This window comes from Pongo abelii, chromosome 8, assembly GCF_028885655.2.
Source record: "Pongo abelii isolate AG06213 chromosome 8, NHGRI_mPonAbe1-v2.0_pri, whole genome shotgun sequence".
NCBI classification, from domain to species: domain Eukaryota; kingdom Metazoa; phylum Chordata; class Mammalia; order Primates; family Hominidae; genus Pongo; species Pongo abelii.
This window is the reverse complement of record NC_071993.2, coordinates 13,458,996-13,530,241: the sequence shown is the minus strand read 5'-3', so window position 1 is coordinate 13,530,241 and position 71,246 is coordinate 13,458,996. Positions and strand designations below refer to the sequence as shown.

The 71,246-nt window shown below is 46.3% G+C and overlaps 1 protein-coding gene and 1 long non-coding RNA gene across 5 annotated transcripts in view; one reads left to right on the top strand and one right to left on the bottom strand.

The window, feature by feature from the left end:
• Positions 1–2,147, bottom strand: part of LOC129048172 (uncharacterized) — an 18,506-nt gene extending 16,359 nt beyond the window's left edge. The window contains exon 1 of the long non-coding RNA XR_008510284.2: positions 1,705–2,147. This is a non-coding gene — a long non-coding RNA (uncharacterized LOC129048172). The remainder of the gene's footprint in view (positions 1–1,704) is intronic.
• A 40,674-nt stretch (positions 2,148–42,821) lies between these two features.
• On the top strand, positions 42,822–70,850 carry SEPHS1 (selenophosphate synthetase 1). 4 transcript variants are annotated; one of them, XM_024252934.3, is made up of 9 exons: positions 42,822–43,107; positions 46,049–46,319; positions 52,268–52,371; positions 54,696–54,803; positions 57,084–57,238; positions 58,546–58,636; positions 59,954–60,053; positions 65,253–65,459; positions 68,926–70,850. In XM_024252934.3, exons 2-9 carry the CDS (start codon positions 46,127–46,129, stop codon positions 69,138–69,140), a joined length of 1,173 nt encoding a protein of 390 aa, XP_024108702.1. In that variant the 5' UTR covers positions 42,822–43,107; positions 46,049–46,126; the 3' UTR covers positions 69,141–70,850.
• The last annotated feature ends 396 nt before the right edge of the window (positions 70,851–71,246 follow it).

Genomic DNA, 71,246 nt, shown 5'->3' with positions numbered 1-71,246 from the left:
ACAAATGAGAACATCTGGGGTATTCCCTTGATTTCTTTTCTGTCCATCGGTATTTTACTTTGTTGACAACCTTCTTTATATTGAAATCAGAATCTTGCTTTTTTCTCTCATGCTCATTTCCCAACAACATGAACAATGATTCACTTACGTGTCGAATGTCTGCAGAATAATACCGCGTGGTGTTTCATCTTATTTACCTAACCATTGCTAGGTTAGGTACAATTGCTAGACATTGGGTTAACATTTACAAATAATGCTGACAGACGTTATTGTCACATATCCTTTCTGGTTATTTCTCTTTTTTTGAGACAAGGTCTTGTTCTGTCAACCAGGCTGGAGTACAGTGGCACTATCAAAGCTCACTGCAGCCTCAACCTCCTAGGCTCAATTGATCCTCCCACCTTAGCCTCCTGAGTAGCTGAGACTCCAGGCACGTGTCACCACACCCAGCTAATTTTTGTATTTTTTGTAGACACAGGGTTTCACCATGTTGCCCAGGCGGTCTCAAACTCTGGGCTCAAGCGATCCACCCACCTCAGCCTCCCAAAGTGCCGGGATTACAAACGTGAGCCACCACGCCCAGCCTTGCTGGCTATTTCTTTAGGCTAATCGGGTTTCTATAAGTGAAGTTACTATGTCAAATATTCACACATTTGTTTGAAAGCCTTTTGGAATACAGGAAAACATCTGTCTTTTTAGGTTCTTTGACTTTGCCAGTCAGAGAATAATCTGTCAGCCACCCCTGCCATGCTAACCCAACATTCGGTCCTATGTTCCTACACAGGATGTCCTCACCCTCTGCCCACCTTCTCCCACTCAAAGCACAACCATGAGTTCCAATCATTACAGGGTGCTGTGACAGGTGCTGGGAATAGAAAGGTCATACAACTGCCAATAGGGGACGAAAGGTAAGGAGGGTCATAGAAGAGTTTGCATATGTGATGCACTTCTCTGAAGAGCTCAAAGGTTTTCAGAGACACGGCCTTTTTCATCTTCATAGGTGTGTTGTTTTTCCTTCTGAGTCAGACCCAAACATAAACCTTATGCATTGGCTTCTATTTACACGTTCACTCCTGTTTTCTTGATACTCCCTAAAATGGCTTTTATAGATCGGACTTCGGGTTCGTATAGATGACGAAAAAGCCCCAAACTGATCTGTTCATCTCTCACCCCTAAGACCCATAGGAGTGACAGGCATGGTGACTCATGCCTGTAATCCCAGCACTTCGGGAGGCCAAAACCGGAGGAGCACCTGCATCGCCTGAGCCCAGGAGCTTGAAACCAGCCGGGGCAACATAGTGGGACTTTGTATTAGTCCGTTCTCACGTTACTTTAAAGAACTATGTGAGACTGACCGGGCGCAGTGGCTCATGCCTGTAATCCCAGCACTTTGGGAGGCCAAGGCAGGTGGAACACGAAGTCAGGAGATCGAGACCATCCTGGCTAATACAGTGAAACCCCGTCTCTACTAAAAATATAAAAAATTAGCCGGGCGTGGTGGTGGGCGCCTGTATCCAGCTACTCGGGAGGCTGAGGCAGGAGAATGGCGTGAACCCGGGAGGTGGAGCTTGCAGTGAGCCGAGATCGCGCCACTGCACTCCAGCCTAGGGGAGAGAGCGAGACTCCGCCTCAAAAAAAAAAAAAAAAAAAAAAAACTACCTGAGACTGGATAACTTATAAAGGAAAGAGTATTAATTGACTCACAGTTCCACAGGTTTAACAGGAAGCATGACCAGGAGGCGTCAGGAAACTTAGAATTACAGCAGAAGGCGAAAGGGAAGCAAGCACGTCTTACCACGGCAAAGCAGGAGCCGGCGAAGGGGGACGTGCCACGCTTTTAAACAACCAGATCTCATGAGAACTCACTCACTATCATGAGAACAGCAAGGTGGAAGTCCGCTCCCGTGATCCAATCACCCCCTACCCAGTGCCTCCTTCGACATGTGGGAATTACAGTTCGAGATGAAAGTTCGGTGGGGACACAGACCAAACCATATCAGACCCCACCTCTACAAAAAATTGAAATTCAAAAATTAGTCAAGTGTGGTGTTATGTGCCTACAGCTCCTCAGGAGGCTAAGGTGGGAGGATCCCTTGAGCCCAGGAGTTGAAGGCAGCAGAGAGCTAGGATTGTGCCACTGCACTCCAGCCTGGGCGACGGAGACAGATCCTGTCTCTAAAAAAAAAAGAAAGAAAAAGAGACGTTATTCCAGCAAGCAGTTTTCAAACTGGGGAGAGGACGCCTTCTGTACGAAACGAAAGTGCACTCCACCAGAACCAAGAGGGGACTGTCTTTCTAGGGAAAGTTCCAGCCCGGGATCCCCCTCCAGTCTGCTATGCAAATGAGGCATGTAAGCTCGCTCAATCCTGATTGGTTGATGTTAAAACTGACCACAGATCCCAGTTCATGGATCAGGTCCAGGTGGCAGAATGGGACCTTCCAGCAGCAGTTGATTCTGCTGGCATCAACAGGGCCAGACGGCTATGAAAGCGCCAAAGTTTAACTACTGTTCAGATTGTACAAGGTACAAGTGTAACTTGTTGGCAAATGGCTCTCAGCTCCATTCAGGACTTAGGTCCAGTCACCCACTCACAATCTATCTTGAAGGGTGACTCTTTCTGGGTTCACACATTTCTCCTCGATACTATACAAGAAGATCGGTCCAGATTTTCAATAATAGACTGGTCTGTCTTGGCAAAGGGTGTCCATTAGAATGTAAATGAGCAAAAAGGAGAAATCTGTGCCTGATTTTAAAGTTATAGAAGTCTGACCTACAGTCATCATTGACAGAAATGTATCTGGGGATAGCAAGTTTTAACTTTAACCCCCTCTTAATCACTTTGAACTTATGAACCAATGGACTTAGAAACAGCCTGTTTGTAAGTAAAAGCAGATCGATTTGGTTAAGTGAATTAATATCTGGTTGAACAATTTTACCAAGACATACAGGTTCAGAGTCTCATAACTAATCTAAAATGAGGTCTCTATGGCTTGATCAGTCTTCATTTCTGCCCTGTTCAGAACTCTCCAATTTGTCATGGAATAGGAAAATCAGAAAGCAATATGCTGTATCTGCACTGTTATAAATGTGTAGAAGCAAAAAATCATGGTTCTCATACAAATATAAAATAAGCCAGGTGTGGTGGCTCGCTCCTGTAATCCCAGCACTTTGAGAGACTGAAGCAGATGGATCACTTGAGGCCAGGAGTTCAGGACCAGCTGGCCAACATGGTGAAACCCCATTTCTACTAAAAATACAAAAATTAGCAGGGCATGGTAGCATACGCCTGTAGTCCCAACTTCCATATACTCAGGAAGCTGCGACACGGGAATCGCTTGAGCCCAGGAGGTGGAGGTAGCAGTGAGCCAAGATTGCGCTACTGCACTCCAGCCTGGGCAACAGAGGGAGACTCTGTCTCAAAAAATATATATGTACACACACACACATATGTATATACACATACACACATATATATGCATATATAATGAATATATGCGTGTATATATGTGCATATATATGCATATATAATATATAATGAATATATATGCATAAATATATGCATGTATATATATAATGAACATGTGTCCAAGATTTTTAAATTAATTTAACTCATTAATTAATGATGCAGACAGCAAAATATTACAACTGGCTGAAAGAGAATCCAAAGAACAGACATATCTACAAGCAGTCAGGGGTGCTGAAATAAATTTACTAAGAGATGCAAGACTGACAGCCTCTTTATGGGGTAGAAATCAATTGCATTTCTACCAGACAAAACTCGTTTGTATCTCTATGGACAAGAATCATTTCCATAACCTTGTGTTTTCTATAATTTACAGTTACAAAATAGTTCAGTCAAAAACAATGAAAGACACAGATCCCTGTGAAATCAGACAACCCTGAAGCCTCTGCTAGATAATACCCAGCAATCCATTGAAAGGAAACTCCGTAATCTTTCTGCCCATTTCAAGGCCTTTTCCTTACAAAAAGAGGAGACTTAATCATCATAAAGCAATCTGAAGCTCTGAAGTGCAAGGAAGGAGAGAGTGGAAAGTTTGCAGCTTAGCAGTAGTGTATGTGGGAATGGCTTGGGAGTTTAAATCAGCATTATATTCCAAGATTCAATGTGATGAGGCTGCCAAAAACTTTTTGGTCTTTTTTTTTTCAATCCAGGCATCATCTCTAGAATGAAAGAAAGGAAGAATCTGCTCTGGTCAGCTATGATCAGACAGACAACTGGATTCTGTGTACCACATTTTACAAGGGCTAGATGGAGTCTGGAAGGTAAGGGAATGTGACACCCATGCGTAGGGAGTGCTGGAAGAAACCAGGAATATTTAAAGAGGAAAAAGCTCACACAGAAATGGACAGTTGTCTTCAAATACTTATAGGACAACTGAGGAATAAGGCTTAAGGAACACCTTCCTAAATAATAATCAAGCTGATGGTGATGATGGTGATGATAATGGTGATGATGATAATAATGATGACAGTGTCAGTCAACATTAATTGAGCTTTACTGCATTATTTGAGCTTTATTAGGTGTCAAACCATGGGCTGAGCGCTTTACGAGTGCCCTCTCATTTAACCCTCATGACAGTGAGAAACTAGTTTCCCAGCCCACACTTGGTAGACAGAGATGTCAAACTTTTGGTGGAATTAAAGGCCTTTAAGTCCCCTTTGAGCTCCAAGATTACATGCTTCTGTGTCACTCTTCTGCTCAAAGACGTTTGATGAATCCCTATTGGCTACCATATTAAATACAAATCCCCCAGCCTGCCAACAGAAGCTCTTCACAGCATTGCTGAAATCAAGCTTTCCAGATTCCACTACCATCATTTTAAACACCACTACCACCACTACCCCCATCAAACATACCCAATGCAGCCATGCAAGATACTCACTCAACCAGCTCTCAATCAACTCAATCAACCATCCAATCTCTATAGTCCTACTCATGCCCTTCCATCTCCAATGGTACCTCCTCCATAGTCATTCTGGTGCATTCTTTCCCTCTTCTTCCACCATCTCCCTTCCTGCAATAGCACTTTTGCCACATGCTGGTCACTATCATAGTCACTTACTAGTACTTGTTTTATCTCTTCTAGGTTGCAGGCTCCTTGAGGGGGCCGCTGCTGAATGAATTCGTTGAAGGGCCAGAGAGGGAAAGTGGGACATAGATGGAACAAGGGAAGCTCGGGAAACAATTTAAGGCAACAGGAATAACGTCAGGTCCTTTACTGGGGAAGCAATTTCTGAAATGCCTTTATCCCAGGTGCATCCCTGAGAGTTATCTTTTCAGCTCTTAAGGGTATGAGCAAAGGTGTCAGGGAAAGAAACTTTGCTTTCTGAAGAGAGAATGCCTACCTAGAGTAGAGGGCATTCCCATTAGATAAAAAGAGCAGAGTCAAGGCTTCATTCTTTTAGTTCCTAGCCCAAGACAGGTGGTCAAGAAAGGTTTTTGTTTTATTTTGCTTTGTTTTTTAAAGGCAGGGTCTTGCTCTGCCCACGTTGGAGTGCAGTGGTATAATCATAACTCACTATAACCTAAACTCCTAGGCTCAAGCAGTCCTCCTGTCTCAGCCTCCTGAGTAGCTTGGACTACAGGTGTGCGCCACAGCACCCAGCTGATTTTTAACTTTTTTTTTTTTTTTTTGTAGAGACAGGGTCTCACTATGACGCCCAGGCTGCTCTCTAACTCCTGGCCTCCAACGATCCTCCTGCCTCAGCCTCCCAAAGTGCTGGGATTACAGGTGCAAGCCACCACGCCTGGCAAAGAAAGGTTTACTAAATGACTTTATTTATTGTAGTGAGGGCCGAGACTGGTTAGGTGCATTTGGGTCAAAATCATGGAGGGCCTTGAATACCAGGACAAAGGGAACACTTATGGATTCCTGACCAAGACACTGTCTTGATTCTCCCTAAATGTCTTAAATGTATTTTTTTTTTGTATTTATATTATTGTATGCATTTTTTAAAATATGCTCATATGATTTTCTTTTCTTTTTTTTTTTTTTTTTTTTGAGATGGAGTCCTGCTCTGTTGCCCAGGCTGGAGTGCAATGGCGTGATCTCGGCTCACGGCAATCTCCACCTCCCGGGTTCAAGCGATTCTGCCCTCTCAGCCTCCCAAGTAGCTGGGATTACAAGCACACCACCACCATGATGGGCTAATTTTTGTATTTTTGGTGAAAATAGGGTTTTGCCATGTTGGCCAGGCTGGTCTCAAACTCCTGACCTCAAGTGATCCGCCCACCTCAGCCTCCCAAAGTGCTGGGATTACAGGCGTGAGTCACCGCACCCGGCCCAATTTTCTCATTTCTGACCTCTCATTCACACAGATCTTGTTCTGATTGCTTCTAAACACTATCACAGGCATTTGATAGTTTTGTATCTCTTCTGCTTTTGTCATTCCCCACCTAGTCCTAGAATGTACTTTTCCTCTCTGTCTTGGACATATAAATTTCCTTTTCCTCTCCACTCCCTGAATCCGTAAGCGCCTCTATCATGCCGTTTAACTTGTCTGCTTTTCTCTTGAAGATCTTCCCTTTTTCCTCCCTTTGCTGTCCAACTGTCCTGATTCTACTGACCATCACTTACTTCGGTTTTAGGTTCCCCAATTCCCATTACTTAGATCCTACTCATTTCCCACTGGAGGCTGCAGAGAACAATAACCTCAGCCAGAAAGCAATCAGGAATTGCTCACTAATTGGTGGGTTGCCTGCGCTTTTCACATCTCTTTTCCAGAACCACTGGGAGTGCCAGCAGATCCTGCCCACCCGTGAGATGGGCAGAACCCTGGTCGTGCTGCCTGTGGAGACAGCCTTAGGATGATGCTGGAAGCTACTGCTTCACCCACTGCTGTCCAAGGAGCCTTGCCCACATGGTCTCAACCTTCAAACAGCCCTGTCATGTGGGTTCCTGCCCCTATTCCACTGATAAAGATGTTACAATTTAGAGAAATCTTTTTTTTTTCTTTTTTAGACGAAGTTTCACCCTTGTTGCCCAGGCTGGAGTGTGGAGTGCAATAGTGCGATCTCGGCTCACTGCAACGTCCACCTCCGAAGTTCAAGCGATTCTCCTGCCTCAGCCTCCAGAGTAGCTGGGATTACAGGCGCCTGCCATCACATCCAGCTAATTCTTTGTATTTTTAGTAAAGACAAGATTTCACCATGTTGTCCAGGCTGGTCTCAAACTCCTGACCCCAGGTGATCCACCCGTCTCAGCATCCCAAAGTGCTGGGATTACAGGCGTGAACCACCGCTCCTGTAATTTCTATTTATAAAGATTTTCTTTTAAAAATTGCCAAGATTAGGCCAAGCAAATCCCACCTCCCAAAGTGCTAGGATTACAGGCATGACTTGTCCAGCCAAGGTAGAAGGATCGCTTGAGTTCAGGAGTTTGAAACCAGCCTGGGCAACATGATGAGACCCCTGTGTCTACAAAAAAATTTAAAAATTAGCGGGGCACAGTGGCACGCGCCTGCAGTCCCAGCTACTTGGGAAACTGAGGTGGGGAGAATACTTGAGCCCGGGAGGTCAAGGTTGCAGTGAATCATGATGGTGCCACTGCACTCCAGCCTGGGTGACAGAGAGAGACCCTGTCTCAAGAAAAAAAAAGAAAAGAAAAAAAAAAACAGGATTGTAACAAATCCATTCACTTCCTCTCCCTTCTCTTTACAGCTTCAGCAGCACAGCCTCCATCTTTGGACCCAAGCTTGGAAAGCATAGCTCCCTCTTTTAGATGTTGTCCATTTCAAAGCATCTCCAGTCTGGATCAACAGAAGGATGATGTGTTTATGTCCTTCCCTGTCTCTGTTCCTTAAAGCAACCTTAAGTCTGGGACATAAATTCTCTTTTTTAAACAAATTTAAAAACTTAGTAGAGAATTCAAAATGTACAAAGGGTAGCCACACAGGCTACCATTGTCACCGCTTCCTTGTAGCTCCTGGACTCTTGATGGCATTTGCCAATTCAAACAAAGAAAAAGTCTATGTGAATAGTTTTGTTTTCCTCTGTGAATTTAAGCTACTTAAAAGAAAATTTGGCCAGACACCGTGGCTCACTCCTGTAATCCCAGCACTTTGGGAAACCACGGCAGGCAGATCACGAGGTCAGGAGTTCCAGACCAGCCTGACTAACATGGAGAAACCTCGTCTCTACTGAAAATACAAAACAATAAGCCGGGTGTGGTGGCACATGCCTGTGACCCCAGCTACTCAGGAGGCTGAGACAGGAGAACCGCTTGAACCCGGAAGGTGGAGGTTGCAGTGAGCTGAGATAGCGCCATTGCACTCCAGCCTTGGAACAAGAGTGAAACTCTGTCTCAAAAAAAAAAAAAAAAAAAAGCATGGTCTTTATCCTAACCCTCCTGGCATCTTCATATAGTTCATCAAAAAAGAGAGAGACAGGAAGAGGAAGAATCGCTTCTATTAATTCTCTTCACCTAGGTTCACTTGACAACATCATCAGTTCTCCTCATTTGCATGATCTGTTCTTTCTCTCACTATTATTGAGTGTTCCAATCTCTGCTTATTGGCAAAATAAGACCTAGGTTTCTCATTAGTTTGTGTTTGCTGAAGAGTCAAAGGCTAAAGATTTTACCTTGCCTGGCAATATTTTCTCTCTCCAAAGCAGTATCTGACTGACTCTCTGGTGCCAACAATTGAGAATACTGGCAAGAAATGAGCTGGTGAGGGTGTGCCATCTGCTTCTAAAACTTCATTCAGAAAGTTACATGCAGTTTACAAATATAATGTCTCAAAATACACTCAGAGGCAGCTGTGTTGGTGCTCTAGGGTGTCAGAGCCGTAAAGAGGTAAAAGGCTCAGAAGTCAGCAGAATCCCAGCTGGGTCTTCCCCCCAGCCACCAGACTTGGAAAGGCTGCGAGCTGCTCTGAGCCGCTTCTGTGTTGAGCTCTACCTCTCAGGGTTTCTGAGGCTACTGAGCTAACAAACGCAAATGTCTATTATACTCCGCTGGGCACGGTGGCACATGCCTGTAATCCCAGCACTTTGGGAGGCCGAGGCGGGCGGATTGCCTGAGCTCAGGAGTTTGAGACCAGCCTGGCCAACGTGGTGAAACCCCATCTCTACTAAAAGTATGAAAGATTAGCTGGGCGTGGTGGCGGGCGCCTGTAATCCCAGCTACTCGGGAGGCTGAGGCAGGAGAATCGCTTGAACCGGGGAGGCGGAGGTTGCAGTGAGCCGAGATCGCGCCATTGCACTCCAGCCTGGGAGACAAGAGACCCTGCTCAAAAAAAAAAAAAAAAAAGAGGAAGAAGAAGAAAAGAAAAATCAGCTGGGCATTTTTTTCTCTATAGTATAAAAATGAAGGCCGCCCAGAGGCACAATCCTGCACTTTCCCCTCCAGCCTGACCTTGCTTAGAGCTGCTCTGCTCGACAGGGTGCTCCGAGTGACGAGGGCGCACCCCGCTACCTGCGCGCCTTGGCTCCCTGCCTCTCCAGCCGCACCTCCGGGTGGAATTTACCTGGAATGATCGCTTTCCTCCCCGCCCCCACCCTGGCCACTCTCAGGTCCTCCTGTCATTTCACTTTTTCTCTGCTTCACAGAACCCTTGAATGATAATCTGCTTTTATTTTCCTGAACTTCTGAACTCTTCCTCTGTCTTTAACCTCCGGTCGTTGGTTAAAAGGATCAGCCTCGGATTCCTTTTTCTGCCCTTGGCCTGGCTGAGGCTTCTGCCATGAGAGAATCGGAGAATTTTTCACAGTGGTTCTGTCTCACGCGTGATCACACTTACCTGCCACGGCGCCTGTGCTTTCTTCCTTTTCTCTCCCTCCTTTACAGCTGAGCAAACATTTCCTCTCCTATCGGTGCTTGCACGTCAGGGTTTTTTCCTTTGCCATCTGGTCTGCCCTGCCTGGCGCTCCCCACCCACTTCTTCCAGGCTATTCCCAGTCTTTAGTCCCACAGGTGCCAGATTCTAGGCTATTGCTGGGCAAAATGAAATGGTCTTTAGTCCCACAAGTGACAGACATGATACCATCTCCCCACCTCCTCCAAGGAATTCTGAACCACCTTGTCGGTTTCAGGAGTTTCAAGTTCAAGTGCTGGGAAACCTGTGTTTGTAGGCTGAGTAACCGCCCAGCTCAGCTCAGTAACCCCGGAACGTGGCTCTGCTCCCCAAGGTGGAAGGCTCACTTCACCACCTCCCGTGTGCAAGCCTACATTCTCCTGTCCACACCCCAGTTCCGCTAAGTATTTTACTTGGCTGGCATTGCCGTGTCTTTTGAGCCATGCTAAAACGGCGTCTTTCATAACCTCTTCCTGTCTCACTGAAGATGGAAAAGTATTTGTTTCTTGTCCGGCTTGGTGTATGCAACCGCAAGACTAAATCAGAGGCTCCCATATATTTTTTAGGGTGTGTCATGAATTCTCGCCCTTAGTAACACACTTTTTCTAAATTTCAAAAATTGTGTCTTTGAGAATTACAGTGGAGAGATTTTTGTCATCTCAATTCTCCTCGTAAAATTTTTGCCTTGGAATATTTTACAGGTGATCAAATGTCTATTTATTTATTTATTTATTTATTTATTTTTGAGGCGGGGTCTCACTCTGTCACCCAGGCTGGAGTGCAGTGGCACAACCTTGGCTCACTGCAGCCTCCTCCTCCCAGGTTCAAGCAATTCTCGTCCCTCAGCCTCCCGAGTAGCTAGGATTACAGGATCATGCCACCGTGCCTGGCTAATTTTTCTACTTTTAGTAGAGACGGGGTTTCACCATATTGGCCAGGCTGGTTTCGAACTCCTGACCGCAGGTGATTCACCCACCTCAGCCTCCCAAAGCACTGAGATTACAAGCGTGAGCCACTGCGCCCGGGCTTTTTTGAGACTGGGTCTTGCTCTGTCGCTCAGGCTGGAGTGCAGTGGCACCATCATAGCTTACTGCAGCCTCAAACTCCTGGGCTCGAGGGATCTTCTCACCTCCTGCCTCCCAAAGCACTGAGATTACAGGGTGAGCCACCACACCTGGTCCAAATGTCCTTTCTAAATGGTGGTGGTCCTTTCTAAACTGTGTAAGTCCCTTTTTGTTCGGGAGTTTCCTTTTTATCTTATGGAAAACAAGAGACATTGATATAGGAGTTAGGAAGAAATCACTTAGGCAGATAGTGAGGGTATGGAAGTCCTCGGTAAGGCTTTTTCTTTTTAATGAAAAGCAGTCCCAAATCATTTTCTAACAAAGAGCAGCCTGTAAAGTCTGCAGACATAGACAAGCAAGTTGGGAGCTTGCATAGGTGAATGTGAGCAGGAACTAGGAGCTAGACATGTTCAGCATGGTGGATCCATCTTCCCTTCTCTGCCAGCCACGTGTACACTAAGGAGCAGACAAGATGGCACCAGACAAAGGGAGAATTCACTTGCATAATAAGATTAGGGTAGGCACCCGCCACCATGCCTGGCTAACTTTTGTATTTTTTAATAGGGACGAGGTTTCGCCATGTTGGTCAGGCTGGTCTCGAACTCCTGACCTCAGGTGATCCACCTGCCTCAGCCTCCCAAAGTGCTGGGATTACAGGCATGACCCACCACAACCAGCCTCCTTTTCCTTCTTGAATCTGATCTCCAGATGACTCAATTACTTTGCAGTTCTATAATCTCACCCTCCTTCCCTCCTCAGTTCGTTCTCGCATTTGCCACTGTGCATTCTGGTTTAAAATTTATTCTGGGGCCAGGCACGGTGGCTCACACCTATAATCCCAGCACCTTGGGTGGCTGAGGTGGGAGGATTGCTTGGAGCCAGGGCTTCCAGGCTACACTGAGCTATGATCATGCCACTGCCCACACCCATGACAGGCCCCAGTGTGTGACGTTCCCCTTCCTGTGTCCAAGTGTTCTCATTGTTCAATTCCCACCTATGAGTGAGAACATGCGGCATTTGGTTTTTTGTCCTTGCGATAGTTTGCTGAGAATGATGGTTTCCAGCTTTATCCATGTCCCTACAAAGGACATGAACTCATCCTTTTTTATGGCTGCATAGTATTCCATGGTGTACATGTGCCACATTTTCTTAATGTAGTCTATCATTGATGGACATTTGGGTTTGTTCCAAGTCTTTGGTATTGTGAATAGTGCCGCAATAAACATACGTGTGCATGTGTCTTTATAGCAGCTTTATTTATAATTGTCTGGGTATATACCCAGTAATGGGATGGCTGGGTCAAATGGTATTTCTAACAACTCATTTGTTTGTCCATTTGTCACCTGATGGATATTTGTGTCGTTTCCATCTTTTAGCTGTTGTGAATAATGCTGCTGGGAACATTCGTGTACAGATTTCTGTGTGGACATATATTTCATTTCTCCTGGTTGTATCCTTAGGAGTGGAATTTCTGGTTCACATGGTAATGCTATTTTTAATCTTTTGAGGAACTGCCAAACTATTTTCCAAACTGGTTACATCATTTACATCCCCAACAATAACATATGAGGATTCTAATTTCTTTGTGTCTTCACCAGCACTTGCTTTTGTCTGTCTTTCTGATTCTAGTCATCCTAGTGGGTATGAAGTGGTATCTCAGTGGGGCTTTGATTGTCATTTCTCTAATGACTAATGATGTTGAACATCTTTTCATGCATTTATTGACCATTATATCTTTTTTTTTGAGGCGGAGTCTTGCTCTGTCCCCAAGGCTGGAGTGCAGTGGCACAATCTCTACTCGCTGCAAGCTCTGCCTCCCAAGTTCAAGCAATTTTCCCAGCTCAGCCTCCTGAGTAGCTGGGATTACAGGTGCATGCCACTACACCCAGCTAATTTTTGTATTTTTTAGTAGAGACAGGGTTTCGTCATGTTGACCAAGCTGGTCTCGAACTCCTGACCTCAGGTGATCCACCTGCCTTGGCCTCCCAAAGTGCTGGGATTACAGGCATGAGCCACTGCTCCTGGCCACCTCCTAATACTTTTAAAGTCAAATTAAAGCTAATTACTTACTATCCAGAAACGAACAAACCCACCATTTCTACCAGTCCCGCCATGCATTATATAACCACTCCCTGACAGGAACAGAATGTTACACTAACAGGATTGACCTATTAGTCATTGTAGTTAAAGCAGACTTTAATTAGTCATATAATGTAAGTGGTTCCAATTTAACCCCACTCCCATGACATCATGAAATTTGGGTACTACAAAGGATTCTTGGCAAAAGAAAACAGAGATGAGGCAGGTGCGGTGGCTCACGCATATAATCCCAGCACTTTGGGAGGCAGAGGCTGTTGGATCACTTGAGGCCAGGAGCCAACCTGGCCAACATGGTGAAACCCTGTCTCTACTAAAAATACTAAAAAATTAGCCAGGTGGTGGCATGTGCATCTGTAGCCCCAGCTACTTGGAAGGCTGAAGAACGAGAATCACTTGAACCCGAGAGGCAGTGGTTGCAGTGAGCCAAGATCGTGCCAGTGCACTCCAGCCTTGGTGACAGAGCAAGTATCTGTCTTAAAAAAAAAGAAAAGAAAAGAAAGGGCCAGGCATGGTGGCTCATGCCTGTAATCCCAGCACTCTGGGAGCCCAAGGTGGGCAGATCACTTGAGGCCATGAGTTCAAGACCAGCCTGGGCAACATGATGAAACCCCGCGTCTACTAAAAAATATAAAAATTAGCTAGGCATGGTGGTGGGCACCTGTAATCCTAGCTACTCGGTGGAGGCTGAGGCACAAGAATCACTTGAACCAGGGAGGCAGAGGTTGCAGTGAGCCAAGATCGTGCCACTTCACTATAGCCTGGGCAACAGAGCGAGACTCTGTCTCAAAAAAAAAAAAAAAGAAAAAAAAAAGTCAAGCCGGGCACGGTGGCTCATGCCTGTAATCCCAGAACTTTGGGAGGCTGAAGTGGGTGGATCATTTGAGGTCAGGAGTTCAAGACTAGCCTGGCCAACATGATGAAACCCCATCCCTACTAGAAATACAAAAATTACCCGGGCTTGGTGGCACGTGCCTGTAGTCCCAGCTACCAGGGAGGCTGAGGCAGGAGAATTGCTTGAACCCAGGAGGTGGAGGTTGCAGTGAGCCAAAATCGTGCCACTGTATTCCAGCCTGGGCAACAGAGCAAGACTCCATCCCCCCCAAAAAAAAGAAAAGAAAAAAAAAGTTGTTTCAGGCACCAAAAACCAGAAAGTGGACTTTTGAAAAGTTGCAAACAACAAAATATATACATGCTTTTCTTGCAGCTAAGAAAGGGAAAAGATAAGAGAAATCCTGGCTTCAAGAAGAAATGCTTAGTTGTCAAAAAGTTATTGAAAGTACGTGGTTCTTACTTAATTGCCTGGGCCTGCACGCTAGTCCCAAGATGATCCCCCATAAGCTGCGCATGTTTGCGTGAAACAGGTTCCTCTAAGCCTGGCAGATGTTTGCTGCCTTCCAAAAGCAGCTATCGGATAGCTGTTTGCTTATGTTGCACTGCCAGCTTGGGAAGGGAACTTGGGAATTTAATACTCACAGAGCATCCCCGGGAGAAAGACCAGCTCAGATTAGGTGACTTCGAACCTGGCTGGAATAATTACACACCTTCATTTCATAACAAAAAGAGATACCCATTCAGTAACCTTAGAGGGGGATTTGACGTTTAAATTGTTAACAGACTTTGGATCAGAGAAATATTTGACAGGGAAAAGCAAACATTCTTCAGATGAGCTTTACGGTGGGTTGGAAGTTCTGAAAAAGCTCACGGTTTGATGAAAGGCATGCCATCCTCCCGCCTACACACCTGGAGGGAGCAATCATCTGCACTGGTGAGAGAAAGGTCTCTTGACTTATGATCGTGGCTCATGGTACAATTATGCAGCACTGATTAAAAAAAAAAAGAAAAAACAGGGATTAATATGGGAGATCGTAAAATGCTTTTACAGAGGCGTGTAAGAAGAAATATTTCAGAGCAGGTTAAGAGGGGACCAGGTATTTCAAGCCTGTTTAATAAGAGTTACAAGCAGAGCATCTAGGCTGCTTCTGTCTGGGGGAGGAAAGCTAGCCCAAAGATGAAATAAAGATAGGGGAGCCGAGACAAGGAGTGCCTAGAATGTCAGCGTGAAGACACAGTGAAAAGTTTGGAAACCAGTGTATTAGAATGGGACAGGGAGCTAAAATTATCTCTCGCTAAAGAGTCTGAGAAGTAGTTACTGTTAACTTACATCATTTGCAAGCTTGGCACAGTAGCTCATGCCTGGAATGCCAGCACTTTGGGAGGCCAAGGTGGGAGGACTGCTTGAGCCCAGGAGTTTGAGATCAGCCTGGACAACATAGCAAGACCCTATCTCTACAAAAAATGTTAAAAATTAGCCAGGCATGGTGGCTCGCACCTATAGTCCCAGCTACTCAGAAGGCTGACGTGGGAAGGTCACTTGAGCCCAGGAGGTCAAGGTTGCAGTGAGCTATGTTCATACCACTGCACTCCAGCCTGGGAAACAGAGCAAGACCCTGTCTCTTAAAAAACAAACAAAAAACAAAAACAACAACAAAAACAAAAACTGTATATACACACACGTACATATAGAGACACATCATTTGCAGTTAAAAAAAAAATGGCTAAACTCTCCACACAGCCTCATCCTATAAACACACAGCGGCAACAACTCAACTAGAATTCAAAGCAACAAATAAACACAAGACCAAACCACCTCCTGGCCTAGACCGCAAGTGTCTCTCCTGATCTCTGCCTGAAGTATTAAGAGAAATGCTGGGAACAGTCATTAACTCTCAGTGAGCTTTCATTTTTGCATAACAGAGCCCCCTTTTTTTTCTTTTTGAGATGGAGTCTTGCTCTGTCACCCAGGCTGGAGTGCAGTGGCGCGATCTTGGCTCACTGCAACCTCCACCTCCCGGGTTCAAGCGATTCTCCTGCCTCAGCCTCCCGACTAGCTGGGACTACAGGTGCATGCCACCACGCCCAGCTAATTTGTGTATTTTCAGTAGAGACAGGGTTTCACCATGTTGGCCAGGATGGTCTTGATCTCTTGACCTTGTGATCTGCCCACCTCGGCCTCCCAAAGTGCTGGGATTATAGGCGTGAGCCACTGTGCCCAGCAACAGAGTCCATTTTAATCTAACCTAACTGTACTGTCAGCTAAGCCTTTTCCTGGACAGGCTGTCTTCTAATATCTTGGCCTTTATATTAACCCAATTGCATCCTCTACTCATCATTTCCATTATTTTCCCTGTAACTTCTTGGTGACTTCTCAGGTTCTATTTGGGATTTCCTTGCAGTATGGAATCTCTGAGCCTACACCATCCAATACAGTAGCCACTAGGCACATATAGCTACTGAGCACTTGAGATGAGCTCTTAGGTGTAAAATTTGTATCGTATTTAAAAGACCTAATAAGACATTTTTAATCATTTAAAAAATGTTAGTTACACATTGAAATGAAACTATTTGGAGTGTATTGGGTTAAATAACATATTATTAAAACTAATTTCATCTGTTTCTTTTTACTTTTTCAAGTGACTATTAGAACCTTTTATTTTAATACTGTATTTCTTAAATTTCAACTTTTTTATTTTTTTATTTTTTCGAGATGGAGTCTCACTCTGTTGCCAAAGTTGGAGTGCAATGGCGTGATCTCAGCTCACTGCAACCTCCGCCTCCCGGGTTCAAGCAATTCTCCTGCCTCAGCCTCCCGAGTAGCTGGGATTACAGGTGCCCACCATCACGACTGGGTAATTTTTGTATTTTTAATAGAGACACAGTATCACCATGTTGGCCAGGCTGGTCTCGAACTCCTGGCTTCAAGTGATCTGCCCACCGTGGCCTCCCAACGTGCTAGGATTACAGACATGAGCCACCACGCCCCACCCAAGACTTTTTATTTTATTTTTTTCAATTTTTTTCTTTTAGAAACTGGCCTCGCTGTGTCACCCAGGCTGCCAGGCTAGAGTGCAGTGGCACCACCATAGCTCACTACAGCCTCGACCTCCTGTTCTCAAGCCATCCTCCCAGGTCAGCCTCCTGAGCAGTTAGGATCACAGGCACACACCGCATGCCTGGCTAAATTTAAAATTTTTCTGTAGAGATGAGGTCTTGCTATGTTGCCCAGGCTGGTCTTGAATTCCTGGCCTCAAGTGATCCTCCCACCCTGGCCTCCTGAAATGCTGGGATTAAAGGCATGAGCCACTGAACCTGGCAGTTTTTTCATTTCCACACTATTGTCTTCGTACTCTGAAACTGGTAAAAATGATTACTCTTTTGACTGTATTACAACTGTCATTGGTCTAGTGCAAATACTGTATATTGCTATTTGTAGTGGCTGGAATATTATGAATATATCTGGTATGTTTGCAAGTCTCTTCACTTCCCAGCAGCAGCAGAGCATAGTGGGGAAGCATGCTAGCACCTCACTCCAGCTGTGTGACCTCAAAGAGGTGGTCCAACCCCTCTGATCTTCCTAATACCTACAAAATTGTACTGATCATTATAGAATCAGCTTGGTAAGTTTGTTGGTGAGTATAAAACAAGTGCCTGGAGCATAGTGGATGCTCAATAAACATTTGACATAGTATTGGCAGCTGGGCGTTTGGTTCCCAATCAAGAATATGACTTGGGGGTATTGGATTAGATACCTCTCAAATCTCAATTTCTATGATTCTCTGGGATACAACAAAATGATAAAATGTACTTTCATTTTGGTTTTGCTAAAACCACTTGCACATTGGACACCTACATGAAGGATGCTTCGCCAGTCTTCATCATGTTACAGCTATCAGAACAATGAGGGGCTTCTTTGCGGAGCCTCCACTGATTTGTTTCAGTAAATTAACTTCTAGGCCAAGCGTGGTGGCTCACGCCTGTAATCTCAGCACTTTGGGAGGCCGAGGCAGGCAGATCACGAGGTCAGGAGTTCGAGACCAGCCTGGCCAATATGATGAAATCCCGTCTCTACTAAAAATACAAAAATTAGCTGGGCGTGGTGGTAGGTGCCTGTAATCCCAGCTACTTGGGAGGCTGAGGCAGGAGAATTGCTTGAACCCGGGAGGCAGAGGTTGCAGTGAGCCGAGATCGCGCCATTGTAATCCAGCCTGGGTGACAGAGTGAGACTCTGACGCAAAAAAAAAAATTAATTTCTTTGGGAAGCGTACTTCTGGGTAGATACCCACTAAATGGGACTCCAAGCAGATCAAGGAAATTAATGGACATGATTTTGATTTGGAACCCCATAAAGGAGAATAAATAGATAACCAGATATTATGTGAAAAATGGTTCTGTGGTCTAATGTATTTGCAAACCCAGCCCCTCTTATCCTCATCTTAGAGATGCATAACACACTTCCAGCTTATTAATAGCTCAGAGCAGTTTTGTCCAACAGAAATATAATCTCTGTCCAATAGAAATATAATGTAAGCCACAGCTGAATGTAAAATTTTTGACGTGGGATCATCTAGGTACCCATCACCAGTGGATTGAATAAAGAAAATGTGGTGTATATACACCATGGAATACTATACAGCCATAAAAAAGAACAAGCTCCTGTCCTTTGCAGCAACAAAGTCGTATCTGGAGGCCATTATCCTAAGCGAATTAACACAGAAACAGAAAATCAAATATTGCATGTTCTCACTTATAAGTGGGAGCTGAACTTTGGGTACGCATGGACATAAAGATGGGTACAGTAGACACTAGGGACTCCAAAAAGGGGAAAGGAAGGAGGGGGCAAGGAGACAAGGGCTGAAAAACTACTTGTTGGGTGCTATGCTCAGTACCTGGGTGATAGGATCAATTGTACCCTAAACCTCAGGATCATGGAAATATACTAAACCTGAACATATACATCCTGAATCTAAAATAAAAGTTGAAGACAGAGTTGAGACTCCGTCTCAGAATAAATTTATTTATTTATGTATTTGAAAAAGTAAAAAGTGTTGAGCTTTTCTGATCCTAGGGCCAAAGAGCAGCAGGGAGAATAGTGTTATATTCAGCTGTGGTTTCTGCAGTGATGCCTGGCGCCCCCACAGTATTTAATATTTTGAGGGTGTTTAGCTCTGTTAATTTCTGCCTTTTGCAGGATATAGAGAAAGAAACAGAAGCACAGAGCTGATGAGCTGCTCCTCCTCCCCTGGGCCAGAGCACAGACTCCAGCAACAGGATCCTGACTCAGAGCATTAGGTTATGCTGCCTCCTACTGGCCATAGTGGGGATCTGCACAAAACCCACAGGTCTCATCTGGATTAATACACAGACTCTTTTAAAGGGCGGGGAGAGGAATCTCGTCTAAATAAGTCTGCAGTCTCCAGATTGAGAAACGCCCTTCTAAATCAATCAAGTGACAAAGTTCACATATCAACCAAGCCTCGAATTCTAAGAGGTGCTTTTCATGGGAGACCTTGCAAGGCACAGGTGTTTTCTTTGTTCTCAGGATTACGCACTTTGTATATATTTTCCACAATAAACCTCACAGTCATGGTGACTTTTTGCCAGTCATCTGTCTACTTGGCTTTCGGTGCTGTTTATAACTCCATTCTTACAGAAACATACTTTCCCACAGGTTCTGTGAAACTATACTTATTTCTCTCCTTCACCTTATATAAGTTTCTGTCTTTTCCCATCTAAAACAGGGGAGGATATCATTGCTGTGTCTCAACGCTCTGTCCTTTACACTTCTTTTTTGTTGTTGTTGTATTTTTTTTGAGACAGGGTCTTGCTCTGTCACCCAGGCTGCAGTGCAGTAGCACAGTCATACCTCACTGCAATCTTGATCTCCTGGGATCAAGTGATTCTCCCAGCTCAGCCTTCTGATAGCTGGGACCATCGGCGCACACCACAATGTCCAGTTAATTTTTAAATTTTTTTGTAGAGATGTGGTTTTTCTGTGTTGCCCAGGTGGGTCTCGAACTCCTGGACTCAAGTGATTCCCCACCTCAGCCTCCCAAAGTGTTGGAATGATAGGCATGAGCCATCAGGCCTGGTCTTAACATATTTTCTATTTTTTTTTTTTTTTTTTTTTTTTAATAATGATGGTGTCTTCCTGTGTTGCCCAGGTTGGTCATGAACTCCTGAGCTCAAGCAATCCTCCCAACTCAGCCTCCCAAACTACTGGGATTAGAGGCATGGGCGCCCAGCCTTTCTTAGTTTTTTTAAACAAATAAAATGTGGGCTGGGTGCAGTGGTTCACACCTGTAACCCCAGCATTTTGGGAGACTGACACTGGCAAATCACCTGAGGTCAGGAGTTCAAGCAGCCTGGCCAACATGGCGAAACCCCATCTCTACTAAAAAGACAAAAATTAGCCAGGCATGGTGGTGGGTGTCTGTGGTCCCAGCTACTCGGGAGGCTGAGGCAGGAGGATCGCTTGAACCCAGGAGAGAGAAGTTGCGGTGAGCCGAGATTGCGCCACTGCACTCCAGCCTGGGCAACAGAGTGAGACTCTATCTTAAATAAATAAATATAAATAAAATGTTACAAAGTTCAAGCATAACCTCCACTTCTGGCTTATCTCCTTCCCTCCCAAAAGTCAGAATATCATGCATTTTATGTGACTCCTTCTCATTCTGGTCATAGATAAACATATTCAGTAAGTATGTAGTAGTATTATTATTTAGTGTTTTCAAATTTCACAAACGGCATCATATAATGCATTTTATCTTGCACTTGTTCTGTTCACTTAACACTATGCTTTTTAATTATAGTAAAATATACACAGCATAAAATTTACCATTTTAGGCCGGGCACGGTGGTTCACGCCTGTTATCCCAGCACTTTGGAAGGCCGAGGAGGGCAGATCACCTGAGGTCGGGAGTTGGAGACCAGCCTGGCCAACATGGAGAAACCCCGTCTCTACTAAAAATACAAAACTAGCCAGGCGTGGTGGTGCATGCCTGTAATCCCAGCTACTTGGGAGGCTGAGGCAGGAGAATCACTTCAACCTGGGAGGCAGAGGTTGCGGTGAGCTGAGATCAAGCCACTGCACTCCAGCCTGGGCAACAAGAGTGAAACTCTGCCTCAAAAAAATAAATAAATAAATACCATTTTAACCATGTTAAGCGTACAGTTCAGTAGCATTAAGTACATTCACACTGTTGGGCTACCAGCACCACCACCCACCTCCAGGACTTTTTCATCATCCTAAATTGAAACTCCAAACTCATTAAACAGTTTCCTTAACATTGTTTTAAGATTCCTTTATGCTGATACATTTAGAGTTGCTTCATAATTTTGACTGCTATATAGTATTCTGTGATATGAATGTGCAACATTTATTTTTTCTACTCCTTTTTTTTGTTTTTGTTTTTTGTTTTTTTGTTTTTTTTGTTTTTGAGACAGAGTTAAGTACTTGTTGCCCAGGCTGGAGTGCAGTGCTGTGATCTTGGCTCACCGCAACCTCCGCCTCCCAGGTTCAAGCAATTCTCCTGCATCAGCCTCCCAAGTAGCTGGGATTACAGGTGCCCACCACCACGCCTGACTAATTTTGTGTTTTTAGTAGAGATGGGGTTTCTCCATGTTGGTCAGGCTGGTCTTGAACTCCTGATCTCAAGTGATCCACCAGCCTTGGCTTCCCAAAGGGCTGGGATTACAGGCGTGAGCCACCATGCCCGGCCTTCTACTCCTTTTTCAATGAATATTTATTTCCGATTTTTTGCTATTACAAACATCCTTGTATGCATCTGTGTGCACGAACATCCACCTAGAAGCGGCACTAACGAATCAGAGGATATATGTGTCTTCACCTCTACTAGAAAGTATCCAATTGCCCTCCAAAACAGCTTTACTAATTTACAGCCCTGCCCTGAGCATAGGAGACCTCTGATTTCCCCATGTTCCTCACAATATGTGGTCAAGACTCACTGGACTTAATTTTTGCCAGTGTAGTGGCTGTAAAGTGATATCTAGTTTTAATTTGCATTCTCCTGATTACTGGTGAGGTTGAGCATCTTTTCGTGTATTTATTTATTTATTTATTTATTTAGAGACAGAGTTTCACTCTTGTTGCCCAGGCTGGAGTCCAATGGCACAATCTCGGCTCACTGCAACCTCTGCCTCCTGGGTTCAAGCAATTCTCCTGCCTCAGCCTCCCAACTAAGTGGGATTACAGGCATGAGCCACCACACCTGGCTAATTTTGTATTTTTGGTAGAGACAGGGTTTTTCCATGTTGGTCAGGCTGGTCTTGAACTCCCAACCTCAGGTGATCCACCCCCGCTCTGCCTCCCAGTGTGCTGGGATTATAGGTGTGAGCCACCGCGCTCTGCCTCCTGTATTTATTAGCAAGTTAGATGGCGTCTTTTGTGAATTCCCTGTTCATAACTTTGTTATTTTTTGATTGGATATATTTTTTATTGATGTTTAGTTCTTTACATATTCTAGAAAGTGTTCCTCCTTTGTTGATTATATGCAGTGTGTGACTATCCTCTTTCGGTGGCTTGTCTTTTTTTTTTTTTTTTTTTTTTTCTGAGATAGGGCCTTGCTCTGTCACCCAAGCTGGAGTGCAGTGGTACAATCTTGGCTCACCGCAGCCTTGGCTTTCAGGCTCCAGTAATACTCCCATTTCAGCCTCCCCGGTAGCTGGAACTACAAGCGTGCACTACCATGTCTGGGTAACTTTTCTGTCATTTTTTGTAGAGATGGGGTTTCACCATGTTTCCCAGACCGACCTCGAACACCTGAGCTCAAACCATCTGCCCACATTGGCCTCCCAAAGTGCTGAGATTACAGGCTTCAGCCATGGCACCTGGTCTGGCTTGTCTTTTAATGTGGTTTAAGCGTCTCTTTATTATACAAAAATTATAAGCTTTAAAAGAGTCAAGTTTATCAAAATTTTTCCTTCTGATTTGTGCTTTTTGTATCTTGTTTAAGAAATCCTTCGCAGGCCTCGTGCGGTGGCTCATGCCTGTAATCCCAGCACTTTGGGAGGCTGAGGCGGGTGGATCACCTGAAGTCAGGAGTTTGAGACCAGCCTGACCAACATGGTGAAACCCCGTCTCCACTAAAAATACAAAAATTAGCTGGGTGTAGTGTTGCATGTCTGTAATCCCAGCTACTCGGGAGGCTGCGGCAGGAGAATCGCTTGAACCTGGGAGGCAGAATTTGCGAGTGAGCCGAGATCTTACTACAGCACTCTTTCTGAGACTCTGTCTCAAAAAAAAAAAAAAGAAAAGAAAGAAATCCTTCTCACTCTGAAGTCAAAGTCTCATACTTTTAGAAATAGAAAGGTGTACTTTTATTGTAAGACTCCTAATTATCTTGTAAATAGCATAATTATATTGCACTGATTTGCATGTGTGTGTGAAAAGCATTAAATTATTAGACATATACTCTTTAACTATACCACTTATGTTTGTAATCGTTGGAAGTTTTAATTTTTTTTAATTAAAAAGGGAGGAGGACCACTTGAGGCCAGGAGTTTGAGACCAGCCTAAGCAACACAGAGAGACCCTGTCTCTACTAAGAAAAATAAAAATAATTTAGCTAGGTAAGGTGGTGTGCACCTGTAGTCCCAGCTCCTCAGGAGGCTGAGACAGGAGGACCACTTGAGCGAAGGAAGGAGTTTGAGATCATAATGGGTTATGATTGCACCACTGTACCCAGCCTGTGCAACAAAACAAGAACCTTTCTCTAAAAATAATTAATTGATTAATTAAAGCTCAAAATCTCAAAAAAACTGGAAGAGATGCTGGTTGTTCTTGACGTCTTTGAGTCTCTGGCATTCACCTTTCACATTTCTTTTTTTTTCTTTTTTTAGATGGAGTCTCACTCTGTCGCCCAGGCTGGAGTGCAGTGCTGCAATCTCGGCTCACTGCAACCTCCACTGCCAGGGTTCAAGCGATTCTCCTGCCTCAGCCTCCTGAGTAGCTGGGATTACAGGAGCGCACCACCATGCCCAGCTAATTTTTGTATCTTTACTAGAGACATGGTCCCACCATGTTGGTCAGGCTGGTCTTGAACTCCTGGCCTCAGGTGATCCACCCGCCTCGGCCTCCCAAAGTGCTACAATTACAGGCATAAACCACCACACCTGGCCCACCTTTCACATTTCAAGGGTGAGAATGATAGTATTGGTGAGCCATAACTAAGTTTGATTTTTGGGACATGGAAGCACCTTGGCATTTCCAGGAATTTCAGAGCAGAAGGCATTGCAAAAGGCAGGACTTTCTTCCACCAGCCAGGGGGAGGGTTCTTGGAGTCTTGACAATGGGTTAATGACAAGGGGGTTAACATGTACTTCACTACCAGCCGAGCTTGGTTACTTGGGCTCAAGGAATGGGGGCAGTTTGAGACCAGCGTGACCAATATGGTGAAACCCCGACCCTACTAAAAATACAAAAAATTAGCTGGGCATGGTGGTGCACCCCTGTACTCCCAGCTGCTTGGGAGGCTGAGGCATGAGAGTTACTTGAATCCAGGAGGTGGAGGTTGCAGTGAGCCGAGATTGCACCACTGCACTCCAGCCTGGGTGACAGAGCAAGATTCTGCTTCAAAAAAGAAAAAAAAAAAAAAAAGGCCAAGCACGATGGCTCACACCTGTAATCCCGACACTTTGGGAGGCTGAGGCAGGTGGATCACTTGAGGTCAGGAGTTTGAGACAAGCCTGGCCAACATGGTGAAACCCCATCTCTACTAAAAACACAAAAATTCGTAAGGCACGGTGGTGCACGCCTGTAATCCCAGCTACTTGGGAGGCTGAGGCAGGGGAATTACTTGAACCCGGGAGGCGGAGGTTGCAGTGAGCTGAGATTGGGCTACTGTACTCCAGCCTGGGCAACACAGTGAGACTCCACTTGAAAAAAGAAAAGAAAAAAAAAGGATTGGGGCAGGGCACCTCCAGGTTTTCAGACTTGGGTGTGGCTTTATCTGAGCTGTGCTTCAGGATGGTATCTTGGGGCAGAGGCGTAAGAGGGTAGGTACAGAGTAGGGAAGCAGAGACTTCAGTTAGGAGACCACTGCCGGTCATTCAGACAAATGGAATGTGAATGAAGGTTAAATTCGTGGAGAAGGATAAATGTGGATGGATTTGAGTAATATTCAGAAAAGCAGAATCAACAAGAAGCCAGACTGAGCTGAGGAAATCACCACCAACAAATGGTCAGGGGCGCCCCCCACCCCGCACCAAATGAATCATAGAATCTTCAGCGTGGAAAGGATCTTCATGCTCAAGTACAACCAACCATCTGCTGCTTGGACCCCCCTGCCAAGCATTGAAATGGAAACATTCCCCTCGCTCTCTTTAAAGAAAACAGAGCACCTCATAGGATGGAGGACTGGCTGTGCTCGGAGAAATTCCAGCCAAGAAGGTCAAACCTGAACAACATCCAAAATAAGAAATGGTCCCTGCAATCCAGATGTGGGAGCTCTGAGAGAGTTGAAATCTATTTTTTCCTTCCACCATTATTTATTTATTATCCTCATCTTTTTTTTTTTTTCTTTGGGACAGCGTTTCACTCTATCACCCAGGTTAAAGAGCAGTGGCCAGATCTCGGCTCACTGCAACCTCCGCCTCCCGGGTTCAAGAAATTCTTCTGCCTCGGCCTCCAGAGTAGCTGGGATTACAGGCACCCGCCACCAGGCCCGGCTAATTTTTGTTTTTTTTTTTTTAGAGATGGGGGTTCACCATGTTGGCCAGGCTAGTCTCAAACTCATGGCCTCAAGTGATCCACCCTCCTCGGCCTCCCAAAGTGCTGGAATTACAGGTGTGAGCCACCGCACCCAGCCCCTCTTATCCTCATCCTGCATCCAGTCTGTATACAACTCTGAGTCTGGAGTCTCTGAAGTCGAGTCTACTCCTGAACCACGTTCAGCATAAGGGCTGGCGACACTGCTGACAGAGAAAGTGTCCAAAAAGGACAGTCATAGTTGGGTGGGATGAACTTGTAATTCTTTTCCCAAGTGGCCTCTAACCAGAGGAAATAATTAAGGAAGACAGTAATCATAGGGCAAAGGGTAAAGTCTGCCATGGATTAAACACTGGAGACAAAGAGTGTGGAGAAATAGCTGCTCCCTTGCTTGAAGAACAATGAACTCTAGTTAACGGAGGACTTAGTTCTGGATTCCATTTTTATTCAAGAATTTCTTAGAGCAGGAAGTCAGCCTGAAACATACATCCACATATACTTGTCTTTTCAATCTATTTTCTCTGCATCTCTCTCCTCCTTACTTTTCCCTCTTTCTTCCCCTCCCCTACCCAATAAATACGAGCCGGGAGTTGGATTCTAACAATCGTCATTCAATACAATATGACCACATGCAGATAGTCTTAAACACTGGGGGACAAAGAAGAGCCTATCACAATTTCATTCTGAAAAATGTGAAGAGGCTGGTGCATAGCTCACGCCTGTAACCCCAGCACATTGGGAGGCAGAGGTGGGACGATCACATGAAACCAGGAGTTCGAGACCAGCCTGGCCAACATTGTGAAACCCCGCCTCCACTAAAAATACAAAAATTAGCCTGGTATGGTGGCACGTGCCTGTAGTCCCAGCTACTCGGGAGGGTGAGGTAGGAGGATCGCTTGAAACCAGGAGACTGAGGTTGCAGTGAGCCGAAATCGTGCCACTGCACTCCAGCCTGGATGATGGAGCAAGACTCTGTCTCAAAAAAAAAAGAAAAAAAGAAAAGAAAGAAAGAAGAAAAATCTGGAGGATGCATCTAGACCAAGGTGATCCCGACTCTTCATTTAGGCTGGGAACGGTGGCTCACACCTATAATCCCAGCATTTAGGGAGGCCAAGGCGGGAGAATTGCTTGAGCCCAGGAATTCGAGATCAGCCTGGGCGACAAAGCAAGACTCCATCTTACAGAAATTTTTTTTTTTTTTTTTGAGACGGAGTCTCACTCTGTCACCCAGGCTGGAGTGCAGTGACGCGATCTCGGCTCACCGCAACCTCCGCCTCGCGGGTTCACGCCATTCTCCTGCCTCAGCCTCCCGAGTAGCTGGGACTACAGGCGCCCGCCACCATGCCCAGCTAGCTAATTTTTTGTATTTTTAGTAGAGACGGAGTTTCACCGTGTTAGCCAGGATGGTCTGGATCTCCTGACCTTGTGACTGCCCGCCTCGGCCTCCCAAAGTGCTGGGATTATAGGCGTGAACCACTGCGCCCGGCCAGAAATTTTTTTTTAAAATAGCTGGGCATGGTGGCGTGCAACTGTAGTCCCAGCTACTCAGGAGGCTGAGGTGAGAGGATCGCTTGATCCCAGGAGTTCAAGGCTGCAGTGAGCTATGATGGTGCCACTGCACTCCCTCCTGGGCCACAGAATGAGACCCGGTCTCAAAAAAAAAAAGGACCTGGACTTAGATAATAACCAGAAGTGTGTGGCTACCAAGATCTCATTTAGAAGTGGGGCATCTGCACTTTCTGAAACGATGTGCAAGATTTCACTCATTTTAATTAGTGGAGGCAGGACGGGGCGGAGGGTGGGGTGGATGAAAATGCAATCAAAGAAAATAAACCAGGTGGTTTTCAATATTATCTTTCACCTATCCAAAAAGGGGGAAACAATAATTTGTATTTTTATCTTATTTTTCTTTTTTGAGACGGAGTCTCGCTCTGTCACCCAGACTGGAATGCAGTGGCGCGATCTCAGCTCACTGCAACCTCCGCCTCCCAGGTTCAGGCGACTCTCCTGCCACAGCCTCCTGAGCAGCTGGGATTACAGGCACACATCACCATGCCCGGCTAATTTTTGTACTTTTAGGAGAGATGGGGTTTCACTATGTTTGCCAGGGTGGTCTCAAACTCCTGACCTCAAGTGATCTGCCCACCTCGGCCTCCCAAAGTGCTGGGATTACAGGCATAAGCCACCGCGCCCGGCCAAGAAACAATAATTTTGTAGCCTTTGATATTCTCTGGGTGCAAGGAAATCTTCATTTTTTACCAAAAGGAATCATTTTGGGGGGGTTAAAAATGCGGAATTCACTGGGCAAACATCATGGCAGGCACGGTGGGATTTTGGTGGAATGTGGCTATATTCAGGGAGCTGCAGAGCTAGAATCTCAGAAAGCATCTTCTGATTAATTATATTTCAGTGGCGCGTACTCCCCTCGCCGCATCGCATGGAGGTGTGTTTCCGGCCATTGTCAATCGCATTGATGCCCCCTTGCGTTGCCGTCTAGACTGAGTTCGAGTCCTGTGTCCTGCCTCCGTTCTGCCACCGCGCACCGCGCAGTGGTCTGAGATTTTTTTTTTTTTTTTTTTTTTTTTTTTTCTGAGACGGAGTCTTGCTTTGTTGCCTAGGCTGGAGAGCAGTGGCGCAATCTCGGCTCACCGCAACCTCCGCCTCCCGGGTTCACGCCATTCTCCTGCCTCAGCCTCCTGAGTAGCTGGGATTACAGGCGCCCGCCACCACGCCCGGCTAATTTTTTGTATTTTTAGAAGAGATGGGATTTCACCGTGTTAGCCAGGATGGTCTCGATCTCCTGACCTTGTGATCCGCCCACCTCGGCCTCCCAAAGTGCCGGGATTACAGGCGTGAGCCACCGCGCCCAGCCGGTTTGAGATCTTTTCTGAGCCTAACTGCAGAGCGCCGCATAGGTAGCAGTCCTGGGAGAGGGGACAGCAGCGCCACTCAGAGGCCTGGAGGCTGAGGGGGTTTCTAAACCATGGTGGACTCTATGGCGTGTTCTTCATTTAATGAAGGCGTGAAATCATTAATTCACTCCTTCTGAAATCAAACACAAAAGTGCCAAGACCATGACATGAATTCCTTGTGACCTTTTTTAATTTTTCTTTTTTTTTTTTTGAGACAGGGTCTCACTCTGTCACCCAGGCTGGAGTGCAGTGGCATGTTCACAGCTCACTACAACCTCAACCTCCTGGGGCTCAAGCCATCCTCCCAGTTCAGCCTCCTGAGTAGTTAGGACCACAGCCATGTGCCACCCTCCCAGCAATTTTTTTTTTTTTTTTTTTGAGACAGAGTTTTACTCTTGTCTCCCAGGCTGGAGTGCAATGGTGCTATTGCGGCTCACTGCAACCTCTGCCTCCCATGTTCAAGTGATTCTCCTGCCTCAGCCTTCTGAATAGATGGAATTACAGGTGCTCGCCACCACGCCCAGCTAATTTTTTGTATTTTTAGTAGAGATGAGGTTTCACTATGTTGCCCAGGCTGGTCTTGAACTCCTGACCTTGTGATCTGCCTGTCTCAGCCTTCCAAAGTGCTGAGATTACAGGCGTGAGCCAGCACACCCGGCCATTTTTAAAAACTTTTTTAGAGATGAGATTTCACTATGTTGCCCAGACTGGTCTCAAACTCCTGGGCTCAAGCAATCCTCCTGCCTTGGCCTCCCAACGTGCTGGGATTTCAGGTGTGAGCCACTGCACCCAGCTGTTGTGACCTTTTTTATTTTTGTCAAAAAAGCTGTGGTTCTACCAAAGATCGTAAGGCCACTGTTGAAAAGGAATGATGATTACTGAAATTACTGTAGCATTAATGAGTTAATGGAATAGTAATGTCCTCCCTATATTTCAAAGGTCTCCCTCAAATGCAAATGCTGTTCTCACAGTACTTACCACCATACTTAGGCTGGGAGTCACAGACCCCTCCGAGGAGCTGGTGGAAGCGAGGAACTCTCTTCCCAGAAATGACAAGGAGGCACAATTTTGCTCATCATTTCAGAAGGTTCATAGATTCCCTCCTCTCCCCTCAAAAGTAAAATGAAACAAAATGCATCTCCTGGCCGGGCACGGTGGCTCATGCCTGTAATCAAAGCACTTTGGGAGGCCAAGGAGGGTGGATCACGAGGTCAGGAGATTAAGACCATCCTGGCTAACACGGTGAAACTCCGTCTCTACTAAAAATACAAAAAATTAGCCGGGCACGGTGGCGGGCGCCTGTAGTCCCAGCTACTCGGGAGGCTGAGGCGGGAGAACGGCGTGAACCCAGGAGGCGCAGCTTGCAGTGAGCCGAGATAGCGCCACTGCACTCCAGCCTGGGCGACTGAGCCAGACTCCGTCTCAAAAAAAAAAAAAAAAAAAAAAAAAAAAAGCATCTCCTGCAATCTCCACTTAGCACTTTGTATTTCCCAATTCCCGTCCACTGATTTGGATTCTAACGTTCACGGGATCCCAGTACCCAGCCCAGTGCCTGGAAACTAGTAGTTGCTCAGTGCTAAGGCTTATTGTTAACCTCACTTTGTAGGCAAGAGTGGTGGGCAAAGACAAATGATACATAGAAGTAGACAGAGGCTGGGCGCGGTGATTCACGCCTGTAATCCCAGCACTTTGGGAGGCTGAGGTGGGCAGATCACCTGAGGTCGGGAGTTTGAGACAAGCCTGACCAACATGGAGAAACCAACTCCGTCTCTACTAAAAATGCATAAATTAGCCGGGCATGGTGGCTCATGCCTGTAATTTCAGCTACTCAAGAGGCTGAGGCAGGAGAATCACTTGAACTCGGGAGGTGGAGGTTGTGATGAGCCGAGATCGTGCCATTGCACTCCAGCCTGGGTGACAAGAATGAAACTCTGTCTCAAAAAAAAAAAGGAAGTAGGGAGAAAGCTTATTTCTGTTGTTCGAGAAAAACTTTATTGGTCTTTCAGCAGTGTCCATTTTTTTGGAATTCGGGTCACCTGGGAATTTCATAGCATGGAAAAACAGGACCAGTTTCTCTTTTTTTATTTTTATTTTTAGAGACAGGATCTCACTCTGCTGCCCAGGCTGGAGTACAGTGGCAAGATCATAGCTCTCTGCACCTTGGGCTCAAGCGATCCTCCCACCCCAGCCTCTCAAAAAGTGCTGGGATTACAGTCATGAACCACTGCATCCGGCCCAGTTTGTCTTATACAGACAGGGATCCAAAACCCTTGCCCTTGGAAGAGTCCAATTGATCTAGAAAGCTACGCAGTTACAAGAATAACCCCAGGCAAGTCCGGGCACGGTGGCTCACGCCTGTAATCCCAGCACTTTGGGAGGCTGAGGCGGGAGGATCATGAGGTCAGGAGATTGAGACCATCCTGGCTAACACGGTGAAACCCCATCTCTACTAAAAATACAAAAAACAATTAGCTGGGTGTGGTGGCACACACCTGTAATCCCAGCTACTCCAGAGGCTGAGGCAGGAGAATCGCTTGAACCTGGGAGGCGGAGGTTGCAGTGAGCCGAGATCATGCCACTGCACTCCAGCCTGGCCGACAGAGCGAGATTCCGCCTCTAAAAAAATTAAATAAATAAATAAATAACCCCAGGCAGCGGCCTAGGGGAAAACAGAGAGGGCTCCAAAAGATCAAAATGCAACCTAAAATTTGCCTTAATGGTCTTGCTCTTTTACAGAATCAGCCCACAGGAAAATGCGGGCTTCCAGGGCATACATAGCAGGTGGCCCCAGGCCCTATAGTCCAGGCTGCGTCACTTTCCCACCTGACCTACCAGGGCCCCCATCTAGCCTTCCTGATTCTCTGGCTTTCCTTAGGCCTGAATCTATTACCTCGGAACTTCCTGGTTCTGGTTTCTGCTCCCCTTAGACACCTACCTTCTGACACTTGTCCCCTGGCCCTAATCCCTGCTGACAGACAATTCTAGAGCTGCAAAGCCAGGTCTACAGGGAGTGGGGTGGTCCTAGAGAAGGAACCAGCCCCAGGGTCACTAGAGTTCTCTTCAATCCAATGATTTTCTTTTTTTTTTTTTTTTTTTGAGACAGAGTCTCGCCCTGTCGCCCAGGCCAGAGTGCAGTGGTGCGATCTCCACTCCCTGCAAGCTCCGCCTCCCGGGTTCACGCCATTCTCCTGCCTCAGCCTCCCAAGTAGCTGGGACTACAGGTGCCGGCCACCACGCCCGGCTAATTTTTTGTATTTTTAGTAGAGATGGGGTTTCACCGTGTTAGCCAGGATGGTCTCAATCTCTTGACCTCATGATCCTCCCGCCTCAGCCTCCCAAAGTACTGGGATTACAGGCGTGAGCCACGGCGCCCAACCCCAATGATCTATTTTGAATTCCTTATCTTACTTTAATTTTCTGTAGCTTTGGCAATGTCAGATATTCTTCCCTTCTCGAAATTTTCTTTGTCACCAAATTCCAGAATGTCACTTTCCTGCCATTCCTAGCATATTTCAAGCAATGTGCTAGGCACTGGGGGGCAAAGACATTCCAGACAGTTTCTGCAAGACACTCATGGTTTGATGGGGTTTTTGGAGGAACAGGCTAGGTACAGGGAACACCACTGCAAGTCAGCTGGATAGGTTCCATGACGAGGACTGTACAAGGGATAGGGTGGTGCAGAGAATGCGATATTCATTTCCTTTGACTTTTCTAACAAATAAGCCACAAATTTAGTGGTGGCTTATTAAATCTATTAAAACGATGCAAATCTATTACCTTATAGTTCTGGAGCCCAGAAGTCTAAAATGGGTGGGCAAGCCGGGTGTGGTGGCTTGCACCTGTAATCCCAGCACTTTGGGAGGCCAAGGCCAGTGGATCACCTGAGGTCAGGAGTTTGAGCCCAGCCTGGACAACATGGAGAAACCCCTGTCTCTACTAAAAATACAAAAAATTAGCCAGGCGTTGTGGCAGGCACCTGTAATCCCAGCTACTCTGGAGGCTGAGGCAGGAGAATCGCTTGAACCCTGGAGGCAGAGGTTGCAGTGAGCCAAGATTGCGCCATTGCACTCCAGCCTGGGCAACAAGAGCGAAACTCCGTCTCAAAATAAATAAATAAATAAGTAGACAGTAAAAAATATAAAAATAAAAATAGGCCAGGTGCAGTGGCTCACACCTATAATCCCAGCACTTTGGGAGGCCGAGGCAGGCAGATCACCTGAGGTCAGGAGTTCGAGACCGGTTTGGCCAACACGGTGAAACCCCATCTCTACTAAAAATACAAAAATTACCCGGGCATGGTGGCGCATGCCTGTAAGCCCAGGCATGTAATCCCTACTCGGGAGACTGAGATGGGAGAATCTCTTGAACCCAGGAGGCAGAGGTTGCAGTGAGCCAAGATCGCACCACTGCACTCCAGCCTGGGCGACAGAGCGAGATTCCATCTCAAAAAAACAAACAAACAAATACATACATACATAAAAACAAAAATGGGTGGGCAGAGCTGTGTGTCTTCTGGAGGCTTCAGGGGAGAATCTGTTTCTTGTGGACCCTCCTGTGTCCCTTGTGATGACATTGAGCTCACCTGGATAATCTGGGATAGTCTCCTATCTCAAGATCATTAGTTTAATCACATCTGCAAAGCCCTTTTTGCCATGGAAGATACTATATTCATTCACAGGTTCTGGAGATGAGGATGAGGGTACCTTCAGCGATTATTAGTCTGTCTACCAAGAATAGGGTGTTGACTCTCCCTAGAGTATCTAGAGAGCCCTTCAGAGAGGAGACTCTTGGAGCTGAATCTCACAAATTCAGTTATCATCCATTTTCACCAGAAGTGACGAGCGTGGAAGAGGGAGAGCTGGTGAAGAAATAGTACTTGCTGAGACACTTCGTGAAGAAAGAGAAGTGAGTCCGGAGATCTGGAAGCCACTCAGTGTGGCTGTAGGGCTGAATAGGGTAGATTAGATTAGAGAAGAAAAGTAGAAGCCTGGCTGCGGTGGCTCACACCTGTAATTTCTGCACTTTGGGAGGCCGAGGCAGGAGGATCTCTCAAGCCCAGAAGTTCAAGGCTGTAGTGAGCTGTATGGTGACACCACTGCATTCCGACCTGGGTAACAGAGCCAGACCATTCTCAAAAAAGAAAAGTAGGCCGGGCGCTGTGGCTCATGCCTGTAATCCCAGTACTTTGGGAGGCCGAGGTGGGCGGATCACCTGAGGTCAGGAGTTTGAGACCAGCCTGGCCAACATGGCAAAACCCCATCTCTACTAAAAATATGAAAATTAGCCAGGCATGGTGGCAGGCATCTGTAATTCCAGCTACTTGGGAGGCTGAGGCAGGAGAATTGCTTGGACCCAGGAGGTGGAGGTTGCAATGAGCTGAGATCACGCCACTGCACTCCAGCCTGGGTAACACAGTGAGACTCTGTCAAAAAGGAAAGGAGGGGAGGGGAGGGGAGGGGGAAAGAGAGAAAGAAAGGAAGGAAGGAAGGGAGGGAAGGAGGGAAGGAGGGAGAGAGGAAGGAAAGAAGGAAGGAAGGAAAGAAGGAAGGAAGGGAGAGAAGGAGGCTTGGTCACAAAGCGTTTATTTTTTTGTTTGCTTTGTTTTTTACTATATTAAGAAGTCTGAAATTTATCCTGTAGCTATTATTTACTTGGTCAGTGCTATTACTTCAGCCTGTGCTATTGTTTCTTTAAACTTTTATTTAAATTGACTCACTTTTGTCCTGAACAATAATGTCCATGAAATCACAGGTTTTATGTTTCAGTTAAATCCTTCCAGTGGGTGTTGAAATGAATACCCCTAACTACAAAAATAAAATATTCCTCCATGTCCTACTTAACTCATCCATGCACACCCACTAATGAAGACCAGACTTTTTGAGAAATGGAGTCACAGGCAACGGGAGCTACTGCATGGTCTTAAGCAAGGAAAGGACATGATCAGGTTTGCCTTTGATAAATGTCATTCCAGCCGCATGGATCACTTTGGGCTGATGGAAATGAGCAAAACAGCAAAAGACCGTAAATGAGACTAAGTCCGCAACAGTGGGGATGAGAGATGGGGAATATCAAGGTGGTAGAACTGACTCAGAATGGGGACTGGAAAGACAGGGAGGAGTTCAGTGTAAGGGCCAGGGTTCCACCACGTGCAACATAGGAGATTGTCCACCAGCCAAGAGAGTACATAGTGGGGAGTGATGGGATGGGGAGAGTGGGAAGGAAAATGATTATTTTGATCTGGAACATGTTGAATGTGAAGTGTTTGTGTAACACTCATGTAGGTGCCCAAATGCCTGTGTCTGGGGCTCTGGGAACCGGGAATCCTTTAAGGCAGCGTTGTCCATTAGAAAGTGGATGTGACCACATGTGTCATCTTAAGTGTTCAAGTGGCCCCACTTTAAAAAGTAAAAAGAGGCCAGGCATGGTGGCTCACACCTGTATCCCAGGACTTTGGGAGGCCAAGGCAGGTGGATCACAAAGTCAGGAGTTCTAGACCAGCCTGGCCAACACAGTGAAACCCCATCTGTACTAAAAATACAAAAATTAGCCAGGTGTGACCGGGCACAGTGGCTCACGCCTGTAATCCCAGCACTTTGGGAGGCTGAGGTGGGTGGATCATGAGGTCAGGAGTTCAAGACCAGCCTCGCCAACAGAGTGAAACCTTGTCTCTACTGAAAACACAAAAATTATCCAGGTGTGGCCGGGCATGGTGGCTCACGCCTGTAATCCCAGCACTTTGGGAGGCTGAGGTGGGTGGATCACAAGGTCAGGAGTTCAAGACCAGCCTGGCCAAGATGGTGAAACCCCATCTCTACTAAAAATTCAAAAAAAAATTATCCAGGTGTGGTGGCGGGCACCTGTAATCCCAGCTACTCGGGAGGCTGAGGCAGAGAACTGCTTGAACCCGGTAGGTGGAAGTTACAGTGAGCCGGGATCGTGCCACTGCACTCCAGCCTGGGTGACAGAGCGAGACTCCGTCTCAAAAAAAAAAAAAAAGTAAAAAGAAACAGGTGACATGAATTTTAATTGTGTGTGTGCGTGTGTGTGTGTGTGTGTGTGTGTGTGTGTGTGTGTTTGAGATGGAGTCTTCTGTTGCCCAGGCTGGAGTGCATTGGTGTGATCTTGGCTCATTGCAGCCTCCGCCTCCCAGGTTCAAGTGATTCTCTTGCCTCAGGCTCCCCAGTAGCTGGGATTATAGGCACCCACCACCATGCCTGGCTAATTTTTTTTTTTTTTAGATGCAGTCTTACTCTGTCGCCCAGGCTAGAGTACAGTGGCATGATCTCGGCTCACTGCTACCTCCACCTCCTGGGTTCAAGTGATTCTCTTGTCTCAGCCTCCCAAGTAGCTGGGATTACAGGCGCCTGCCACCACACCCGGCTTATTTTTTTGTATTTTTAGTAGAGACGGAGTTTCACCACGTTGACCAGGCTGGTCTCGAACTCCTGACCTCAGGTGATCCAGCAGCCTCAGGCTCCCAAAGTGCTGGGATTACAGGCATGAGCCACGGTGCCCTGCCTGAAAATTTCAAACAGAAGAGTGGGAATAGTGAATGCTGGAGGCTGGGTGCATGGTCTCCAGAAGTAGCCCAAGCTCAAATCCTGGTTTCACTACTTACAGCTGGGCACTGTGGTAGCACTGCCCACGCCATTGACATCTGACTCACTGATCTTACCCAAAGCTGCAGGGGCCAGCACACTGAGAGCATCCTACCTCAATCACCTGCCTGCCCAGCACTCCAGGGCAGCTCTGCTGGACCTGAAGTTCTCAGTCTTGTCCAGTCCAGTGAGAGGACGTGTGGGGAGTTCCAGGGAGTTAACATCCAGGGGCAACCCTTAACCACCAAAGGACAGGAGTCAGTGGATAAAATCATGGATTCTTTTCCTGCCAGTAGCATGAGTTTAAGGGGACAGATTTGTTGCTATTGCTGTTGTGACAAATTATCACAAACTTTGTGGCTTTGTCAGAGGCATTTGAACCAGAGCAACTCCATCTTGAATGGGAGCTGGGTAGAATGAGGCTGAGACCTACTGGGCTGCATTCCCAGATGGTTAAGGCATTCTAAATGACAGGATGAGATGGGAGGTCAGCACGAGATACAGGTCACAAAGACCTTGCTGATAAAACAGGTTGCAGTAGAGAAGCCGGCCAAAACCCCCCAAAACCAAGATGGCAAAGAGAGTGACCTCTGGTTGCCCTCATTGCTACACTCCCACCAGCACCATGACAGTTTACAAATGCCACAGCAATGCAGGAATTACCCTATATGGTCTAAAAAGGGGAGGCATGAATAATCCACCCCTTGTTTAGCATATCATCAAGAAAGAACCATAAAAATGGGCAACCAGCAGCCCCCAAGGCTGTTCTGTATATGCAGTAGCCATTCTTTTATTCCTTTACTTTCTTAATAAATTTGTTCTTAAAAAATACATAAATAAAATAAAATAAACTTGCTTTTGCTATTTTGCTTTGCATTGTGGACTTGCCCTGAATTCTTTCTTTCTTTTTTTTTTTTTTTTTTTTTTTTTGAGACAGAGTCTCACTCTGTCACCCAGGCTGGAGTGCAATGGCACAATCTTGGCTCACTGCAACCTCCACCTCCTGGATTCAAACGATTCTCCTCCCTCAGCCTCCCGAGCAGCTGGGATTACAGGCGCCCGCCACTATGCCTGGCTAATTTTTGTATTTTTAGTAGAGACAGGAATTCACCATGTTGGTCAAGCTGGTCTCGAACTCCCGATCTCAGGTGATCCACCCGCCTCGGCCTCCCAAAGTGACGGGATTACAGGCATGAGCCACTGCGCCCGGCTTGCCCTGAATTATTTCTTGTGCGAGATCTAAGATTCCTCTCTTGGGGTCTGGATCAGGGCCCCTTTCCTATAACAGCTTGAATTATGATCTGACAGTTCTGTGGACCAGAAGTCTGATATGGATCTCATTAAGCTAAGATCAAGCTATCAGCTAGATGTATTCTCTTCCAGAGGCTTTAAAGGAGAACCTGCTTCCTTGTCTTTTCCATATTCTAGGGGGCACCTGTTTTCCTCAGTTTGTGGCCCCTTCTTCCATCTTCAAAGCCAGCAGTGTCAGTCTAATTCCTTCTCACGCTCCCATCTCTCCAGCTCTCTATTCCCCCTTCCACTTTTCAGGAGGCTTGTGATTACCTTGGATCCACCTAGATTATCCAAGATAACCATGCTATTTTAAGCTCAAATGATGAGCAAATTTTTCTTTAATTATTTTAAGAGACAGGGTCTCTGTCACCCAGGCTGGAGTGCAGTGGTACAATCATATCTCACTGTGTCCTTGAACTCCTAGGCTCCAATAATCTGCCAGCCTCAGCCTCCCGAGTAGCTGAGACTAGAGGCATGAGCTACAACACTTGGCTCTGATCAGTACATTCAATTCCTGCAACTGAAATTCCTCTTTGCCTTGTAACATAACATAGTCACAGGCTCTGGGGATTGGGACATAGACCTACTGGAGTTCATCATTCGTCTTCCTGCCCCAGGGGGTGCTCCGTACCATTTCTCAGATCAGCCTCAACAGGGCAGAGTCCCAGGTGCCCACGGTTGGTAAGCCACTCTAACATTCCTTCCGGCTTTCTCCCTTCTGTTTCCTCCCGTCTGCTTCATGACTTCTGTTTCCTAGGATCACCTCCCAAATTAACTAACTCCTTTCTCCCTAATCCTTGTCTCCAGGTCTACTTTGGGGGAACCCAAACTAAGACCGTGACCTTGGATAAATTACTTAATTAGTCTGAACCCTGGTTCCCATCCCCTTGAAAGGAAAACATATAGTAGTACCTACACCAGGGGGCTGTGGGGAGAATTCTAAGAGCAATGCTTTAAAACGCTGTGCAGCGGGGTATGTAGTGAATCCTCAACAAAGGTTAGCTATTGATGGAGGGGTGGAAGTCAGGGTACAGGCAGGGACCAGCCTGGGACAGGCAGAGGGCAGTCCTGTCTCTAAGACATTGACCCTGGAGGTCAGAGGAGTGTAGTGGGGCCGGGGAAGGGTGAGGGAATTACAGGGTTTCCTCTGAGGACATGAATTTTTTTCTGTAAGGTGCATCTGCTCTTGAAGGCAGCAAAGTGTGAACCAGCCCTTGGGGAGAATAATGAACATCAGGAATAACATACTCAATGATTTTTCAGCTGTCAGAAAAGCTCGGCTGGCACTGGGGGCTGACATGCCCATCATGGCAGGATCTCTAAGTTCTGAGTTTTCTCCAGCCCAGTGGAATGACAAAGAAGGCAGGTAGAGGGGCTTAAGTTTGGACATTCGGGAGTGAACATGGTCAGTGAAGAGGGTTGAGGGGAGGTGAGGCTGCAGAACTAACCTCAGGGGGTCCAAGCTGAACAGAATGAAAAGGATCCACTTCAGGAGACTGGTGGCCCCCATGAAGTTAGAGTGGGGGTGTCAGATGTAAAGAAGGGAGAAGACTCCGGGACCGGGGAGAGGGTGTTGGTGTTTAAGATTTCCAGGGTTAGCTAAGCATGGTAATAGTCCCAGCTACTCAGGAGGCTGAGGTAGGAGGATTGCTTGAGCCCAGAAGTTTGAGACCACCTTGGGCAACATAACGAGAGCTCATCTCTAAACAAATAAAAAATGAAAGACTTCCAGGGCTGAGAAGGTTCACAGCACGGCCATGAGAATGGGTGTCTAAAGTGGAGTTAAGGTCAAGGTCATCAGATTTGCACATCCGTCATCTAGCAGGTGCTATTCCTGAGAATGGACTCTCTCCATCCCCTGGGATGACAGAGCAGGGGCCACTTCTGAATGGGCATCATTCAAACCATGCAGGGGAGTGACACTTCTGGCAGTAGATGGTGGCAGTGCTGGATGGCATGAGCCCTGAATGAGAAGGGCAGGTGACAGGAAGGTGATGTCACTGGAGCTGCTTTGCTGCTTTGGGGTGAGCAGGATGTGGGGTACAGAACAGGCAGCCTCTCGTCCCTCTGGGTTTCAGAGGAAGTGGAATTCTTAGGTCAGTGTTCTTCAAAAGCATCAGAATCACCCAGGGAGCCTGGCCAAATGGGGATTCTTCACATCTCTTCCCCACCACATACACCTCCGACCTGCTGGAGTCTTTTCCCATGGCTGCCATAACAAAGGACCGCAAGCTGGGTAGTTTAAATCCTGGAGGCTGCTAGCGGGAAGCCAAGCTGTCAGCAGGGCTACGCTCCCTTTGAAAGCTCTAGGGAAGAATTCCTCCTTGCCTCTCCCAGCTTCTGGTGCTGACAGCAACCTCCGCTGCAGCTTGTAGCTGCATTGCTTCAACCTCTGTCTCCGTCTTCACATGCATGGCCATCTTCCCTGTGTCTCCTCTGTGTCGCTGTCTCCAAATCTTCCTTTTCTTTTCTTTCTTTCTTTTTGTTTTTTAAGACATCTTGCTCTGTCACCCAGGCTGGAGTGCAGTGGCATGATCCCAGCTCACTGCAACCTCTGCCACCTGGGTTCAAGCGATTCTCCTGCCTCAGCTTCCCAAGAAGCTGGGATTACAGGCATGTGCCACCACGCCCAGCTAATTTTTGTACATTTAGTAGAGATGGGGTTTTGCCATGTTGGCCAGGCTGGTCTCAAACTCCTGGCCTCAAGTGATCTGCCCACCTTGGCCTCCCAAAGTGCTGAGATTACAGGCGTAAGCCACCACGCCCAGCCCAAATATTCCTTTTTTTCTAAGAACATGAGCCATAGGCTTTAGGGCATATCACAATTGAGTATGACTTCATCTTACCTTGATTAAACCTGCAAATATTTTATTTCCAAGTAACGCCACATTCACAGGTATGGGGGGCAGTCAGGATTTCAACACACCTTTTGTGGTGGACACAATTCAACCCATTGTATCTGCTAGCTGTAATCTTTCGAGCGAGGCTGGTAAATTCGTTCTTTTTGTTTGCTCTGTTTTGTTTGAGACAGGGTCTTGCTATGTTATTCAGGCTAGAGTGTAGGGGCATGATCACAGCTCAATGTAGCCTTGAACTACTGGGCTCAAACGATCTACCTCAGCCTCTGAGGTAGTTAGGACTATAGGCATGCGCCATCACACCTGGCTACTTTTTAAATTTTCTATAGAGACGCGGTTTCATTATGTCGCCCAGGCTGGTCTCAATCTCCTGGCCTCAAGTGATCCTCCTGCCTTGGCCTCCCAAAGCCCTGGGGTTACAGGCATGAGCTACCCTGCTCAGCGGTAAACTGGTATTTTTAATAAGCCGCAACCAGACAATGCAACCCAGGAGAACCATCTCTCAGACGGAACCAGCAGAGCCTGAGAATCCAGCGGGGATGGCTCCCTAGAATGGGGTTCTGGTGAGCTCGGGAGTTGGCGGGGAGCGTAGGACTAGCTCAAAGCAGTACCCAAGGAAGAAGCTCTCATCACCGGCAAAGAAAAGGATGCATGACTCTGCCAGATGATCTGGGCCAAGGCTGTAGTGTGGCCCTGGATGAAGTAAGGCATCTGTGGCTAACGGCCTCTGCGGCAGAGAACTGCTTCCCGGTGAGCTCGTGGTGGGTGCAGGCGGGGAGGAAGAGCCGGTTCTGAGGATGGTGGCCTCCCACCGACGCAGCGGGGATCAGCCTCTGTCCCGCCCAGCCACTTGATTTCCAAGTTCTGCAGAGCTCTGTCCAAGGTCTCTTTCACTTTTTTCCTGAGCTCTCCCTTCGGGGTTAATCTCACCTCTTACGGAGGCTTCGAACGCCATTTACATGCTGATGGCACCCAGATTTGCATCGCTGAGCCCCATCCCCACACCAAATTCCGGACCTGCTTCCCTATTAACTTTGGTCTGGAATATCCGGCAGACCTGAGATTTGCAACTCTGAGCCTCACCCCCACACCATCCGGCAGACCTCAGATTTAACATTTCCAAAGCTGAACTCACCCCGAAACTTGTTTGCCTTTCAGCAGTTCTTAGATAAATTATTAGCATCGCTCCTCATTCCCCCCCCCCACCCCCCACCCCAGCAAACTGGAAACCTGGGGGTCATCTTACCCTTCTTCCTCTCCTTCCTACGTGCTAAATCACACCAAATCCCTTCCCTGGGCTGCATTCCCCTTGCTTTCAGTTCAAGTACATCTCCGGGCTTGACTAGTACAATACCCTCTTAATGAGAACCGTGACCCTGTCTTCCCCTCTGGGAGAAGCCATTCTCCAGTGGTGGGCGCCTGTAATCGCAGCTACTGGGGAGGCTGAGGCAGGAGAATCACTTGAATCCAGGAGGCGGCGGTTGCAGTGAGCCGAGATCGCGCCACTGCACTCCAGCCTGGCGACAGAGTGGGACTCCGTCTCAAAATAAATAAATTAAAATAAAATAAAATAAAATAAAAGAATGCAAGCTAACACGTTCTTTGCAAACTTACTGCAGGGTGTGAAGAAAGGACACAAAGACAGGAGCAGCCTGTCTTCGAGGTGGCATCACTTCTGCCTCCAGCCCAGGATTAAAACCCGGAGCAACTGGCAAGCGAAAATATTAACGAAAAGGGCAACTGCGTAGCGTGCCAACCTGCCGTGCCACGTAAAGCACGGTCCAGTGACCCAAAACATTTCTGCTCCCAAATACATTTGGAAAATGCTGACCTACTGCCTAGAAAAGTTCGATCGGCATTCCTGCACACTGCTGTTTTAGAGGGAAGCCCTAAACGATATCTGAAAGCATTTGCTTTATTTTCATCAGCAATGCTTTAGAACCTCGAAAGCCCGGAAAAAAGTTATTTCACGACGTGAAGCTCCCACCTCGATGGCAATTCGAACACATCCAGGATTGCGGCTGCCATGTTCGCTCGAACATGTGCAGGACAAACAATGCAACCAGCGGGGGAACCGTAAACCTTTTTCCTCGACTTCCTACCACGCACATGAAGTATTCAAGAAACTTTGCAGGACGTCTCCACATTTCACGAGGCTCCCGTGAACTCCGGAGCCGAGCTAAACAATAGGAAGGACAGATGCTGGGAGTCCCCAAGCATCTAACGCGCTGTTTGTGTTTTCAAAAAACCTCTGCCTGGCGCCCAGGCGGCTTTTCCTGGGCTCCTAGCCTCCTGTGCAAATTGTTCCCATGGGCATTGTCTTCCAGGACGCTCCGCTGCGCACCCGGGGAGCAGGGACAGCGCCCCGCAGAGCGCCGCGCGGTCGAGCCCGGCCAGGTGGCGGAAACGTTCCCGGCCCTTGCAGCGGGGCCCAGGAAAAAGGTGGCCCGGGCGCCAAGGGCGGCTGCCAATGCAACTCGCAACTTTTGAAATCAATCCTTTTTTGCATCATGCAACGGATGCCACTGCTCCTCGGGTTTGCAACCCCCCACCCCTCCCCCGAGACCAATCATTGCCGCGCTCGGGCCTGCACGGCGCCCCCGCCCCCTTCCCGGGCCGCACCCCGCCACCCAGCAGCCCGGGCCGCCTCTTAAAGGGAGGTGGCCGGCCTTAAAGGACCCCCGCGCGCCCAGCCGGCGGGAGCGCGGCGGCCCGGCTCCCGCAGGGCCGCGCCGAGGCAGGCGAGCCCCCGCGGCGCCCAGGCGCGGGCCCGGGCCCCCGCCGCCGCCGGGCGCGGCATTTTTATTCAGGCGACGCTTAAGGGAGCCCGGCCGCGCCCGGTGCATTGTGGGAGCGGCCCGCGGCCCGTTTTCGGGAGGAGGCGGAGGGCGCAAAGCGAGCCGGTAAGCGGCGGGCCCGGCGCGGGGGGGAGGCGCAGGCTTAAAGGGGAATCTGGGTCCGCAGGCCCGCGGCGGCCGTTGCAAATCCCCCTCCGGGCCGCCCGGGACTGCCGGGTAGCCGCGCGCCGCCGGCCCCGCCAGCCCTGCTTGGAGAGGGGCAGCGCCGGGCTTGGTGGGGCCGCTTTAAAAAAGAAGCGCCGCCCGCGCCGCCGCCGCCGCCGCGCGGGGCCGGGGAAGGAGGGAGGGAGGGCGGGGAGGAGCGGAGGGGAGGGCGGCGGCGGCCACGCAGGGGTTAATTTTTTCGCCCGCCGACATTTTTGCGCGGCGGCGGCGGCGGCCCGTGCGCGCGGCGGGAGCGGCCGGCCTGGGGTCCCGGGGCGCCTCCGGGGCCTCCCCGCCTCCCTTTCTCTCCACGCGGGCCCTGTCGACCCGGGGCGGGTGGGTCCCGGCGTCCTTCCCGGCTCCTGGGCCGCGCGCGCGGTGCCCGCCGGCTCCCGCCGCCTCACGCCGGCCCGAACAGGGATGGCCCGGCCTGCGCCCCGAGCTGCCGTCTCCGCCCCGCCGCCCGCCCGCAGCCCGGGCCTGCTGGGCCTTCCGAGGCGGCGGCGAGGGCCTGAGCCCGAGCCCGAAGGTGTCCCCGGGCTCCCTGCTCCCCTCCCCGGCCGCCTCCGACGCGGGCGTCCTGGAGAGCGCGCCCCATTGTGCGGGGCAGGCGGGGAGGTAGGTCCGGGGTTGGCGGGGCAGAGCGCCGGGCCCACCCCGCTGACCGGCTCCCCGGCTCCGCACGCTCGTTGGAGGAGAAAAAAAACCAAACCATGGAAACGTGCCCGGGAAGGAAAGGGCTAAACGTTGCTTTAAATATTCATGCCATTGTTTTAAAGGCGTAAACATGTGGCTGCGGGGTCGCCGGGCACCGTCCCTGATTAATGCAAATGGATCCCCCTGGTTCCCTAATCACTGCACATTTCCCCCAGCACCCCTCCCCCTTCCCATGCTCTCCAAAAATGTAAGAATCTAGCACTTTTTTCATTAGGATGTGAGGCTGATTTGTGTCCTTAGTACCATTTGGAATTTTAAATCTGAGCGCCTTCCTGGTACAAGGTGTTTTAAACTTTTTTCCACCCTTAAAACTCTGAGAAGATAGTATTTTAAAAGGAAGTGATCGCCCCACAATTCCCCTCCCCACCTTTTTGGGAGCCAGAGGTAGGAGGTAGGAAAATAACTGGATGCCTCGTGCGTTGGATTTTTTCTTCTTTTCTTTTTTTTTTTTTTTCTGGTAGGGGTGAGGCTGTGTTAAATGCGAGGTGTTTTTTGAGGAAAGGACTTTGTTATTTTTGTTGAAACGCCTTCCAAGTCAAAGTGGTATTCAAACTTTCCCCTAACTCTAAAGAGATGGCCTCAAAATTCTCCTCTCTTGTCACTTGCGGCCAGCGCCTGCTCTTTTTGGTCAGGGAGGCTTCTTGGAATCGTGTTCGAAGGCCGACTCCTGTTCAGATGTTACGTTTCCTACCGAAATCATTGCTCATCTCAAACCGTGTTTTTGTGAAGACGGTTTGGATTATTGCCCAAACTCGGGCTTCGTGAGATTTATATGAGCGATGTGCGTCCCAAGGGATGGAGAACTCTATACATGGGAATTATGTTCTTAATCATAAATTTTATAGGGGAAACGGACCTTAAAACTTGGGGTGTCTGTAATTCTAGTCCCAATAAAGTATCAGTCTGGAGGTTTGTAAACTCGAGGAACACATGTTGTTTTTTCCTTTAGCCCCAAAGGCTAAAAAACATAGGAGTGCTTGTTCCAGAAACCTAACGGTGGTACACAGGGCCGAAAGGCTGGTGATTTAGTATGGCTTAATTTATTGTTTCGGTTCTGCAATGACATGATAATGAGGAGTAGCATATTTTGTCAATGATGTGTGTACTAGTTTGTTGGGCTGGATGTTTGCTTTCTAGGAAATAGCATTGCATGAAAACATCAGAGAACTTTACCGGCTTTCGCCTGAAGAACACAGACCTTACTGTGTTAAACTGCCACTGTAGTTTTTAAGTTGTGCCCTTTAGAGAGGGCTCCTATTAGTTTTGGATTGCGTTGTATATTTTTTTATTTTTTATTTGAAACGGAGTCTCACTCTCGCCCAGGCTGGAGTGCAGTGGCTCGATCTCGGCTCACTGCAACCTCCGCCTCCCAGGTTCAAGTGATTCTCTTGCCTCAGCCTCCCAAGTAGCTGGGATTACAGGCGCGCACCACCACGCCCAGCTAATTTTTGTATTTTTAGTAGAGACGAGGTTTCGCCATGTTGGCCAGGCTTGTGTCCTGACTTCAGGTGATCCACCCGCGTTGGCCTCCCAAAGTGCCGAGATTATAGGCATGAGCCACCAAGCCCAACCTTGTGTTGTATATTCTTTGGGCTCAGAGGGAAAACGTGTTTTTCTAAAATTAGGATTTAGCATCGTGAAGAATTTTGTCCAATGCATTTACATTAATGCCCTTTTCTGCCAAGTTTGTATTGGGCGTTTCATTTTTCTATGTGATAAAGCAAAAGATATCAGAAGATTTTGCGGAAAAGTCACCTTAGCGAGGACCGTCACTTTCTGAACCACAGTGCTTCCAGGTTGACACATGAAGTGCCCAGAGGTGCTGTTCTAATGCTGAGTCCTAGAAGAACCTTTGAGATTTGCTGTTCAAGGTGGCACGGCTGGCCCTCTTGCCGCAGTTAAAACCACAGTCCAGATGTCAGATTTTGCATAGATGTCTGTGCTGACATAGTCCCTTTATGAAAAGATCTATTTTGTCATATGCACTGCTGTGATGAATATAAGTGGTCTTGATGATTTCAGCCCTTGTCACATTGACTTTTCGCTGTCATGTATTCACTTGATTCGCTGGCAGGTTCCCGTGGGAATTCTTTTCATGGCATCTTTGTGTTTTGGTGACACCCAGGTGGATCCATAAAGAACCCGGCCAACCCGCAGAGGGAGGGGAGGGGCTGAGCCGTGAGGAGAGCGGGGCCCAAGAACCATGTCTACGCGGGAGTCCTTTAACCCGGAAAGTTACGAATTGGACAAAAGCTTCCGGCTAACCAGATTCACTGAACTGAAGGGCACAGGCTGCAAAGTGCCCCAAGATGTCCTGCAAAAATTGCTGGAATCTTTACAGGAGAACCACTTCCAAGAAGATGAGCAGTTTCTGGGAGCCGTTATGCCAAGGCTTGGTAGGTAACCCAGTGTTTCTTTGATGGTCTGCAATCCAATCAGTGAGTCAAAAACCGGATTTCTCGTCTCCTATGTTGCCTATTTATTTTTTATTATTAATTTTTTTGCTTTTATAGATTCTGGGAATACACATGCAGTTTTGTTACATGAATATATTACATAATGACGAAGACTAGGCTTTTAGTGTAGCCATCACCCAAATAGTGTACATCGTACCCCCCTTTTATTTTTTTTAAATTTTTGTGGGAAGGATTAGAAGAGCAATCAATGTTATGATTGCTATGTTATGTTCTTGTAACTTATGTAGAGAAAGTACTTGAAACGCATCAAGAGGGGTACTCTTGACTTTTTAAATTATGGCGTATGCAATTGAGATTGTTATTACAGTAAAAACTTTTTTTAATTTTTATTTTCAATTTTAATTAAATTGAATTTTCTGTTAGCTGAAGATTAAGCAGAAATACTTTATTCCCTTTTCCTAAAAGGACTCCTAAAATGCTCACATTCCCTTCATTGCCCTAGGAAAGGCGGATCAAGCCTTAGGGTTCCTGTGCGGTACTTGGATGGCAGTGACTGTGTCAGGAGGGCATTGGGGTTCTCTGCAGGATGCATCGGGCGAAAAGCATGTTGCGGGGAGGAGGTGGGACTGCTCCAGACCCAGGACTGGATGGATCTGTTCTTGACCCCAGGATGTCATCTGGAACCAGGGCAATGTCTTTTTCTTTACTACATTCCTGATGTCATGAGTGATTTCACTTTTCCCAAACACAGAGCTTAGAAACAAATTCTGGGCTCCTGGGATATTGTTTATTCATGTTTCTTGTGCAGTTTATTAAGTACACGGTACACGACTGTGATCACTTTTCTTGTGTTCGACGCATAGTTTTGGAGGTTTGGATGTTCGATAATTACTGTGTGACTTGATCAGTTTTCTTCCTTTTTTTTTGAAATGGATTCTCACTCTGTCACCCAGGCTGGAGTGCAGTGGCGTGATCTTGGCTCACTGCAACCTCTGCCTCCCGGGTTCAAGCGATTCTTCTGCCTCAACCTCTTGAGTAGCTGGGATTATAGGCCCCTGCCACCATGCCCGGCTAATTTTTGTATTTTTAGTAGAGACAGAGTTGTACCATGTTGGCCAGGCTGTTCTCGAACTCCTGACCTCAGGTGATCTGCCTGCCTGAGCCTCCCAAAGTGCTGGGATTAAAGGCGTGAGCCACCGCACCCAGCCAGGGTTTTCATTTCATTTCTTTTTGCCCATTATTTTGTAAAGTTCATTGGTTATGAGCCTGGGGTCTCCTTTCCTCCCAGATAGAGAAAGCAGATAAAAGCAGACTTGCTTTTGTTGGAAAGGAAGAAATGTTACACCCCAGTCTCTGGTGACCTGCAGGACTTTGAGGAGCTCAGTTTGAAAACAGTTCCTGCTGTCCAGCTGATGGCCGAGCTGTGGAGAAATACCACGTGAGCGAGCTGGGTTTGATGTTGGCTTATTTGTTGAGAAATGGAATATACTGAGGAAGCTGTTAGATAACTGTCAAGAAGAAAAGCTATTAATACTTAATGCTCAGAAACCAATGAAATTAAAACATTACGGGATAAAGTAAGAATTACTATTTATAACGTCCTCTGGCACAGTCACTTACTAGTAACTCATATTATGTCATGAATGTCACCCAGCCCTCCTGAGCCTCAGTTTCCTAATCTATAAAATAATAATTACTGTTTGGGGTTGGGTGCGGTGGCTCACACCTGTAATCCCAGCACTTTGGGAGGTTAAAGTGGGCGGATCACTCAAGGTCAGGAGTTCAAGAGCAGCCTGGGCAAAATGGTGAAACCTATCTCTACTAAAAATACAAAAGTTAGCTGGGCTTGCTGGTGTACACCTGTAGTTTCAGCTACTTGGGAGGCTGAGGTGGGTGGATCCCTTGAGCTCGGGAGGCAGAGGCTACAGTGAGCTGAGGTCACACCACTGTACTGCAGCCTGGGTGACAGAGTGAGACCCTGCCTCAAAAAAAAAAAAAAAATTACTGTTTTGCATTGTCGTACCAAAAATGTGTGTAGGTGTGCCATGTATATCTGTACTTACATATATAATACATGTATGTGTATACACTCTGTACGCACCTATATATGGTCTATATGTACGGGTGTTTTTGACTTTGTTTTTTTTTTTTTGAGATGAAGTCTCACTCTGTCTCCCAGGCTGGAGTGCAGTGGCACAATCTCAGCTTACTGCAACCTCTGCTTCCCAGGTTCAAGCAGTGATCTTCTGCCTCTGCCTCCCAAGTAGCTGGGACTACAGGCACATGCCACCACGCCCAACTAAATTTTTTTGTGTTTTTAGTAGAGACGGGGTTTCACGGTGTTGGCCAGGCTGGTCTCAAGCTCCTGAGCTCAGGTTATCCACCCACCTCAGCCTTCCAAAGTGCTGGGATTACAGGCGTGAGCCACCGTGCCCGGCTGTATGTTTTTTTTTTTAACTTTTTTTTTTTTTTTTGAGACGGAGTCTCGCTGTGTCGCCCAGGCTGGAGTGCCATGGCACGATCTCTGCTCCTTGCAAGCTCCGCCTCCCGGGTTCACGCCATCCTCCTGCCTCAGCCTCCCGAGTAGCTGGGACTACAGGCACCCACCACCATGCCTGGCTAATTTTTTGTATTTTTAGGAGAGACGGGGTTTCACAGTGGTCTTGATCTCCTGACCTTGTGATCTGCCTGCCTCGGCCTCCCAAAGTGCTGGGGTTACAGGCGTGAGACACCGCGCCCGGCCGTCTTTTTTTTTTTCTTGAGAAAGAGTCTGACTCCATCACCCAGGCTTGAGTACAGTGGTGCAATCTCAGCTCACTGCAACCTCTGCCTCCCAGGTTCAAGGCCCTCCCAGGCCCTCAAGGCCACCAGGCCTGATTCTCATGCCTCAGCCTCCCTCAAAGTAGCTGGAATGACAGACGCGCACCACCACACCCAGCTAATTGTTTTGTATTTTTAATAGAGTTAGGGTTTCACTATGTTGATCAGGCGGGTCTGGAACTCCTGACTCTAAGTGATCCGCCCACCTCGGCCTCCCAAAGTGCTGGGATTAAAGGCATGAGCCCCCGCGCCCGGCCTGTTTTATGTTTTTAACTTTTTTCTAATTGAATGTCATGTTTTCTGGCTTCAAAAATGGTGTTAATTGAAGGGTTAACCAAAATAGCTTTTAAATATACACATGATTACTAAATGCATCCTAACTAAAGAAATGTTAAAAGAAGTGTGCCTTAGAACCGGAGACATTTGTTGCCTGGTGCCTAAGCTATCAAGTAGTGATTGCTGCTGCTGCGGGGGGCGGTGTTGGGGGGGGTTGGGGGTGGGTAGTGTTATGATAACTTGGGTTGTCTTTCTGATGGAGGATGTCAGTATTGCTGAAAACCTTCCAGCAAGATTGCCCATTGCCTCCTGGTCATTAAACCTAAACTGTTCAGTCTAGTATTTAAGGCTTCCCCAAACCTGTGGCATTTTCCTCTGTTCCCAGTTACCTTCCCTCTGGACCATCCCTCTGTCTTTCCATTGGAAACCCTAGTTTTTCAAGGCCTGTGGGCATCTGAGGCTCGCCCCTTCTCTCTTCCTTCCTTGAAATGTGGTTGGTGATTTCTAAACCAATCACTGTAGACCAGTGCTGTCCAAAAATACAGTGCAAGCCACATGTGTAATTTTCAATTTATAGTAATATTTTTAAAAACCCAATAACAAGAATCAGGTGGAATTAATTATAATCTATTTTATTTAACACAATATATAAAAATGTCTTTTCAGTATGTATATATAAGACATTATTAATGAGATGTTGGTTTTTGGTACTAGGTGTTTAAAATCAGGTGTCTGTTTTATACTTACAGCACCTGTTTGTCAGATGTGCAGCCACCCCCTGTGGCTAGTGTCAACCACATTGGAGAGCACCAGACCCTATTCTAGTAGACTATGGTGGCACAGGTGTGAAAGAGAAACGGTGGATAATGGAGCTGCTTTTCAGCCCTAGGGGCGTGCTCAAGAGTCCCCAGTTACTCTGATCAAAGGACTTGCTAAGTTTCGAAATAAAGCGCTTTACAAATCAAATATATGTCATTCAAATTTAAGATTATTCAAATTAAGAACATTTAAAGCTAACATTCAGCAACGATTTTAGTGTCTCTTTCAGTAGTCCTCCAGTTTAAATGGAAGCCTGAAAGAAAACTGCCTCTTACTGTTTTCCAAAGTAAATAATAATATACTCAGAATAACCAGTTGTCAGAATTATCCATTTAGGGAGAATCCATTGAGTTAAAGAGTGGTATTTCTATTTAGGTGCTAAAGAGTGTGGTGAGACAGATTTCTGAGAGGTTGTGCCCATGGGCTGTTTACGTGAATTATCGCACACCTTCTCCTCTAACAAATGAAAACTGATCCAGTGCCTGAAATTGTTGAAACTTGCCATTCTGAACTTCATTTCTCCATTCCCTAAGCGAGGTCTTCCAGCAGGAGTTTTTGCTTTGTTATTTAGTGTAATAAAAAATCAGCCTGTCTTCACAGACTATGGCTTTTTATTCAGTGTGATTTCATTTTTGCGGCAGGAAAGATCTGGTGCCTCCATGACCCGCCTCTGTGAGGTCTGCTGCTGTCGTGAGACCGAGTGAGGCAGTGCTTCACGGCTCTTTCACTTATGTAGAATATTAAAGGTCGTTGTAGTGTGATTCAGATATGATTTAAACTTGTTTGAAATTCTGAATTTGTAGGGTAGATTCAGGCACATAATTTGCTTCCTTTTGTCCTCATTCTGGCTCTTTCCCTGCTTTTGGCTATTGGACTGCAAGTCCAGCGTCCCCCTCTGTATCTGCGGAATCCTCGTGGGGGATTCAACCAACCACAGACTGAAAATATGCAGGGAAGGAAATGGATGGTTGCATCTCAACATGCATAGACTTTTTTTGTCTTGTCATTATTCCCTAAACAGTACAGTATAACAAATATTTACGTCGCATTCACATCATATTAGGTGTCATAGGTGATCTAGAGATGATTTAAGGTATGTGAGAAGATGTGCGTAGGTTATATGCAAATATTGGGACATTTCAAATCAGGGATTTGAGCATCTATGGATTTTGGTGTCTGTGGGAGTCCTGGAACCAGTCCCCCACAGATACCAAGGAACAGCTGTCCTCATAAGAGGACAGAAGAGTGTCCTTCTGAGGGGTGTAGGGCTGTTCACTGTGTTCAGCTTTCTTGGTGGTAATGCTAGTCTGAGTTTGTAAAATGCCTAATTTTTAAAGGAGTACAGCCTTATCTCCAAGACAAGGAGTAGCTTATCTTTAGTACTACTGGTGGTCTTGGGACTCCTCTGACATAGACGCCAGAGTGTTTATATCCAGGCTTGATTGGAAATTTCTGTTGAATTGTCGATTGGGATTTGTCCTTTCATTTCATCTGTGTGTGTGTCGTTTTCACTTTTGACTAAAATGTATAAGTAATAATAGCATTTTTCAATGTAAAAATATTTTACATAGTTTCTGATGAGACAATACGATAATGTCTATAAAGATGTACGCAAAATAACTGTAGTTAAGATAACCCAAGTTCCATTTATAGGATTCTCATCTTCAAAGAAATTGCATATGGTACCAGTCACACGCTACAGTAATACAGTAAAATAATAAAAGTCATACAGTGAAAAAGATTTTTATTCAAGGCATCATTAAGGATTTAAAACTATGCCATATTGGAGTTGAGTCTTGAGAGTAACATTTTCATTGGTATTTTCCATCCTAAGCTGGATATGTTTCACGTTTATTTCAGTTACGTTTCTTGATAGGAAACACATGGCTTCATTGGCAGCCTGCAGTTTCCATAAGTATCTTATGAGCTCTTCCTGTTCAGAGCACTGGTGGTATAAAATGAAATGGCTTTCCCGTTTTATTTTTGGATGCTAATGACTTCCATCTCCACAGGCATTGGAATGGATACTTGTGTCATTCCTTTGAGGCACGGTGGGCTTTCCTTGGTTCAAACCACAGATTACATTTACCCGATAGTAGACGACCCTTACATGATGGTAAGCGTGAGCTGATGTGTTTTTGTGACTGGAAGGGCTTATTCGTTTGGTTTGGGTTGTGGCTGGGGTTTTGTATGTATCTGTGGGGTTTTAGTTTTATTTCTGTTATATCCCGACTATACTGTCCCACCCTGCCCAGACTCTTGCAGTCGCTGAAGTCGGGCCTGTCCCCTGCCCACACTTGGCACTGGGCATAAAGCAATTAGGGAGGAAGCAGGGAAGGCCCTCTGCTGCTGTTGCACCTGAGTACATGCTGTGAGTAAGAACACTTCTTGTTTAGTAGCGTGTCAATGGACTAAGGTTTTTGTCATTTTCTTCTTTCTTGCACCTTCCCTTCTTTGACATTGGTAACGTCCATCACCCCTGTGTTTTAGGCTGGAGATGTTACTGTCCTCTGTAATAGGACTGATCTTAAATGTTTCCTTCAAGAAATTAAGGAGCTAGTATCTCATCACAATTAGATGCCTCAAACATTAATTCAGATATCTGGTTAATTCACTCAACCCAGCCACCTGCACACCCACCACCGTGTGATGTGCTGCTGTACGTAGTAGGTTTCTGACCACTGAGTTAAAGTTCCTCGCTACTGATGATACACTGCTGAAGTGTGTTCCCCAGTTGTTCACTGTGTAGTTGCAGCCAGCCACCCTTTGATCCACCCAACCTTTAACCCCAATTCGCTGCCACCCGGGAGGAGCCAGTGGAGAGACTAGGAAAATCCGGTTTGCTATAAAATACCAGGTGTTCTTCGTGTGTGGCAAGGACAGTGGGATCAGGCTGCACTGTAGGGACTTTATCATGAGGCAGCCACGTTGCGGGTGTTCACCCTCAGGTACCAGTGACAAATACCATATTATTGGAAACCTATATTTCTTACGCACATCTGTCCGTTTTCTCCTCTGGAGCAATACTCTTGAGACTGGGCAGGTAAGCCACAGCCCAGGTCCCACATGACCAGGTGGCAGGGATGGCTAAAACTAGAGTCCATTGTTTTCCAGCATCTCCTAAAATGAGAGCACCCAGAACAGAAGGGGCACTAAATCACCACCCCCCTAACTAGCAATTGGCTTGTCCAAGTTGTAGACCACCTGTTGGCCTCGTGGACTGGCTTGATGATACTGAAAGTGCGGCCACAGATGGTTGTTGAGCTGCATTGCTGACTTCCAGGAATGTATAAGAAAGCGTAAAGCAAGCAATTAAACAGCCATTGGAAATGATAACACTTGGGAGTTTGATTGTCCTTATGTCAGAAGGAAAATTTGTATTTTCTCTTTATTGTTTATAAAAGATAAAAATTTAGGTAAGGGCAACTTAACTTTTAAAAATCTCCAGTGGCAATAAAAAAAATCTTCATTACCACATTTCTGTTGAATTGTATTTTAAAGTTCCTAATAAAATGACATCATTTACTAGGAAATGCTTCTCTTTTTCTTTTGAAAACAATATGACTTCTGCCCTGGGTATTTTTTTGTTTCTTAAGATGATTTTTCTGTTTATCTCATACAACCTTGAAAAGAAGCTACAAAAATTTTTTTCGTTTTTTTTTGTTGTTGTTTATTGACAGAGTCTTGCTCTGTTGCCCAGGCTAGAGTGCAGTGGCACAATCTGAGCTCACTGCAACCTCCACCTCCCAGGTTCAAGCGATTTTCATGCCTCAGCCTCCCAAGTAGCTGGGACTACAGGTGTGCGCCACCATGCCCAGCTAATTTTTATATTTTTAGTAGAAACAGCGTTGTCCTGGCCTCAAGTGATCCACCTGATTCAGCCTCTCAAATTGCTGGGATTACAGGCGTGAGCTATCACACCCAGCCTAAGCTGCAAACATTTCTTAATCCAAGTGCGCAAAGACTATCTCCTTCTCTATAACCACTAAAGCCAGCCATTTTTAGAATCTATTTGGGATATGTGGCTGTTTCCAACTTTTCTTTAGGAGAGTTGTTTGCAGGCGTTTTCGCTCCATAGCTCTTCCCCCAAGACTGTCATTTCTAACTTTGCTTCTCCTCATTCGCTGCACATATACCCCTTCCCCTATCTAAATAAATTGCAGACTTCTAAAATTTAGAATGGAGAAAAACTGGTACATTCTTTGTTCTGCACAAGAAAGAGATGGTAACAGGAATGTCAGAAAAAACGAATGGCCTGGTGACTCTGTGATGCAGGAAAGGTTGCCAGTCTGTAAATCATAGAAACTGAGGACCCCATCCCAGTAGCTACCACTCCTGGAAAGTCCCCACGTTCTCTGTGGAGTCCGCTCCATGGCTCATTCAGTTTCTGCAGATGGAAAGTCCCCGGTCGTCCTTTCTCATGTTTCCCTCTCTTCCTAGGGCAGGATAGCGTGTGCCAATGTCCTCAGCGACCTCTATGCAATGGGGGTCACAGAGTGTGACAATATGCTGATGCTCCTTGGAGTCAGTAATAAAATGACCGACAGGGTAAGTAGGAGCTACCTGGCTGCTGCCTGGTCCGTGTTGTCTCGGTGGCATCTCTGGCCTTGGTTAGACTTGGTTTCCCATCTGGAAAGCGAGGAGCCCAGGCCATATGGCTGCCTGCACTCCTTCTGGCTCTCCACTTTTTGGCAGTTACCAGTAAATTAAAATGAGAAAGCCTGGCCTATTCATCTCTTCACTTCTGCCACCTGCTCCCTTTCTCTCTTCCCGGTAGACTGAAACCAAGACTTTTTTTTTTTTTTTTTTTTTTTTTGAGACAGGAGTCTCGCTCTGTCGCCCAGGCTGGAGTGTAGTGGCGCAATCTCAGTCCACTGCAACCTCCGCCTCCCGGGTTCAAGCAATTCTCCTGCCTCAGCCTCCCAAGTAGCTGGGATTACAGGCGTGTACCACCACACCTGGCTAATTTGTGTATTTTTATTAGAGATGGCGTTTTACCACATTGGCCAGGCTGTTCTCAACTCCTGACCTCAGGTGATCCACCCATCTCGGCATCCTAAAGTGCTGGGATGGCAGGCGTGAAACGCCGTGCCCGGCCCAAGACGTGTGTGTGTGTGTTTTTTTTGTTTTTTTGAGACGGAGTCTCACTCTGTCACCCAGGCTAGAGTGTAGTGGTGCAAGCTCAGCTCACTGCAGCCTTCACCTCCCAGGTTCAAGCAATTCTCCTGCCTCAGCCTCCTAAGTAGCTGGGATTACAGGGGCACGCCAGCACCCCCGGCTAATTTTTGTATTTTCAGTAGAGACGGGGTTTCACCATGTTGGTCGGGCTGGTCTCGAACTCCTGAGCTTGTGATCCGCCCACCTCGGCCTCCCGAAGTGCTGGGATTATAGGCATGAGCCACCGCACCTGACCTGTGCATTTTTTAAAATAAAGTTTCGGCCATAGTAATGGTGCCTCAGTGTGAATCAGACACAGCCTTACAGATCTGGGACACGTGGCACTTAGAGGGCACCCCCTCTGCTGTGGCTGGGGATGTCGTGGATGTAGATGGTGACGGGCTAGGGCCACCAGGTGCTCACGCCTCCGTGTCATTGCCTAGCATTCTGTGCCCTTGCTGCCTGAACCTGTTCTTTGAACCAGAGATGAATTCCTATTTAGATAGACAGGTACTCGTTTTTGTCCCGAAAGCCCCCAACAGTTTGCCCTGCCTTAGAGAAACTTGAGTTTCCAGTAGGCCCTTTCCTGCCCTCGAACGTGGGCTGTAGTCATCAGTGGTGCATGGTGGTCTTGGCGCAGGCTCTGTCAGTGTGGATTACTCATAGCCTGCAGCCAATCCTTGGTAGGATGGATGCCTACTCCAGGGCAGGGGACCTGTGCTTAAGAAGCCAGTCTTGAGATTCTCAAGGAGCATTGGACAGCTGGCTTCCAGCAGTCATCAGACCTAGGGCTGGTCCTGTGCACTGAGTCCAGACAATGTTGGTGTCTGGGCTTTATTTACATTGTTGTCTAGAACATCTTCCAGCATTGGATAAAATGATTACAATGTGAAATATTTTCTAGCTTTTGTTTTTGTTTTTGTTTGTTTTTGAGACAAGATCTCCCTGTGTTGCCCAGGTTGGAGTGCAGTGGCATGATGAGAGCTCACTGCAGCAGCCTCAGCCTCCCGGGCTCAAGACATCCTCCCACTTCAGCCTCCGGAATAGCTGGGACCACAGGCACATGCCACCACACCCAGCAATTTTTTTTTTTTTTGAGATGAAGTCTCACTCTTGTGCCCAGGACTGGAGTGCAGTGGCACAATCTTGGGTCACTGCAACCTCTGCCTCCCGGGTTCAAGCAATTCTCCTGCCTCAGCCTCCCAAGTAGCTGGGATTACAGGCACATGCTGTCACACCCGGCTAACTTTTGTATTTTTAGTAGAGACGGGGTTTCACCATGTTGGCCAAGCTGGTCTCAAACTCCTGACCTCAGGTGATCTGCCCGCCTCAGCCTCCCAAAGTCCTGGGAATACAGGCATGAGCCACCGTGCCCGGTCACCCAGCAATTTTTACGTTTTGTAGAGAAAGGGGTCTGTCTGCGTTGCCCAGACTGGTCTTAAACTCCTGGGCTCAAGCTCTCTGCCCACCTTGGTCTCCCAAAGTGCTGGGATTACAGGCGTGAGCGATTATGCCTGGCCCCTAGCTTTGGTTAACAACCTGCCCTGTCTGTAAACTTTGAGGACTTCCTTTAGGATTTTATGGTTCCTTTTATAACTGTAAGTGTAAAAACCTTTTCTGGGTTTTGAACAGAATTCTTTGACTTTTTATTTGTACCTTTTTCAACCCTAGGAAAGGGATAAAGTGATGCCTCTGATTATCCAAGGTTTTAAAGACGCAGCTGAGGAAGCAGGAACGTCTGTAACGGGCGGCCAAACAGTACTAAACCCGTGGATTGTCCTGGGAGGAGTCGCTACCACTGTTTGCCAGCCCAATGAATTTATCATGTAAGTTGATTTTTGTTTAATATCACCTGAACTGTTTTTCTCTCTCTGTCGTCTCTTTTTAAAACTTGATGTATTAAGGTCGGGTGCAGTGGCTCACGCATATAATCCCAGACTTTGATAGGCCGAGGTGGGCAGATCACCTGAGGTCAGGAGTTTGAGACCAGCCTGGCCAATGTGGCGATACCCTGTCTCTACTAAAAATACAAAAATTAGCCAGGCATGGTGGCGCAAGCCTGTAGTTCCAGCTACTCTGGAGGCTGAGGCAGGAGAATCGGTTGAACCCCAGGGTTGGAGGTTGCAGTGAGCCGAGATCACGCCCCTGCACTCTAGCCTGGGCAACAGAACGAGACAGTCATAGAATTCTATTTTTCAAAGCTGAGAGTGGATACAAATGGTGTAGGTTGAGCTGGGGAGCTGGGTGTCGGTGTTGAAGCCTGTGGCCCTGGCTTTGTTTTCATCGACTTGGATGAGCACCTAAGGAGGCCAGCATCAGGGAATGGAACGATTCGGGAGCTCAGCTCGTGAAGCTGTGAAACGCACAACTCTCAGACCTGCTTCCTGGTAGTGTGAATGCAAATCTGGTAGATGTTTCATTCGGGGCATCAGTTGTCATCTTTTAGAGGTGCCTTTTTAGTATTGCCTTCTGTCTCTAAGACAGGGACCACCAAGGCGTCTGGGTGCCAGGTAGGAAACTCACCATCGGTCAGTCTGAGTTTGAGAACCTGGAGGCAGAAATCACCAAGACATTAGACCCACAGATTGCCTGCAAATCCACCAAACCCCTGGGCCGAAAAATCCGTCCTGAGTCTCTAGCATATCAGTGATCATAAAGAAGCACTCTCTGTTTCAGAAGCTTTTGAATGCTAGTGGGTCTGTAGTGAAAATTAATTACACACACACTCATATGTGGTCGAGGGGAAATCTGGGCCTGATGAAATATTCGAAGACTAAATGTTTCATTCTTTTTAAAAATACATATATTATTTTTGAAATGGGGTCCTTGTTGTGTTGCCCAGGCTGGTCCTGAACTCCTGGGCTCAAGTGATCCTCCCACCTTGAACTCTCAAAGTGCTGGGATTACAGAAATGAGCCGCTGTGTCCAGCCTGACGGCTGAATGTTTTGTTCCAGCAATAGCCTCAGTAGCAGGTTGCAAGGCTCTGTCCCATACATGCTGGTGGTTGGCTTCAATTTAAGTAAATGCAAAGGCAAATATATTTTTGACAGATTATTCCTTCTCTTGTGTTAATAACAATGAGCTCATCTCCTTGGTTAGTTTGACTAGAACGTGCCCTTTTCTTTTCTTCAGGCCAGACAATGCAGTGCCAGGAGACGTGCTGGTGTTGACAAAACCCCTGGGGACACAGGTGGCAGTGGCTGTGCACCAGTGGCTGGATATTGTGAGTAAACCACTGCTGTGATGGGAGGGAGGGGAATGGTACGTTTGCAGGTAATTTTTGTTGGAGGATTTAGGAAATGAGGTTTTTTAGTTTCATATCCAGGGAGTTAATATTAGTCAAGTCCTTAAAGAAATCCTAGGAATTGTTCATATTCTTTAAATAACAGTTTTGCAAAATTTAAAGTATAATAATAATTTAAAAAAATCAAGTAAAAAAAAATAATAAATAAATAACAGTTTTGCATATTGAATGCTTGATTGCAGTAGGTAAGCCCCAGCTTGGAGATTTAAGATTTTTCTGTAAAGAATTTGCTCAGCAAGGGGTTAGCTTTGTTTACTTGGCCCTGAGATAGCTTCGTCTTTCATGTCTTAAACATCACTAAGAAATAATATGGAGGAGAATTTGTGGAAGGCGTAGTGTTTGGGGTATAAATAAAACCAGGGTTATTGACAGTTCAAATTGTTTTATGCAGTTTTTGGTTGTTTTTGTTTGGTAGTTTTGTCTTTTTAAACTGATTAGTAACTCAGAACATTTTGATAAATAGTTCTCTTGTGCAGAATGAATCTATCTATAATGAGGATATGTCTCGTGAGTCATTTTTCCAGTGAGCTATAGTCATACTTTAAGATTGGTTTTCTTCATTGCCATAAGAACTCACAAATTAATAAGATCGGGGTATATTCTCACATATCATGGTGCATTTAATTTCTACAGCTATCATCTGAAACTACCAGTCCTGAGAAACAGTTGAAAGAGAATAATCAATAATTGCACGTCTTTCATCAGGCTGGTATATCTTAGCTTGATGTAGCAGGGTAGAGAAATTCTCTAAGGCTGCCATGTTCTTTAGCAGTTTTTCCCTCCTCCTCCTGTGATGGGGAGCAGAGCAGAAGGCCATTGCGGGGATGTTGCGCAGAGGTGCCTTCCAGCCCCACCTCCCAGGCCTGAGCTAGCAGGGAGCTGGAAGCAGGTGAGGCAGGGAGTGTCAGGGATGGGGGAGCCCTTCTCCACTAGCAGGACACTACACTGCATGTACAGCAGTGCCGCTGTGTGTCCCGCTAGGCTACACATACCCAATAAATTACAGCATTTGATTACAGAAATGTGGGATGAGAAGAGAAAAGATACCATGCTGACAGGTCTAATGGACACCTAAAATACTATCCACAGAAAAACCAGAGTTGGAAAATTCAGTTTTCTGAATTAAAGTCCCTAGAAGTTAAATAAGAAAAAGTTGCTGTTTTTCTCAGTTGCTAGAAGTAAAGATTAATCACATTTTCCTCTCTTTCTCTCCCTCACCTACATTCCTATTATCAGCCTGAGAAATGGAATAAGATTAAACTAGTGGTCACCCAAGAAGATGTAGAGCTGGCCTACCAGGAGGCGATGATGAACATGGCGAGGCTCAACAGGACAGGTATGGCAGGTGGGAAGGGCACTTCAGTCCCAGGGGTCCAAGACAGTAAATATCTTAGGCTTTGCTGGCCACATACTGTCTCAGGGTAGGTGGCCAGATTTTTGGCCAGTGACTACAGACCGTCTTCTCCTGGTACCAGGTTGGCGTTCCATAGATCACTGCAGATGGTCCCTGACTTACAGTGCTTTATCATTAAGAAGGAAGTCCTAACCTCTGACATACCAGAGGAACTATTTCTAGAAAGCATTTGTGTGGGTTACCTATGTAAGGTTTGGAAGCAAACCATTCAGAATGAAAATTTAGAAAGTTTAATATACTGGAGCTATTTCCAGAATATAACCTTGGAAGCCTAGAGGTGCTCCCACTCCCACCCATCCCCTGCGTTCCTGCTTAAGTGTAACCACTGAATTTTGTGTTTATTTTCTTGCATTTTAGAATATTTTTATTGCACAGCCCTGTGTTCTTAAGCAGTAAATTAGTTTTGCATTTTTTTTACTTGTTTTATCCACCATTGTTCCTGAGAGTCTCCTTGTTATATGTAGCTGTAGTAGATTCCTTTTGACTGCTGTGTTGATTTTTCCACTGGCTTCTCTGCTCTCCTGTTTCACACTGGGACGACTGCTATGGACTTCCTCGGCCCAGCCCTCTGATGCACGTGTAAGAGATCAGTACTGGCTCAGCTTTTATAGTTAGTGCCAAACTGTCTTCCAAAGTGTTCACCACAGTTTACAATGGCACGCTATGTTTAAAAAGCATTTTTTAATATGTCTTCTCTCCCCATTTATTTTATACATTTTTTCTACTATAAAAGAATTACATGCTTATTATAGAAAAGTTTTTAGAAAATGGAAAATAGTACAGAAAAAAGTTGTCCATAGTCCCTCCACCCAAAACAGCTCTGGCTAGCATTTTTATGTATTCTTCCAGGACTTTTTTCATGTTTGGCTGGTGATTTACTATTGTTGTTTTAAAGTAGTGGTTAGTATAAGTTTTCACTATATAATGGTTAGTATAAGTATATGTATTTGGAGTGCCTGCTTTTGTTGTTTTGACATGACTAATGTTTCCCATATTATGTATCCTAGTAAACTTTTTTTTTTTTTTGAGACAAAATCTAACTCTGTCGCCCAGGCTGGAGTGCATTGGTGTGATCTCGGCTCACTGCAACCGCCACCTACCAGGTTCAAGCAGTTCTGTTGCCTCAGCCTTCCCAGTAGCTGGGACTACAGGCACGCATCACCATGCCCGGCGGATTTTTGTATTTTTGGTAGAGATGGGGTTTCACTATGTTGGCCAGGCTGGTCTCGAACTCCTGACCTCAGGTGATCCACCCTCCTTGGCCTCCCAAGGTGCTGGGATTACAGGTGTGAGCCACCACCTCCTAGTACACATAATTTTTAATGGCTAGATAATGTTTTACCAGAGAAATGTACCACAATTATCTTTTACCTATTTTTTAACAATTCATTTGGAAATAAAAATTTTCTGTAATTTGTTGTTACTTGTAAGAAAGTTATAGCCAGGCACAATGGCTCACGCCTATAATCCAGCACTTTGGGAGGTTGAGGCGGGAGGATCACTTGAGTCCAGCAGTTTGAGACCAGCCTAGGCAACATAGTGAGACCCCATCTCATCTCTTCAAAAAAAAAAAACAAATTAGCTGTGCCTGGTGCATTCCTGTAGTCTAAGCTACTCGAGAGGCTGAGGTGGGAGGATTACTTGAGTCCAGGATGTTGAGACTGCAGTGAGTGGTGATCATACCCCTACACTTCAGCCTAGGTGACAGTGAGACCATGTCTCAAAAAAAAAAAGTTATAGATCAGAAGAACAGAATAGAGAATACAGAGGTAGGTCCATATTATAGTCAACTGATTTTTTTTTTGAGATGGAGTTTTGCTCTTTCGCCCAGGATGAAGTGCAGGGGCAGGATCTTGGCTCACCGCAACCTCCGCCTTCCAATTTCAAGTGATTCTTCTGCCTCAGCCTCCCAAGTATCTGGGATTATAGGCGCCCGCCACCACGCCTGGCTAATTTTTGTATTTTTAGTAGAGACAGGTTTTCACCATGTTGGCCAGGCTAGTCTTGAACCCCTGACCTTGTGATCCGCCTGTCTCGGCCTCCCAAAGTACTGGGATTACAGGCATGAGCCACTCAACTGATTTTTGACAAAGGAGTAAAGGCAATTCATTGGAGAAATGAGTCTTTTCACCAAATGGTGCTGGAACAAGTGGACATTCACATGAAAAAAATTATTCTGGATGGAGATCTTACACCTTTCATAAAGATTAACTCAAAATGAATGTTAAGTGTGTTTTCACACTGCTATAAATAGCCACGACTGGGTAATTTATTTATTCATTTATTATTATTATTATTTTTATTTTTATTATTTTTTTATTTATTATTTTTTTTTTTGAGACAGAGTCTTGCTCTTTCGCCCAGGCTGGAGTGCAGTGGTGCTGTCTTGGCTCACCGCAAGCTCCGCTTTCTGGGTTCACGCCATTCTCCTGCCTCAGCCTCCCGAGTAGCTGGGACTATAGGCACCGGCCACTGTGCCCGGCTAATTTTTTGTATTTTTAGTAGACACAGGGTTTCACCGTGTTAGCCAGGATGGTCTCGATCTCCTGACCTCGTGATCTGCCCGCCTCGGCCTCCCAAAGTGCTGGGATTACAGGCATGAGCCACTGCGCCCGGCCTATTATTATTTTTTTTGTAGACGGAGTCTCACTGTGTCACCCAGGCTGGAGTGCAGTGGAGCGATCTCGGCTCACTGCAACCTGTGCCTCCCGGGTTCAAGCGATTCTCCTGCCTCAGCCTCTGGAGTAGCTGGGATTACAGGGCGCACGCCACCACACCCCACTAATTTTGGTATTTTTAGTAGCGACGGGGTTTCACCATGTTGGTCAGGCTGGTCTTGAACTCCTGACCTTGGCCTCCCAAAGTGCTGGAATTGCAGGCGTGAGCCACCATGCCCGGCTGACTGGGTAATTTATAAAGGAAAGAGGTTTAATTGACTGGCAGTTTCACATGGCTGGGGAGGCCTCAGGAAACTTACAGTCGTGGTAGATGGTGAAGGGGAAACAGGCACCTAGGTTCTTCATGAGGCAGCAGGACAGAGAAGAGCAGGGGAAACTGCCACTTACAAAACCATCAGATCTCATGAGAATTCATTCACCCTGACGAGAACAGCATGAGGGAAACCACCCCCATGATTCAATCACCTCCCACCAGGTCCCTCTCTTGACATGTGGGGATTACAATTTGAGATGAGATTTAGGTGGGGACACAGAGCCAGACCATATTGATGAGTCGTAGACCTAAATAAAACACAACAATATAAAACTGGAAGAAGGTAACATCAGAGAAAATTTAGGTGGCTTTGGGTTTGGTGATGACTTTATAACACCAAAAGCACTATCTATTAAAAAATTGGTAAGTTTGGCTTTATTAATATAAAAAACTTCTGCTTGGTGAAAAACACTGTTAAGGGGATGAAAAGACAAGCCACAGACTGGGAGAAAAATTTTGTCAAACACATACCTGTTCAAGGTCAGGTATCCAAAATATACAAAGAACTCTTAAAACTCAATAATAAAAAACAACTCAATTTAAACATGGCCCAAAGACCTTGACAGACACCATGGAAGAAGGTACGCAGATGGCAAATAAGCATAAAAGGAACCCTTCAGTGTCGTGCGTCAGTAGGGAGCTGTAGATTAAAGCAGTGATTGAGGTGCCACTACATGCCTGTTAGAATGGCTAAAATCCAAAACACTGAGAATAGCCTGGGCAACATGGTGAAACTCCATCTCTACCAAAAAAATACAAAAAATTAGCTGGGCATGGTGGCTTGCGCCTTAGTCCCAGCTACTTGGAAAGCTGAGGTGGGAGGATCCCTTGAGCCCAGGAGGTCGAGGCTGCAGTAAGCTGTAATCGCACCACCTCACTCCAGCCTGGGTGACAAAGCGAGACCCTGTCTCAAAAAAAAAACCAAAAACACTGATAATACCAACTGCTGGCAAGGATGTAGAGAAACAGGAAGGAACTCTCATTCATTACTGGTAGGACTGAAAACTGGCACAGCCACTTTGAAAGTCAGTTTGGCAATTTCTTATGAAACTAAATATGTTATATGAAGCAGCGATTGTGCTTCTTGATATTCACTCAAAAAAGTTGAAAACTTACATTCACACAAAAGCCTGCAGACAAATGTTCATAGCAGCATTATTCATAATTGCCCAAACTTGGAAGCAACCATTCATTTCTTCAGTAGGTGAGTGGATGAATGGATAAACAAAATGTAGTGTATCTGTAGTATGGAATATTATTGAGCAGTGGCTCACACTTGTAATCCCAGCACTTTGGGAGGCTGAGGCAGGACGATTGCCTGAGCCCAAGAGGACGAGGCTGCAGTGAGTTATGATCATGCCACTGCACTCCAGCCTGGGCAATAGAGCAAGACTCTGTCTCTTAAAAAAAAAAAAAAAAAAAAAAAAGAGGAAATTGAAAAATAAACTTGCACGCAATTCACCTTTAGTGAGAGTACCTTGATATTGAGCAAGGCCTTCTTAAAAAGTGCTGGTCTTGGCTGGGTGTGGTGGCTCACGTCTGTAATCCCAGCACTATGGGAGGCCAGGGCGGGTGGATCATGAGGTCAGGAGTTCAAGACCAGCCTGGCCAATATGGTGAAACCCTGTCTCTGCTAAAAATACAGAAATTAGCTGGGCGTGGTGGTGCGCACCTGTAGTCCCAGCTATTCAGGAGGCTGAGGCAGGAAAATCACTTCAGCCCTGGAGGCAGAGGTTGCAGTGAGCCGAGATCGTACGACTGCACCCCAGCCTAGATGACAGAGTGAGACTCCATCTCAAAAAAAGAAAAAAGTACCGTTCTTTGGTTTTAGGATGGTCCTGGCAGGTTTACCTTCCACTGAGATCATAATCCCTCTGCATAGTTTTTTTAGTTTACTGGAAAATTACTATTGATTGAAGCTTCTGATAGTTTTCAGGTGGCTCAAACTGAAATAAGAACTTTTGGAATTTCATTATGTCTTTGGTTGGTTTTACAACATTGCGTTTTCATTATTCCGATATGTCATCTCCCTAACAAGTAAGGAAGTTGCAGATTAATTGCGGACAAAAGATTTTTGAGTTGAGGAAAGGTGTTTTTTCTCAGAGTCGCCCCTCTCTCTCCCAGCTGCAGGACTCATGCACACGTTCAATGCCCACGCCGCCACTGACATCACGGGCTTCGGGATTTTGGGCCATGCGCAGAACCTGGCCAAGCAGCAGAGGAACGAGGTGTCGTTTGTAATTCACAACCTCCCGGTGCTGGCCAAGATGGCTGCGGTGAGCAAGGCCTGTGGAAACATGTTCGGCCTCATGCACGGGACTTGCCCGGAGACTTCAGGTACAGGATGCTGGGTGTGTCTGAGGAGTAAATAGTGAGGCTAACAGAAGGCTCAGCGAGAAAGCAGCAACCCCACCCCGAGTGGGCCGCCACTCTGTTGGAGTTCCGTGCTGCCGACCTCGGCCTCCGCAGCAGCTGGCGCCTTTCCTCCTCCCAGTGGGTCTGGTCCCCGCCATGCTGGGCGGATCCAGCAGCCTTGTTGAAGTTGAGTGGCCTGTGCTCTTTTTGATGCAAGAATATGATGATGAGGGAGATAAGTCAGCATTCAGTTTTTACTGAAAGCATCGCATTTGAAATTAACTGTAATACCCCTAGGTTACTTTGAACAGGTGATATTTTTTTCCTTGAAAATGTCTAACGTTGTTTTAAGAATGATAGAGAAAAAAAGGGGCCGGGCATGGTGGCTCTTGCCTGTAATACTGGCACCTCAGGAGGCTGAGGCAGGCACATCACGTGAGGTCAGGAGTTGAAGACCAGCCTGGCCATGGTGAAACCCCATCTCCACTAAAAATACAAAAAAAAGTAGCTGGGCGTGGTGGTACATGCCTTTAATCCCAGCTGCTTGGGAGGCTGAGCCAGGAGAATCGCTTGAACCTGGGAAACAGAGGTTAGTGAGCCGAGATTGCACCACTGCACTCCAGCCTGGGTGACAGAGCAAGATTCTGCCTCAAAAAAAAAAAAGAAAGAAAAGAATGATATAGAATAAAAAAGAATGCAATAGGATGTTATGTCTTTAAATTGCCATTTTTCTTTTTTCTTAGATGTGCAATAATTTATTAGAGGAAACATAAATGGAGGATAAACAGGAGATGGAGCAAGCGTAGGTAGAGAGAGCTGTCAGACAGCAGTGCAGGTCTGACACCATACGCCCCAGTAGTTTGACTCCTAGGGAGCTTTTATATCCCTTATCATTTTTCTAAGCTTAAGCTCCTTTTGTTTCCTCATTAATTTGGTGGCCACATCTGTCCGGAACTTGTGAGACGTCCTCCTCTTCATCATGGCAGATACTCCAGCATGGCCTGCCGGCCACCGAGGCCGCCATGCCACAGGCTTACAGGCTTGCCATCGCTCGTTCCCGTGCCCGCCTGGAGCCGGACGGCGCATCCTCCTAAAGTGCCGTTTTTCTTTTGCCCGCTTTGTTCCCTTTACCTTGACTGTTTCATCTTTTAAGTCTCCCTATTTTTCCCTTTTTTTCAGTTTCTCTCTTTTTCTATTTCCTTTCCTCTAGAACTCTAGTTTTCTACCTGCAAAAGAGTGGAATCACGTTAGGATTTTAAATATACACATGCTGGCCAGGGCTGGTGGCTCAGCCTGTAATTCCAGCACTTTGGGAGGTCGAGGTCAGGAGTTCGAGACCAGCCTGACCAACATGGTGAAACCCTGTCTCTACTAAAAATATAAAAATTAGCGGGGCGTGGTGGCGTGTGCCCTTTAATCCCAGCTACTCCAGAGGCTGAGGCAGGAGAATCGCTTGAACCCGGGAGGCACAGGTTGCAGTGAGCCGAGATCGCCTCACTGCACTCCAGCCTGGGCGACAGAGTGAGACTGTCTCAAAAAAAAAAAAAGAAAAATACACATGCCTAGCCCCAGCCTCCCAAAAACGGTGGGATCCATCTCAGGCGGGCCTGGGCCTCAGCATCTGTGAAGGCTGCCTGGGAGATTCCGTAGTAGGCCAGGGCAAGGGACCACAGTGCTGGGACCACAAAGCCCTGGTCACGTCGACCTGTGCTGTGGCGAGGGGACTTCAGGACTCCGCCAGGCCTCTCACCGCCTTTATGGAGGACCCTTCAGCCTCCCATTTAAGAAAACAAACCATTTTCTAGAAGTAAGCTCCAACAGGGCAGGGTTTTTTTCCCCTGCTCGTTCAGGCTCTGGCCAGGACAGTGTCTGCCACATAATTGGGCACTGAATGGAAATTGAATGAATTGATGAATGTTACCAGCCATTTAAGTTTGTTTCCTTTCTTCAGAAATGGGAGGTTTTTAATTTTATGATGGAGTTTTGCTCTTGTCACCCAGGCTGGAGTGCAATGGCACGATCTCAGCTCACTGCAACCTCCGCCTCCCCGGTTCAAGCGATTCTCTTGCCTCAGCCCGAGTAGCTGGGATTACAGGAGTGTGCCATCATGCTCAGCTAATTTAGGGACAGGGTTTTACCATGTTGGCCAGGCTGGTCTTGAACTAACTCCTGACCTCAGGTGTTCCACCCGCCTTGGCCTCACAAAGTGCTGGGATTATACGCGTGACCCACCGTGCCCAGCCACAAGGTTTTTACATTTTGTGGAAGTAGACTACAGTTTTTCCTCATCATCTTATTTCTACTTAGAGAAATAAAAAATTTTGGCCAGGTGCAGTGGCTCACAACTGTAATCCCAGCACTTTGGGAGGCCAAGGCGGGTGGATCACGAGGTCAGGAGATCGAGACCATCCTGGCTAACACAGTGAAACCCCGTCTCTACTAAAAATACAAAAAATTAGCCAGGCGTGGTGGTGGGCACCTGTAGTCCCAGCTACTCGGGAGGCTGAAGCAGGAGAATGGCGTGAACCCAGGAGGTGGAGCTTGCAGTGAGCCGAGATCGTGCCACTGCACTCCAGCCTGGGAGACAGAGCGAGACTCCGTCTCAAAAAAAAAAAAAATTCTGGCCTAGTTACTGGAAAGAGCAACAAAGGTTTATTTTAATGTATTTTATACTGTTTGTCTTTTGGATATAATGACAGAGTCAAGCCTGGAACCTAGATACTTTGGGGCATACACTGTTTCATGAGTCTTAAATTTTCTAAAAATACAAAAAAGCATTCTCGGTAAAATGAGAGAGTCGATGTAGAGAATCAAAAGTTCCCTTTTGTTTGTCAATATTTGTTTCAGTGTAGCTTGGAAAAAATAGCTACCACATGGGTTATTGAAGCCCCAAACACCTTACCCCTACACAGTGTTATGTGGTTCACAAATAGGTCATTTTCACAGTTGAAGGTTGGAGTGTATATGTGTGTGTGTTAGGAGTGTACTAGCAATTGCTTAATTACAGCATAGAACAGGCCTCTTAGGCTGGGAGTGGTGGTTCATTCCTGTAATCTCAGCACTTTGGGAGGCCAAGGCAGGTGGATTGCTTGAGTCCAGGAGTTTTAGACCAGCCTGGACAGCACAGTGAAACCTCATCTCTACAAAACATAGCCAGGTGTGGTGGTGCACACTTGTAATCCCAGCTACTGGGAAAGCTGAAGTGGGAGGGTCACCTGAGCCAGGACATTGAGGCTGCAGTGAGCCGTGATTGTACCACTGCACTCCAGCTTGGGCCACAGAGTGAGACCCTGTCTCAAAAAAAAAGCTTCTTAGTTGAATGCGAAGAGCTACTTGCGTATAGGTGGCAGCAAGTTGTTGATGGAAGCTGGATCTCTGCAGAAGCAGCAGAGGCAGAGAAGCTGCTGTCATGTCAACACTAACAGTCATTCTTGTTTTCTTTTGCCAGGCGGCCTTCTGATCTGTTTACCACGTGAGCAAGCAGCTCGGTTCTGTGCAGAGATAAAGTCCCCCAAATATGGTGAAGGCCACCAAGCATGGATTATTGGGATTGTAGAGAAGGGCAACCGCACAGCCAGAATCATAGACAAACCCCGGATCATCGAGGTCGCACCACAAGTGGCCACTCAAAATGTGAATCCCACACCCGGGGCCACCTCTTAATCTAGACAGAAATAGCTGTTTGGTTTTGTTTTCAAATAGATCTATTTCCCTTATCACTTCAATTAAAGACTATAAACAACAAAAATCTCATTGTGTCTACACATCGGGGTGACCTTAGGTCGGTTTGTAAGTGGATACAATTAATAAAATAAAATCCATTGCCTTTTTTTCCTGTTACATTAACTGAAGATGCACCTAATCTTGAGGCAGCTTCTGAGTTGAGAATTATATTGTTATCCAATACTGTTGATTCATTTTGAATCTTTAGACACTTATCTCTTGCCGCATAGGCTCTTTTTAAAGGTGCTTTCACATAGCACAGACATTACCAGTAGTCGTGTCAAATAGCAGTTGGTGTCTTCATTTTATGTGTATTTATCATATAAGTCTGATTTTTTTTTAAGCGTCTTGAATGGTTTTCTGGAGAGACAGCATTGGTGAGTGGCACATGACGGTATCCCAGTCATAAGAGGGTTGCATGATTCCTTTGAGTGTTTGATTTGAAAAGCCTAGTCTTGTCTCAAGAGCATCTCGGGCCCAGAACATTCTCCAGTAGTGCATTCAGTTCAACACAGCAAGTGCTTCACTGCATGGAAAACACTTTGAAGACAAAAAAGAAATCTTATTTCTTTTTTTGTAGCCTCCCTGATATTTACAGTAATACCATTAACTGTTTTATCGATAGCAAAAAAGGATACTTTTTGCAATGTAATTAGATGTTCTATAGTGCTACAAGGAATTGCCTTCCGAATGGAGGTTCATGTATAATACTCATTTACAATTCAATATATAATTACGCAAATAATTTTTAAATATAATCAATAATAAAGACTGTTCTGTGGATGGTAGTGTTTAATACATTTTATATTTTGTATAGTGATTTCAGGCCTTTTGTTTTCTTAAAATCAGCAGCTATTTAGCCTAATTCTTAGCATTATTTTGTCCTTTGCGCCAGTACTTTTTTGTGCACGCTTTTTGTGATCTGTGTTAAAAACCTGCATTGCCAACATTGCAGCTCGAACTTAAACTTGTTATTCAAATAAATATTTAATTTTTTAAATTGCTCTTGTATAATCAGATACCCCTTTTAGTATTATTTTAGAAGCGTTGGGAGGGTTTTGCCTAAAGTACAATTTATCGGGAAAAACTAGATCTTAGTTTTATAAAACTTTTAAGTCTTTCATGGGACCTATATTTTCTTGAATTAAATTTTGTAGTTCTAGAATAAATAGGCAATCTAAAAAGGTGTTCTCTGTGTTTCGTAAAGTGGAGGCTTCCTTATATTTTAACCTACTAAGCAATGAGGAGGGATTCCTGTCATTAAGCACAAGGGCGCTGGATCCTCAAGTGCCCATCTTCATGAGAGAAAAAGCAGCACATCCTGCATGTTTCTGGTGCTTCCTGCTCACAGGCACCAAAGCTGCACATGTAAACTGACTTGCCAAAGGAAATGACCCCTGGGAAGATCAAGCTCCTGGAAGAGGCTTTAACTCGGACACGCCCTCCTCCAGGAACCAGCGGGCAGGGCAGCCTTCACGCATGTGTAACTGGACCTCCAGCCATAAGCATGGTGCGCAGTGTGGAAGAGCCTGCTGCGGAACTGAAATTGATTGGACATTTTATAGGAATTGATACAGATGTTGGTCCTCGAAAGCTACAAACGAGTGGTCTGCAAAATAAAGTGTGTTGGAAACCTCTGAGTAAGATAAACCTACTGTTGAGCTTTTTTTTTTTTTTTAAATAACGATGACTGACTCTGAACTTCAGTGTAGCCTGTGCCGTGAGAGCTGGTGTTTTCCTCAGTGGCAGGCCTATTGAGAGGAGGGAGCTAAGTGGAGTATGTACTTAAGGAAATAATATTTGTGAAGATTGACGTTTATAAAGAGAAAATGTTGGGTACTTAGAGGTCCGTGTAAGTCTTATGATCCCAAGAGGAAGAATTTGTATTTAAAGCAGTGTTGGCTAGGCATGGTGGCTCACACCTGTAATATCAGCACTTTGGGAGGCTGAGGTGGGCAGATGACCAGAGGTCCAGAGTTCAAGACCAGACTTGCCAACATGGTGAAACGCTGTCTTTACTAAAAATACAAAAATTAGCTGGGTTTG

Excerpts from the sequence above, each read along its gene's own strand:
- SEPHS1 (XM_054521361.2), top strand. The coding sequence starts at position 46,127 with ATGTCTACGCGGGAGTCCTTTAACCCGGAAAGTTACGAATTGGACAAA. Across the intron at positions 46,320-52,267 it reads AGCCGTTATGCCAAGGCTTG|GCATTGGAATGGATACTTGT; the intron begins GTAGGTAACCCA and ends CCATCTCCACAG. Across the intron at positions 65,460-68,925 it reads GACTTGCCCGGAGACTTCAG|GCGGCCTTCTGATCTGTTTA; the intron begins GTACAGGATGCT and ends TTCTTTTGCCAG.